Source organism: Bombina bombina, chromosome 2 (assembly GCF_027579735.1).
Source record: "Bombina bombina isolate aBomBom1 chromosome 2, aBomBom1.pri, whole genome shotgun sequence".
In the NCBI taxonomy this organism is placed as follows: Eukaryota; Metazoa; Chordata; class Amphibia; order Anura; family Bombinatoridae; genus Bombina; species Bombina bombina.
Window position 1 is genome coordinate 1219244151 of NC_069500.1, and position 72089 is coordinate 1219316239.

Genomic DNA, 72089 nt, shown 5'->3' on the forward strand with positions numbered 1-72089 from the left:
CATGTTTAATGTATCAAAATAGTTAAAATCATCATATTTCCTGGTATCTTTTTTTTCAGATGTATACAAATTCATATAACATTTCCTAAATTCGTCTAGAATATCTTTATTTTTATTTTTTAGGCCATTATCTGATTCAATATTTAGAATATGATTTGCTGACTTCTGAAATTTAACAATGTTAGCTAAAAATCTACCAGTGCAGTTGCCAAATCTATATAGTCTGCCTTGCATTTTTCTAGTCTCTCTTATGGCTTGTTGGGTTAGGTAAACATTCATCTCTTTTTGATCTGCTAAATATTCTCTCAGGTTCACCAAAGAATGATTCCCCAGCATACAAATTCCCCAGTTTATCACTAAGTTGTTTATATTGTTTTTGTATTGCTTTATTATAATCTGAGACAAATGCAATAATGTCTCCCCTTATAACTGCCTTACCTGCTTCCCAAATTGTTTGACCATTATAGTTTCCCTTGTTGTTCTCTTGTAAATATAGGTCCCACCTTTTTTTCAAAAATTCTTTTAATTTTTTTGAACCATATAAAAATTTGGGGAATTTAAAACGACAACAGTTTTTTCCCTTATTGGACAATGATAATATTTGAATGGGGGCTTGATCTCAAATTTCAATGTCCCCGATTTTCACTTCTGATATTTGATGTACAATTTATTTTGATATTCTGGAAAAGGAACGGTATTTCCCTGAAAAACATGTATATTCCTTTACTGCTGGGTTCTTATATCTCCATGAGTGAACTAGATTCAGGGAGTCTATAAATGAGAAAACATTTTTTTTCTATTAATCCTTTTTTTTTACTTAAAATTTTCCTTTTAGTTCCTTCTGGGCACATGATCTATCAATATGGAAATTTGGGGTTAGATTATAATCGCCACCAATGATCATTTTTGTATCTAAAAATTTGGTTAATAATTCAATCAGCAATTCCCAGAAAATTCTGCTGGACTCGTTTGGCCCATATATATTACATAATGTCAATATCTCTTTATTTAACAATATTTGTACAATAAGAAACCTTCCGTTGGTATCACAAATGACTTTTTTTACTTTAACCCCTTAATGACCGAGGACGTGCAGGGTACGTCCTCAAAAAAAAGGCAGTTAACGCCTGAGGACGTACCCTGCACGTCCTCGGTGTGGAAAGCAGCTGGAAGCGATCCTGCTCGCTTCCAGCTGCTTTCCGGTTATTGCAGTGATGCCTCGATATGGAGGCATCCTGCAATAACCTTTTACGGCCATCCGATGCAGAGAGAGCCACTCTGTGGCCCTCTCTGCACCGGACATCGATGGCCGGTTTCGTTGGTGGGTGGGAGCCGACTTGGGAGGCGGGTGGGTGGCCATCGGTGTGCCGCATGACGTCAAGGGGGGCGGGATCGGGGGCGCGATCGTCGGGGGCGCGCACGGGCGCGCGTGCACGGAGGGTGGCGGGCGGGCGCGTGCACGGGGCGGGAGCGGGTGGGAACTGCTACACTACGGAAAATGTTTTAATAAATAAGACCTAATCTTGTTTGTGCAAAAGCACAAAAAGTGATCATGGAGGGGTGGGGGGTTGGTTTTGTGTGGGGGGAAGCTACACTACAGAAACTTTTAATAAATGTAAAAAAAAAACATTTTTTTCTTCTAAACTGGGTACTGGCAGACAGCTGCCAGTACCCAAGATGGCGCCCATTAAGTTAGAGTGGGAGGGTTATAGAGCTTTTTAGGGGGGATCAGTGAGGTTGGGGTCTAAGGGGGGATCGTACACATCAGCATATGTAAATATGCTTCTTTTTAAAAAAAAAAAAAAAGGGCCAAATACCTTTTATTTTAGTACTGGCAGAGTTTCTGCCAGTACTTAAGATGGCGGGGACAATTGTGGGGTGGGGGAGGGAAGAGAGCTGTTTGGGAGGGATCAGGGGGTCTGATGTTTCAGGTGGGAGGCTGAGCTCTACACTAAATCTAATATTAACCCTGCAAGCTCCCTACAAGCTACCTAATTAACCCCTTCACTGCTAGCCATAATACACGTGTGATGCGCAGCTTCATTTAGCGGCCTTCTAAATACCAAAAAGCAATGCCAAAGCCATATATGTCTGCTATTTCTGAACAAAGGGGATCCCAGAGAAGCATTTACAACCATTTGTGCCATAACTGCACAAGCTGTTTGTAAATTATTTCAGTGAGAAACCTAAAATTGTGAAAAATGTAACTTTTTTTTTTATTTGATCGCATTTGGCGGTGAAATGGTGGCATGAAATATACCAAAATGGGCCTAGATCAATACTTGGGGTTGTCTACTACACTAAAGCTAAAATTACCCCAAAAAGCTCCCTACATGCTCCCTAATTAACCCCTACACTGCTGGGCATAATACACGTGTGGTGCGCAGTGGCATTTAGTGGCATTCTAATTACCAAAAAGCAACACCAAAGCCATATAAGTCTGCTATTTATGAACAAAGGGGATCCCAGAGAAGAATTTACAACCATTTGTGCCATATTTGCACAAGCTGTTTGTAAATAATTTCAGTGAGAAACCTAAAGTTTGTGAAAAAATTTGTGAAAAAGTGAACGATTTTTTTTTATTTGATCGCATTTGGCGGTGAAATGGTGGCATGAAATATACCAAAATGGGCCTAAATCAATACTTTGGGTTGTCTTCTAAAAAAAAATATATACATGTCAAGGGATATTCAGGGATTCCTGAAAGATATTAGTGTTCCAATGTAACTAGCGCTAATTTTGAAAAAAAGTGGTTTGGAAATAGCAAAGTGCTACTTGTATTTATGGCCCTATAACTTGCAAAAAAAGCAAAGAACATGTAAACATTGGGTATTTCTAAACTCAGGACAAAATTTAGAAACTATTTAGCATGGGTGTTTTTTGGTGGTCGTAGATGTGTAACAGATTTTTGGGGTCAAAGTTAGAAAAAGTGTGTTTTTTTCCATTTTTTCCTCATATTTTATAATTTTTTTTATAGTAAATTATAAGATATGATGAAAATAATGGTATCTTTAGAAAGTCCATTTAATGGCGAGAAAAACGGTATATAATATGTGTGGGTACAGTAAATGAGTAAGAGGAAAATTACAGCTAAACACAAACACCGCAGAAATGTAAAAATAGCCTTGGTCCCAAACGGACAGAAAATGGAAAAGTGCTGTGGTCATTAAGGGGTTAAACCCCAAATTTTTATTAAATAAAATTTGCGATACCTCTGCTTGATTTTTTTTATATGATACAAAAATACACTTGTTAGCCCATTCCCTTTTCTGGTCAGCATGTTCCGAATCAAGTAAGTGAGTTTCCTGAAGGAATACCATATCAGGTTTACCACTTTTCTTTAAATGATTAAAAATAGATTTTCTTTTAATGGGGGAGTTTTTTCCTCCCGCGTTCCATGATATTAAAATTACCATTATAAAATATAAAATAATAATTTTTAGGGGTAGAGGAGAGAGAGAGAGAAAAAAAAAGAAGGAAATTAGTAGTGTGAGAGTGAAAATAAATATATATTTAAAAAACAAAATAGTTTTAGCTTTAGCGTGTGTAATCAATGTCCTCTACTGCTAAATTAGTGTTCTCCAATAGGATCTAAAGGGGATGTGTGCAAGTTTAGATGAGTGTAAATTTACTTGGAGAACTGTGAAAAAATAGTGTAGTGCTAGAATGTGTCTATTCTCGTGTGGGTGTTGTGAAAAGGGCAATAAAAAAAAAAGGAAATTAGTAGTGTAGTTTCATATGTGACCAATATATGTGAGGGTAAAAAGAAATATATATTAAAAAAAAAAGTAAAATAGTGCTATAGTGTGTGTGCAATGGATGTCCTCTGCTGAATAAGTGTTCTCCAACTGGATCTAAAGGGGGATCTGTGTGAAAGTTTAGATGAGTGTAAGTTTACTTGAAGAACTGTGAAAATATAGTGTAGTGCTAGAAAGTGTCTATTCTCGTGTGGCTGTTGAGAAAAAGGCAATTAAAAAAAAAAAATCTTAGGTCCTATGATTATTTATTATCCTTTCTAATCTTCCCTTCTACCTCCTAACACTCATCAAGCATCACTAAATCCTTACAGAGTCAAGAAATTTCAATATTTTTTCCTTATTATTAAAATTTTTAACTTCATCTTGAACAAAAGTCTTCACTTTAGCGGGGAAAATTACAAAGGCTTTGAAGCCTTTATTATTCAATTTGTTGCAAGCTGGGATAGGCTCTTTCCTTGCTTTAACAGTTTCAGCAGCAAAATCCTGTTAAATAGAAATCGTATTACCTTGAAATATTAAGGAGTTTCTTTGTTTGCAAGAATTGAAAATCTGTGCTTTTGCTCTATAGTTTTGAAATTTCACTATTACTGGTCTGGGGTTGTCTCTTCTGGGGTTATAATTCCTCCAGTTAATTCTATGGGCTCTCTCTGTTGTAAATGGGCCTTTTTCAGTACTAATACCTAGCAGATTTGTAAAACTATAAATGTACCTAGCCCTTATGGCTTGATTGTTTCCGGTATTCTTAAGTTATTACGTCTATAGCGATTTTCTCGCTCCTTGACCTTAAGTGTTAATTTTTTATTCTGTAGTTCTAATTCCCTGACCCTCTGTGTTATATTTACTTGGTTGTATTCAATATACGAAATTCTTTGTTCTGCCTCGCTCAACCTTTGTTGAAAATTTTTAATTTCCAGTGATAGAGTTTGGATATCTTTTTGTAACTCCCTTTGGACGCCTTCATTTTTTGGAATCAAAATTTCCGTTATCTTTGTTATTATACTATTGGTATCTGGTATATTGGTATCTTTCTCATAGCCTATTTGATGGTGGTCAATTGGTCTATCTAGTGACCTCCTACTTCCTTTTTCTCCCTGTTTAATATTTGGGGGCATTGTATTACTTAGTAGATATTTTTTCCATCAATTTATACAAAAACCTTATGACTTGTTGCTTTTTAGGTGCCAAACAACCACATTAGAGTAAATTTGTTCCCTTTTTTTTCCTCTTTATTTTTTATTTTTTATATTGCACACCAGATTTTCTCTTTAGAGACAAACCAAAATTATCTTATACTCTAAAGCTTTATCCACATATAAGGCAGTTAAGGGCTCTTATTATGTTTAATGGCCTAAAAGTTACCAATATAAGCCTTACACATGACTATAGGCTGTAGACGTCTACTAAATTACCCCAACAGCATACAGATAACCCAAACAATATGTAAATAGGCCAACAGAATTCAAATATCGGTTTAGGAAACAATGCAACAATTTAACAACTACTAGTGATAACAGAAACAAGTATTGTCCCTTCAAGGCAAAAAAAAAAAAAAGTCCTTCAAGTAACAGTCCTATGAGGTATATTTGCTTGACGAGTAGATCCATCAAAGAAAAAATAAAATAAAATACATGCTGCAAGGGATTCTCTTTTAGTGTTACTTGTGAAACAGTCCTGCCAATGTTATCCTTAGACCCAAACTGACTAACTTGATTAGAGCTCCACTATTGCTAGTGATTCTGGAGTAACCTCTATATAACTGAAAGTTATTTGTGATACAGTCCTGCCAATGTTATCTTTAGGCCAAAAATGACTAATTTGAAACATGGGCGCCACTATTGCTAGTGGCTCTGAATTAGCCTTTATATAACCAAACCTGTTGAGATGTGAGCTTTTATAAACCCTGGTCGGTTGGTACTGTGTTAGGTTAGGTTAATTAAGTCCTCCTCTCTCCCTACCAAAAACCATCCGGAAGCCAAAACGCTACCACTGTGCACCTTTGTCCTTACTTCCCCACTTTTTTTTTTCTCCTTTTACCATAGGAGTGCCACTGTGTTTCATGGAATCTATGTTTGTGTCCTTTCAAATTACACAGGTTACTCAGGTTAAACAGTCTCCATAAACTTTATTTTCCCCTTATGAAACCTTAACTGCTTCTTCACTGGAGGGCTCAGTACCTTCAAAGATTGTCACTGATGATTGCTTTACAGGGGTTTGTACAGGATCACCCCTGTCATGTGTTGTTCTTTATTTGGTTATCATGATATCCATGCTGCCAGACAGCTTCTCAGATCCTCCACTGTGATCCCTCAGGTTCCTTCAACCACCGGTCTACCTATCCGCAATAGAACCACGGGATGTTACAACCTGGTGCTGGTTCACTGTAGTGTGAATATCCAAAAGATTTCTCTTTTGCTTAGTATTGCTTCTCTGTCACCCCCCTTTTCCAATTTGGTATAAAATCTATGCCTTGTATGGACAAATCAGAAGGATCTGCATTGTGTTCCATTTTAAAATGCCTTGCTACAGGTGTGTCAGAGAAATCATCCTCTATGGATCTCACATGCTCCAAAAATCTTTCTTTAAGAGGTCTAGTAGTTTTACCTGTTTTACTACAGTGTAGTACCCCTAAGGGTCTCAATATGAGAAGGGACTTGGATTTATTTATTTAATCTTTTGCTTAATTATATCTTTTTGTGTGGTTTATATGCCTTTCTTGGTAAATTCTGTCCTTGGGAAAACCTAAGATTCTTTCTAGTGAGTTATTCTTATTCAGATATTTATACTTGTTCTCGTAATTAAGGTATTATATTTTGTGTTCTTGGAATTTAAATACCATAAATTAAACCTACAAATTATTGTGACATATACTTTCTATCATTGAGAAGTAACATTAATATTTGCTATAGCGTTATTTGATCAGCTCCTAATAGATGTAAGTTTAAGAGGTAATGTAACAAATTAATGTTGTTAATAGAAATTTAATAGTAACTATGCAAGGATGTAAATATGATGTATCTGTATGCTTATATTTCCGCTATAAGAAATGAATGTATACTATGACAGGTGCAAGTGATTGTTTTAAAAAGGTGTGCGCACAGGAGCACTACAAGCAGTGACCAAGTGCATTACAGCACGAAACGCGTCTGCGGAGTGCTCTTGTACACTCATCTGTCTAGGATTTTTTTTTTATTTTATACAGTACTGAACCCTGATGTTTTAATCTTTTTTCTATTAAAATGGACATTTTATATATCTTCTGCTGATTGTACGCTACTTTCCTTTGGATTAATGCACAATTAGTCTGAGTCTTCTTGGAGCTTTCCTCCTATATCTGAAGATAGAAAAGATAATTTTGCTTGATGTAATTAACTAGTCGGAATTTTGGCAAAATGCATTGCTCACCGCTGCAATTGAGCCATTCTTTAAAGGGACATAAAACCCAAAAAATGTCTTTCAAGATTCAGACAGAAGATGGAATTTTAAACAACTTTCCAATCTATGTCTATTATTTAATTAGATTTATTCTCTTGGTAACCTTAGTTGAAAAGCATACCTAGGTAGAGTCAGGAGCAGCATCGCATTATTGGGAGCTAGCTGCTAATTGGTTGCCGCACACAAGTATCTCTTTTGGTGATTCACAAAATGCATTTATCTAGCTCCCAGTATTGTATACTTACTCCTTCAACAAAGGATACCAAGAGAATGATGCAAATTTGACACTAGAAGTAAATTTGAAAATTGTTTAAAAATCACATGCTCTATTTGACTCATGAAATTAAAACATTTGGGTTTCATGCCCCTTTAACTGGACTTCAGTCATCCATTTGACACATGTAAATACATAAATACACATGTACATATATACATAGATACCTTTTAACCTTTATAAAAAAAATATATTAACATGAATAATTTTTATTAGATATTGTATATATGTGTGTAACTTAATTTTAATGTTTAATACAACATTTTGTTTTAGCCCTAACCCTTTACGCAAGGGCTTCAGTTGCGCTAACCCAATGAGTGCAAATTTAATTTGCGCTCCTGTGGTCATGTTTACGTTTAACTTGTAAATTGTGCAAGTATAATATCTAGCGAGCGCTAGCGTTAGCACGCCACCTGTAATGTAGCATAGCACTGAATGAATTCATTTACATAATAAAGCTTGGAATTCTTGGATTGTCTTCAAAAATCTAGAAATAAGATTCAACGTACCTTTTCAAGATAAAAATATTTTTTTAATTTTATTAAAAATGTAAAAATCTTATTTTCTAGTTAAAATATATTTAAAGATTTTGGAAAAAAATATGAATCTTTTCTTCCTGCCTAGAATGTTAATTTATTCATATAAGATAAAACTTCAATTCCGTCTAGACTACATGTCTAAGAAAATTATCATTGTTGGTATAAATGAATTCATTAATATTTATAATGTTATCAGTCTAATCCTGGACAAAGGTTGCACATTTTGTGAATGCTAAATATCCTTTCTATTATTAAGAAATGGATAGTTCTTTTTCGGTTTTAACTTTTATCAAAAGGGAGCCGTTGTACGCGCCTTTGTATTGCGACTGTCTTATCACTCTGCAATTATTATTTTTCTTCTCATTTCTTTATGTATATTTCTACCAGTGCTTGCTCAGAAATGTACATAAATGTTCAAAATATAATCCTTACATTGAAGAAATATGGCCCACACTTGGGCTTCATCAGACATAGTTACTTTTACCAGTATTTCTTACTGTTGCATATGGTAACCCATATATTTCAATGTCTTTTTTAGTGAATACCTAAAAGAACTGAACAGTCCAACCTAAAAGGGTTATGACACCCATATGTTTTCTTTCATGATTCAGATAGAGCATGCAATTTTAAGCAACTTTCTAATTTATATCTATTATCCATTTTTCATCGTTCTCTTGGGGGTCAATTTATCAAGCTCCGTACGGAGCTTGATGCCCCATGTTTCTAAAGACCGCTGCTCCATAACCTGTCCGCCTGTTCTGAGGCGGCGGACAGAAATCAACCCGATCTTATATGATCGGGTTGATTGACACCCCCTGCTAGTGGCCGATTGGCTGCGAATCTGAGGGGGGGGCGGCATTGCACCAGCAGTTCACAAGAATTGCTTGTGCAATGATAAATGCTGACAGCGTATGCTGTCGGCATTTATCAATGAGCGGCGGACATGATACCCTACATAGTATCATGTCCGTTTGCACTTTAACCCCTTAAAGACCACAGTACTTTTCCATTTTCTGACCGTTTGGGACCAGGGCTATTTTTACATTTCTGCTGTGTTTGTGTTTAGCTGTAATTTCGTTCTTACTTATTTACTGTACCCACAAATATTATAAACCATTTTTCCCGCCATTAAATAGAATTTCTAAAGATACCATTATTTTCATCATATCATATAATTTACTATAAAAAAATATGAAATATGATGAAAAAATTGAAAAAAACACACTTTTTCTAACTTTGACCCCCAAAATCTGTTACACATCTACAACCACCAAAAAAACAACCATGCTAAATAGTTTCTAAATTTTGTCCTGAGTTTCAAAATACCCAATGTTTACATGTTCTTTGCTTTTTTTGTAAGTTATAGGGCAATAAATACAAGTAGCACTTTGCTATTTCTAAACCATTTTTTTTTTCAAAATTAGCGATAGTTACATTGGAACACTGATATCTGTCAGGAATCCCTCAATATTCCTTGACATGTATATATATATATTTTTTTAAAGACAACCCAAAGTATTGATCAGGCCCATTTTGGTATATTTCATGCCAACAATTCACTGCCAAATGCGATCAAATAAAAAAAAATCGTTCAATTTTTCACAAACCTTTTCACAAACTTTAGGATTCTCACTGAAATTATTTACAAAGAACTTGTGCAATTATGGCACAAATGGTTGTAAATGCTTCTCTGGGATCCCCTTTGTTCAGAAATAGCAGACATATATGGCATTGGTGTTGCTTTTTGATAATTAGAAGGCCGCTAAATGCTGCTGCGCACCACACGTGTATTATACCCAGCAGTGAAGGGGTTAATTAGGGAGCCTGTAGGGTTAATTTTAGCTTTAGTGTAGTGTAGTATACAACCCAAAGTATTGATATAGGCCAATTTTGGTATATTTCATGCCACCATTTCACCGCCAAATGCGATGAAATAAAAAAAAAACTTTTTTTTTTCAAAATTAGCGATAGTTACATTGGAACACTGATATCTGTCAGGAATCCCTGAATATCCCTTGACATGTATATATTTATTTTTAGAAGACAACCCAAAGTATTGATCTAGGCCCATTTTGGTATATTTCATGCCACCATTTCACTGCCAAATGCGATCAAATAAAAAAAAATCGTTCACTTTTTCACAAACCTTTTCACAAACTTTAGGATTCTCACTGAAATTATTTACAAAGAGCTTGTGCAATTATGGCACAAATGGTTGTAAATGCTTCACTGGGATCCCCTTTGTTCAGAAATAGCAGTCATATATGGCGTTGGCGTTGCTTTTTGGTAATTAGAAGGCCACAAAATGCCGCTGCGCACCACATGTGTATTATGCCCAGCAGTGAAGGAATTAACTAGGGAGCTTGTAGGGTTAATTTTAGCTTTAGTGTAGTGTATTAGAAAAACCCAAAGTATTGATCAAGGCCCATTTTGGTATATTTCATGCCACCATTTCACCGCCAAATGCGATCAAATAAAAAAAAACGTTAAATTTTTCACAATTTTAGGTTTCTCACTGAAATTATTTACAAACAGCTTGTGCAATTATGGCCGCTGTGCACCACAACCCAAAGTATTGATCTAGGCCCATTTTGGTATATTTTATGCCACCATATCACCACCAAATGCGATCAAATAAAAAAAATCATTCACTTTTTCACAAACTTTTTCACAAACTTTAGGTTTCTCACTAAAGTTATTTACAAACAGCTTGTGCAATTATGGCAAAAATGGTTGTAAATGCTACTCATTGTTCAGAAATAGCAGACATATATGGCTTTGGCGTAGCTTTTTGGTAATTAGAAGGCCACTAAATTCCGCTACACACCACAGGTGTATTATTCCTAGCAGTGAAGAGGTTAATTAGGTAACTTGTAGGGAGCTTGCAGGGTTAATTTTAGCTTTAGTGTAGAGATCAGCCTCCCACCTGACACATCCCACCCCCTGATCCCTCCCAAACAGCTCTCTTCCCTCCCAGACCCACAATTGTCCCCGCCATCTTATGTACTGGCAGAAAGTCTGCCAGTACTAAAATAAACGTTTTTTTTTTTTGTTTTTTTTTAAAAATAAAAAAAAAATATTCTGCTGTGTAGGATCCCCCCTTAGCCCCCAACCTCCCTGATTTCCCCCCAAACAGCTGTCTAACCCTTCCCCTCTACCTTATTGTGCTCCATTTGGGTACTAGCAGCTGTCTACCAGTACCCAGTTTGCCATAAAATATGGTATTTTTATAAAATGATTAAATATTTTCTGTAGTGTAGCTGCCCCCCCTCAATATCCAACCTCCCACTACCTCTCAGATCCCTTAGCTAAAAATTCCCACCCTCCCCAGTCCTCTCTCCCACCTTATCTAATAAATTAATTGTGCCATAGTGTAGCGTTCCCACCCGCTCCTGCCCCTTTGCACGGACGCGCGTCCGTGCGAGCCCCTGGTGTCCCGCACACGATCTCACCCCCCTCTGACTACTTCCTCCCATCGATGGTCGCCCACCCGCCTCCCTGCATCGGCTCCCACCCACCAACAATCAAGACCTTTGATGGCCGATGCAGAGAGGGCCACAGAGTGTCTCTCTCTGCATTAAATGGCTAACAAATGTTATTGCAGGATGCCTCAATATCGAGGCATCACTGCAATAACATGAAAGCGACTGGAAGTGATCAGGATCGCTTGCACCACTTGGACACACTAACGACGTACAGGGTATGTCCTTGGTCGTACGTCGTTGGTCCTTAAGGGGTTAATAAATCTACCCCTTGGTATCTATTGTGGAAAAGCAGAGACATACTGTATGCTTAGGAGCCAGTTCATTTTTTGGAGCACTCTATGGCAGCAGTTTTGCAAGAAAGTGTTCCAGATGCCTACCTAGGTATCTCTTCAACACAAATTATCATGGGAACAAAGCAAATTTGATAATAGAAATAAAATGGAAACTTTTTTTAAAATGGTATGCTCTGTCTGAACCCCAAATATATTTTTTTGGTTTCATATCCCTTAAAATTTAAATCGACTTGACAGAGCATGAAAGTTTATACAACTTTCCCAATTTGCTTGTATTGTCAATTTTGCTTAGTTTTCTTGGTTTCCTTTGTTAAAGAATAATCCTAGGTGAGCTCAGGAGCGTGCAAGTGTCTTCAGCAATCTGGCAACAGTTTTTACTACATTGTTTATAACAATGTCATACATAGTTGCAAACACTGCTGCTATAGTTTTCTATAGACATGTACACACTCCTAGGTTCCGATTGGCCTAGCTAAATTTACTCATCAACAAAGAATACTAAAAGAAGAAAGTAAATTTGACAATAGAATTAAATTGGAAAATTGTTTAAAATTGCATGTTTTATCTGAGGGCTAGATTATGAGTGTCACGCTAGCTGTTGAGTGCAGTGCCGTCTTTAATACTGACTGGACCCTGGGCAAACATTTTCTTGCCCCCCCCCCCCCCCCTATGCAATTTCGCTCTCCACCCCAATATCCCAAAAAAACAACTAAATCACTGCTGGGCTAATCATTAAAAAAAAATTGCAATATGTGAAACTGGACCTAAGCAGTACTAATAAGTAAATAAATATATAAATTCCTCCACTCTGGATTAATTTAATATGCTGTTGAATGTGATTCTGGTGTGAGGTTAGCTGGTTAAAGAGATTTAGGGCAGCCAACAGGAGCAAAGCAAGGTAAAGACTGAGACGGAAGCATAGAGGTGCAGACAGATATAAGTTTACTGACTGGAACAGTAGAACTACTATGGGAAGCTGTAAAATCTGAAACAGAGAGAAATAAAAACTATAAAAATAAACCTTACCTTAATGTGTGAAGTATCAGCATGACACTATACATCAGCCACAGCAGCACATGTCACTACTTTGCTAGGAACAAGTTCCCTCTCATCCTGCACTAGACAATGCTACATGGGGGAGGGGCATGTGTACACTCACTTATTCTTTTCACTGACACCTTTCTACAAAACACTGTTTTCCTAACAAACATCAGTTAGTTGATCTTAGAGCCACAGCAGAAAGAGCAGGGCTAAGGGGACCAGCAGACTGGATGCTGTCTGCCCAAGGCTGCATGGATACAGACGAGTCACACAGCCTCAAGACTGAAGAGAGCAGTGTGTGAAGCTGCACAGATGCTCAAATCCTCATGTGCCTGCCACTCCAGCTTTCTGCTGCATGCGCCTATAGTGAGCCCTACCCAGAAACAATCTCCACCACCAGAGCAGTTACCTGGTGAGAGTAGTAACCCCAGCAGGACCTTTTCAGATGCAGTGGGATTGACTGGATGCCTAGTTAGGGCTTAGCATCCAGTGCTGCACAGTGCACATCTAAAACAGCACATGGCACTAGCTTGGAATGTCACATGACATCGGCATGGTTTCTCACAAATAAATATAAGCAAAGAACTTTTGACTGTGACAATATTAGGACTGACTGTGTGTGTCCTCCATGTCACATGACATCAGCAGTCAGGCATGAACTAAAAAAAAAAAAAAATTTTTTTTTTTTTTTTTTTTAGGACTCTTGGGCCCCTCAACAAAGACTGGGCCCAGGGCAGCTGCCCCTTTTGCCCTGTGTTAAAGACGGTCCTGGTTGAGTGCATGCAATAAGGGGTTTATCGTAGCTCATTAATTGCATCAGAAGTAGTGCGGGTATTACAAATTGAAAGTATATGAGCGCAATTGAATTTAACTCATATCGGGATAGCGTGACCTGGGAGCTCTGGTTAACTGTTACGCTTGATTAAAAAGTTGCACAAAACACAACAAAATTACAATTAAAACACAGTTACACCCATAAAAATTATTTGAAAACAAATTGCATTAAAAAGTTTTAAGGGCTCAGAGAGATGGGGTCTCAGGTATAAGGAAAAAAAAGGCTACAGAGGTAGTGATGTCGCGAACATAACATTTTGCGTTGGCAAACCGCGAACGCGAACTTCCACAAATGTTCGCGAACGGGCGAACCAGGCGAACAGCCATAGACTTCAATAGGCAGGAATTTTAAAACCCACAGGGACTCTTTCTGGCCACAATAGTGATGGGAAAGTTGTTTCAAGGGGACAAACACCTGGACTGTCGCATGCCGGAGGGGGATCCATGGCAAAACTCCCACGGAAAATTACATAGTTGATGCAGAGTCTGGTTTTAATCCATAAAGGGCATAAATCACCTAACATTCCTAAATTGTTTGGAATAACGTGCTTTAAAACATCAGGTATGATGTTGTATCGATCAGGTAGTGTAAGGGTTACTCCCGCTTCACAGTGACAGACCAATCTCCCCGTTTAACGCACCGCAAACAACAGAAAACAGTCCATTTGCACAACCGCAAACTCCCCATTTGCACAAGGTTGGATACCAAGCTAGCCATGTCCCGTTCCTTGTCCTCACTGATGTCATTGAAGGTCTCTTCCTCCACCCAGCCACGTACAACACCAAGGGTCCCCGAAAGGTGACATCAAGCCCCCTGGGACACCTGCTGTGTTTGATCTTCCACCTCCTCAAAACCACCTTCCTCCTCTGACTCCTCTTCTTCAGACTCCTCTCTCTGCGTTGCCTCTCTCTGCATTATTATAAGGTGTGTTAAGTAGTACTATTCCTATCAGTTTAATCCCTGTTACGTCCCCTATCAGGGGCGTGTATATGGCATGGATTTTAGGAACCGGGAGATGGAAAAAGATGCTTGGTTGGTCCTCCTACTTCAAATTTGGGGCACTGCGCGTGCAATCTACTGTGCCACCAGATATGAGTGGTGTGTTAAGTAGTACTATTCTTATCAGTTTAATCCCTGTTACGTCCCCTATCAGGGGACGTGTATATGGCATGGATTTTAGGAACCGGGAGATGGAAAAAGATGCTTGGTCGGTCCTCCTACTTCAAATTTGGGGCACTGCGCGTGCAATCTACTAAGCCACCAGATATGAGTGGTGTGTTAAGTAGTACCATTCTTATCAGTTTAATCCCTGTTACGTCCCCTATCAGGGGACGTGTTTATGGCATGGATTTTAGGAACCGGGAGATGGAAAAAGATGCTTGGTCGGTCCTCCTACTTCAAATTTGGGGCACTGCGTGTGCAATCTACTATGCTACCAGATATGAGTGGTGTGTTAAGTAGTACTATTCTTATCAGTTTACTTCATGTTACGTCCCCTATCAGAGGACGTGTATATGGCATGGATTTTAGGAACCGGGAGATGGAAAAAGATGCTTGGTCGGTCCTCCTACTTCAAATTTGGGGCACTGCGCGTGCAATCTACTGTGCCACCAGATATGAGTTGTGTGTTAAGTAGTACTATTCTTATCAGTTTAATCCCTGTTACGTCCCCTATCAGGGGACGTGTATATGGCATGGATTTTAGGAACCAGGAGATGGGAAAAGATGCTTGGTCGGTCCTCCTACTTCAAATTTGGGGCACTGCGCGTGCAATCTACTGTGCCACCAGATATGAGTGGTGTGTTAAGTAGTACTATTCTTATCAGTTTAATCCCTGTTACGTCCCCTATCAGGGAACGTGTATATGGCATGGATTTTAGGAACCGAGAGATGGAAAAAGATGCTTGGTCGGTCCTCCTACTTCAAATTTGGGGCACTTCGTGTGCAATCTACTGTGCCACCAGATATGAGTGGTGTGTTAAGTAGTACTATTCTTATCAGTTTAATCCCTGTTACGTCCTCCTACTTCAAATTTGGGGCACTGCGCATGCAATCTAATGTGCCACCAGATAGGAGTGGTGTGTTAAGTAGTACTATCCCTGTTATGTGCCTTTTCTATTGGTTTGGTTGTTGAAGCCACAGTGCTGCACCAGAGGCCAGAAAAATTAGGCATGTACACATGCCTGAAAAATTAGGTATTGTTGCAACCTCTGCAAAAAAATTTTGAAAAATTGATGTTTGTTTCCCAGGCAGAAAGTGCCCTAAAACATTATGGCTTGGACCCTAGTTGGAAAAAGATGCTTGGTCGGTCCTCCTACTTCAAATTTGGGGCACTGTGCGTGCAATCTACTAAGCCACCAGATATGAGTGGTGTGTTAAGTAGTACCATTCTTATCAGTTTAATCCCTGTTACGTCCCCTATCAGGGGACGTGTTTATGGCATGGATTTTAGGAACCGGGAGATGGAAAAAGATGCTTGGTCGGTCCTCCTACTTCAAATTTGGGGCACTGCGTGTGCAATCTACTATGCTACCAGATATGAGTGGTGTGTTAAGTAGTACTATTCTTATCAGTTTACTTCATGTTACGTCCCCTATCAGAGGACGTGTATATGGCATGGATTTTAGGAACCGGGAGATGGAAAAAGATGCTTGGTCGGTCCTCCTACTTCAAATTTGGGGCACTGCGCGTGCAATCTACTGTGCCACCAGATATGAGTTGTGTGTTAAGTAGTACTATTCTTATCAGTTTAATCCCTGTTACGTCCCCTATCAGGGGACGTGTATATGGCATGGATTTTAGGAACCAGGAGATGGGAAAAGATGCTTGGTCGGTCCTCCTACTTCAAATTTGGGGCACTGCGCGTGCAATCTACTGTGCCACCAGATATGAGTGGTGTGTTAAGTAGTACTATTCTTATCAGTTTAATCCCTGTTACGTCCCCTATCAGGGAACGTGTATATGGCATGGATTTTAGGAACCGGGAGATGGAAAAAGATGCTTGGTCGGTCCTCCTACTTCAAATTTGGGGCACTTCGTGTGCAATCTACTGTGCCACCAGATATGAGTGGTGTGTTAAGTAGTACTATTCTTATCAGTTTAATCCCTGTTACGTCCTCCTACTTCAAATTTGGGGCACTGCGCATGCAATCTAATGTGCCACCAGATAGGAGTGGTGTGTTAAGTAGTACTATCCCTGTTATGTGCCTTTTCTATTGGTTTGGTTGTTGAAGCCACAGTGCTGCACCAGAGGCCAGAAAAATTAGGCATGTACACATGCCTGAAAAATTAGGTATTGTTGCAACCGCTGCAAAAAAAATTTGAAAAATTGATGTTTGTTTCCCAGGCAGAAAGTGCCCTAAAACATTATGGCTTGGACCCTAGTTGGTGGCGGATAAGTCACGCAAGTCATCCGGCATTCAGAGATAAAATACACCAGCGTGTGGACCATTTTTAAGCCCAAGGCAGCTCATCTCATCAGGCCTTTTTTAGTTGAATGTATCACCCAATGTCAGTTCCTTTGGGATCCATCCCTCATTCATCTTAATAAAGGTGAGGTAAGCTAGACTTTTTTGACCTAGGCGACTTCTCTTCTCAGTGACAATACCTCCTGCTGCACTGAAGGTCCTTTCTGACAGGACACTTGAAGCGGGGCAGGCCAGAAGTTCTATCGCAAATTGGGATAGCTCAGGCCACAGGTCAAGCCTGCACACCCAGTAGTCAAGGGGTTCATCGCTCCTCAGAGTGTCGAGATCTGCAGTTAAGGCGAGGTAGTCTGCTACCTGTTGGTCGAGTCATTCTCTGAGGGTGGACCCCGAAGGGCTGTGGCGATGCATAGGACTTAAAAAGCTCCGCATGTCCTCCATCAACAACACATCTGTAAAGCGTCCTGTCCTTGCCGGCGTGGTCGTGGGAGGAGGAGGATTACTTTCATAGGCCCCATCATAGGCCCCATCATAGGGCTGAAACGCGTAGACATTGGAGAGATTTGTGAGGCTCATATATCACCAGGATCGGCTTATTGGGTGAGTCCATTACCTGTTAGACTCAGTTCCCTTAAGCCCTTTGTTTAGTGCACTTTATTTTTTTCCACAGGTTTCCGGAGACCTTTGGACTCAAGGATTATCTTCATTATTTGGCTGTCATTTGGATCAGTTATTTATTGGACTATGGACTTTGTTTTTTAATTTCTTTGTTCTTCTACCAAATTGGGTTTTATTATTATTGCCAATTTTTTATCTTTTTTGTCATTCCCAGATGTTACCAGATATTGTGTTTTGACATTTATAGCATTTAGAAATCTGTTTAGGAAACTTACAGTTTCTGATATAACCAGACCTGGCTCTTAGATACTATAGCTAAGGACAGCTCTGGCTATCCATCTTGTCTCTCTGGTACATATGTATTTCACATTTTATTTTTGATTTCATTCACAGATCATACCGGTATTAGATCGTATTATATATATTTTTTTGGTATATATATATATTTTTTTGCACACAATCTTTGGTACACATTTATTGGTGCACTTTTTCTCACAAGCGATTATATTTGTTTTTTTTCTCTATTTTCACACATTTTTTTTGCGTGTCTATTGTACACCCACCTAAGAACTAATAATATTTTTTTTTTTTTTTTTTTATTTGTAACCAACACATTTGTAAGACAATATTATGAGAAGCGAGACATACAGAAAAAAACAACAAAGAAGACCAATAACATCATCAAAGAAGAAGCGCCAATACATAAATTAAGGTCGCTCTTCTACAGGGTTCCAAATTTACATTTAGTCATGTAAATGATAAATTCACACTTGAATCCTGAATTTCTATATTTCTCATAGTAACTTGTTCCCACACCATATGTTGGTAGTTTTTGTCATTTTAATTTCTCAGAAGAACGAGATAAGGAAAAGGAAAAAAAGAAAGAAAGAAAGAGAGAGAGAAAAAAAAAAAAAAATTTAAAAAAAATTGACAAAATTTGACTTTCCCTCGAGTTGCTTCCCCCCATCACTCAGGCCACTAATAAACTTCCGGTGAAGTAGCATTAATTCGGCTGTAGATCCGGAAAATCATTACTCAATAGGGCCAATTCTAAAGATTCTGTACCTCTAAAGGGTGAAATAAGTATCAGTTGGATTTCTTTAGGCATACTGTTAATTACATTCTTCCATTTGGTTAGAAAGTGTTTAACTTGTGCCTCCAAATTTATCGAGGTATCCATTTGTTCCATTATGAGTTGGTTTTTAAGTTTTTGAATAAATTCTGAGAGAGTAGGAGCTTTAAACGATTTCCAATATTTAAGGATCAACAGCCTAGCTGTCATTATTACCGTATTTAAATATGTTAAGTATTTATTCAATCCTTCTTTGTGGAAATCTATAAAGAAAAAAATATGATCTTCATTTAATTGTACGTGTGCTTTATTAATTTTATTTGTCCAAAAATTAATCTTATTCCAAAATTTCCTGACCTTGGGGCATCCCCAAAAGTAATGAATTATATCCGCTTTAGCTTGTCTACATTTAGGACAAAGAGAACCTAAGTTACCCCACGATGCTTTCATATGCGCTGTGATATAAATGTGGCTGATGATTTTCGTATGTGATTCTCTCCATGCAGCAGCAAGTGTTGATGCATCTGCACGCCTATAGCTTTTATGTATGGTATCAACTGAAACTTTCCACCAGACTGCTAATTTATTAACATTATCCAAGCCTCTCTGATTCAAAGCTAGTTTGTATAATGTAGTTATGTTATATTTCCCTGCTTTAAAAAGTATAAATGCGGGCTCTACTATTTTGGAAATTGTGACCTCTCGTGTGTCCTGTAGCAGGACCTGTAAGAAGTTCCGTATCTGAAAAAAGGAAAAGAAATCCTTATTAGAGATTCCATATTCTACGATTAACTCTTGCATTGATCGGCAAACTCCAGTAGCGGGATCCCTTAACTGTTCTATATATCTTAAACCCTTTTTTGCCCAATCATTGAAGATTTTCGAGTTTAAAGCTGGTGTGAAGTTTGGGTTACCTGTTATAGTCAAAAGTTTAGAATAACGATGAGAACAATTTAACTTTTTAGATAATTTATACCAGGCCTGAATTACATTATAGATAACTGGCATCTTCTTAATTTTCCTTGGACATTTATCAGGGATACAATGAAGCAAGGCCTTCAAGGAATATGGCTGAACAAACGCTTCTTCTGTGGCTAAATCTGTGTAATAATCTGGCCCTGTTAGCCAGTCCAGAGCTATTTTAGAAATACACACTAGATTATAACACTCTATATCTGGCAATGCTAATCCCCCGTCATGTCTGGGTAATACTAGTTTATTATATGCAATGGCCTTTCTTTTCCCGTCCCATATGAATTGTGTGATTAGGTGCTTGATTATTTTTATGTCTGCTTGTTTTATTATAATTGGGAGATTTTGCATCAGATGTAAAATTTTGGGGAACGTCACCATTTTAAACAAATTAATTTTGCCAGATAACGTAAGGTAGAATTTGGCCCAATTTCCTAGATCACGTTTAATTTTAGTAATAATTGGCTTATAATTTGTCATACCATTCCTTACTATCCAATGACAACGTTATCCCCAGATAAACAAAAGTGGAATTTGCTTCCTTAAAGTAATATGCCTGCGCCGAGTCTTTGAGTTTTTTGAGCCAGAAGATCTCTGATTTTAGCATATTAACTTTATACCCAGAGAAACTGCTAAATTCTTGGAGAATCTGTGTTAATATTGGTATATTACTCGCTGTATTGGCTGTCAAAACTAAAAGGTCGTCGGCGTACAGTAAAGTGGTAATTCTCCTCTTCCCTATTTTGATCCCCTCTATTTCTTTTCTTATATATATTACTAAAGGTTCAAGCGCTAAGTTAAAAAGGTAGGGGGAGAGTGGACAGCCCTGTCTCGAGCCTTTAAGAAGTGGGAAATTCGAGGTATGAGAATTATTAATCAAAATAGAGGTGTTAGCGGATTTATAGATTAATTTGACAAAGTTTAGAAAGGTACCCTCGACTCCATACCTGGGAAGAGTGGAAAATAGATGATCCCAGGAAATGGAGTCGAAGGCCTTCTCGGCATCAATTGATATTATTGCAGCATCAGGTGGTTCTAATGGACCGTTCTTTTCTGAGAAAAATTTATTTAATATCAATTGAAGCCTCCTCAGATTACGTGTTGCATTCTGCCCAGGCATAAAACCAACCTGATCTTTATGTATGAGGGGGCCTATTATTAGCTTAAGTCTTTCAGCAAGTATGCTCATTAATATTTTGTTATCACTGTTTAAAAGAGAGATGGGCCTATATGAGCTGATCATTTCCGGGTCTTTATTTTTTTTTAGAATTAGAACTATTTGCGAGGCTGAGAAATATCTAGAGGGGGGTTTTGCATCGGAGTAGTAACTGTTAAAAAGTAGTACTAGTGTCTGTACTATATCTTCTGACAGAATTTTATAGAGCTCTATGGGAATCTGGTCGGGGCCTGCTGCTTTATTTGTTGCTGTTTTTTTTATTGCCTTAATTACTTCATTATGGGTAATAGGGGCGTTTAGCGCCTCTTGTTGATCTATATTTAGTTTTGGAGTTTTAATATTTTGCCAGAATTTATATTTAGCAGCCTGATCTGTTTTGTCTTTTGCATAGAGCTCTTGAAAGTATTCTGAAACATAATTAGTAATTTCATTAGGTTTAGTAATTCTACCTGAAGGAGTAATAAGAGCCTCAATCATGACTTTCTTATTTTTGACTTTAGTAAGGCCTGCTAAGAGTTTCCCAGCTTTCCCCCCATGTCTATAAAAGAATGATCTAGTTCTAAGGGTGTCTAATGCAGCCCTTTGTGTAAGGAAGGTTTCTCTTTCCTTTTTACGGTGTTGGTAGATCTGCCAAAATTTTTGTGAGGGATCACTAACATATGAGTTATAGGCGTTGCGCAATTGGTTCGCTAAATGTATATCATTCTTTGTCATGATCTTTTTTTGAATTACTAGGTAGGCCTTAATTTCCCCCCTGATTACGGCTTTAAAAGATTCCCACAAGGTTTCTGCCTGAATAGACGGGGAAAAATTTATTTCAAAAAATTCCTGCCATTTTAATCTCAACCATGCTTTAAACTTAACATTCTCCGACAAATATCTAGGGAAGAATAGCCTGTTAATAGTGCCTTCTGGTGTATTCCTTAATGTGATCTTTAAAGTGAGGATCGCATGATCTGAAATAACCACCTCTTTTATGTCTGCTAACATGTCTAGCCCCAGCATATTTTCAGCTACAAGAAAATAGTCTATCCTTGACATTGTTTGATATGAGTGTGACTCGCATGTGAAATGCCTTATGTCAGGGTTCTGCATCCTCCATATATCTTTCATATGGAGGAAATTCATAAATTTTTTAAATATTTTTGATTCTTGTTTACTGTTTCTATTTAGGGCTGGTTTAAGTCTATCTAGCGTCGGGAATATAGTTAAATTAAAATCGCCAGCTATAACAAGGTTCTTTGCGTCTAAATTAAAGAGAAGGGTCTGTAATTTGTCCCAGAATGCTCGGTCTATTTTATTGGGGGCATAAAGATTACATAGGTTGAGGACTATACCGTTGATTAAGATTTGTAGGATCATATATCTATCCTCTGGGTCCAATACTAGATCTATTATCTTATATTGGAGATTTTTATTAATAAGGAATGCAACCCCCTTCTTCCTATTCTGACATGAAGTCCCTTTGACCTCCCCTACCCATCCCATCTTAAGTTTCAAAAGTTCCGCTTCCCTCAGGTGAGTCTCCTGTAGGAAGACTATATCTGGCTTATAGTGTTTAAGTTGTGATAAGATTTTTTTTCGTTTTTGCAGTGACGTAATGCCACCAACGTTCCACGAAGCTAAATTAAGATGGGGTCTTATTTGAACCTATGTCGTGGGGGTATGTCCAGTAGCATGTTGTGAGGGGGAAAGCACGCGAGGGTAAGAGAAAACGGAAAGCAGAGGAAAGAAAAAAAAAAAAAAAAAAGGGAAAAGAAAAGAAAACCCTCGACTGGGTTAACATTGCCACCTATCAGCATCATAATTATAATTATAAATAACATAAATCAATATACAATATGTTTTCTATCTTTACAGGGTAATACCTTTTTTATGTGCAAATTCTCTGACCTCCCTGGGGTCGCTCATAGTCATGGGTTCGCTTTCCGAAAATATTCTTATTTTGGCTGGGTATACAACAGTAGCCTTAATGCCACTAGCAATGAGTTTGGAACAGAGGGGTGTCATCTCTTTACGCTGAATCATTGTTTCAGACGAGAAGTCTTGAAAAATAAGTATTGACTTATCTTGGATTGAAAAGGGGATTCTTTTTTTATAGAGCTGCATGACTTTGAGCTTGTCCTGAAAGTTCAGGAATCTTGCAATTATTGGTCTGCTCTTGTATGAGCCGTCAGATAGATTTTTTAATGGCCCTATACGGTGTGCCCTTTCAACTGCCAGCGAGAGGATGTTAAGGTCTATACCCAGTGCCAGTGGTAATGTCCTTGATACAAACTGAATGAGATCGGTGAAATCTGCGGTCTCAGGTAGACCAATTATTCTGATATTGTTACGTCTATTCCGGTCTTCGAGCTCATTCAGTTTGCACTGGACATTAGCCAGTTGTGTTGCTTGTTCTCGTATAGTAGTTGCTTGCTGTGCATTTGTATCTTCTAGATCTGAAGTGCGCTGTTCTAAGTCGTCTAACCTATTTGTGAAAAGCTTTACCTCAGTAGTAAGGTTTGCAATCTCGGCTTTGAGATAGTCAAATTGGGGGATCATAAGATCTGAAATTTGCTTGACTATGTCTTGAGGCTCCCTAACTATGTCTGCCATGTTACTTGGTGGTGTTACATTTACTAAATTGTCTGTACTAGTCCTGGACTTTTTATCTCTTGTTTTGGGTGGCATAACTAGAGTGTTTAATTTGTGATTAGTAATAAATTTATCCATATAGTGATAGTGTAGGTGTAACACAAAAAAAAAAAAAAAAAAAGAAAAGAAGTGATGTGTTGCAAAAAAAAAAAAAAAAAAAAAAACACACAAAAAAAAAAAACAGTGATACTATATTATAGATGCTGTGGATGTGGAGGTAGATCTAATGGGTGTTAGTTATTAGTGGTGAAAAAGTGAGGGAATAATTCAATCAATTTTGTTTAATGGGGGGTGTATAAGGACCTTTCAGCTCCTGTAACCAGGTCTATAATAGGTGAGTAGTATATTTATCCAGGTAAGTAGGGTTCTTTTAAATCCAAAATGACAAGTAATAGTAGGGAGGCAGAAAAACAAAAACAATCTCAGAGTAACAAGGTAATCAAGGTTGGACCATAGGAGCTTAAAAAAAATAGCAACAGACCAGCAAGTACATTTTATACCTTAGGTAATCTTATTAAGACTGTCTCCCTTGCTAGGTTGTAGCCATATGTTAGGGCCTGCGTTAGTTGCAGGCTCAAAAATAAGTGAAAAAAATGAAAAACTGAGCTAAAATTAAAGAAAAAATTACAAAAAAAAAAAAAAAAAAAAAAAAAAAGCCAGCTACAATCTGCAGCTAACAACAATCGAGATGCAATGGTATAACAAAAAAACAACCTGCAAGAAAAAAAAAAAAGAAGAAAAGCAAACTCAACAAGAAAAATAGAAGAAAAAGGCAAAAAAAAATGAGCAAAAAAAGTCTTAAGTCAGGCCCGTGAGGAGGGGGCTTAGTGTCCAGCAAGCAAGAGTTCAGCTAATTATACATGAGTTTATGTCAAGCAGAAGGGTAGAAATTTTAGTAGCAACATTCACATATGCGGTAGCAAGTTGTCCAAAGTCACAGGCCTGCCAGTATTTTAATTTAAGCCTTAATAGTGCAGAGTGGAGCGCAAAAAGCATAAAGGAAGTAGGCAGAGTGTCCAGCGTTATTAATTTAGCAAGCTTGGGTGGTTTGTGAAGTTTAAAATTATATATCCTTAGTCAAATGTCAGAAACATGTTGAAGCAAGCAGGGTCATATAATTTTAGTCTTTGGCAACCTTACCAGTACGTTGACAGCATCACTTTGTGTGTCTTCTACGATAGCAGGCTAACTGTAATCCAGCTGAGTGCAGGCAACTCCGATTACAATCAGTATTCAGGATCCGGCCCGGGCAATAGACACTGAAGATATAGCTGCTTTTAGGTGAATCAATTTGGTCCGGGCAGAGAAGGCTTGGTCCGTTGGGGCTACTCTTAGGTACTTCCAGGGTATCTGTAAGCAGACCTTATGAGCGGTGACCTATATAGGCCCCGGTGTAGAAATTTCCGAGAGCGGGCCTCTCATACAGGACCAGGCTGTATGTGCTGTGCGTATTTCCGCTCACCGGACAGCATAGGTTGGTTGTGGGTATAGTCGAACTAGTTGCCAGGCGTGACTCTCTTACCGGTCCCACTCCAGACAGGAACACCGGTCAGAGCCTTTTTCCCGGTCCAGCAGCGCGTTCGCCCTGGAGAAATTGCCGGCGTGTAGTGGAATCCTCTTGTATCATGTGTTGGTCCGGCGTCCAGCGGTAATCTTTGCTCACACCCAGTCGGGTCAGGAGTTGGGTAATGTTGCCCAGACAGGCCCGGGTGAAAGGCCTCTTAGTCACCGAGAATGTGAACCGGGGATATGGTGCAGCCCCTGAATATCCGGGGGGCTGGTAACGGGCTGCACTAAGTGTGCTGAAATCCGGCAGCCGGGGTGTCTGGTGTGCGGCTGCCTAGGAAATTGCCTGTGTAATTACAGGGAGAGCGGCTCTGTCCCACCTGAGCTGCAGCACTGGATCGCCGTGCTTCCTCCCCTTCCGGTCGAGGTCTTGTGTTCATCGCTCCTCAGAGTGTCGAGATCTGCAGTTAAGGCGAGGTAGTCTGCTACCTGTTGGTCGAGTCATTCTCTGAGGGTGGACCCCGAAGGGCTGTGGCGATGCATAGGACTTAAAAAGCTCCGCATGCCCTCCATCAACAACACATCTGTAAAGCGTCCTGTCCTTGCCGGCGTGGTCGTGGGAGGAGGAGGATTACTTTCATAGGCCCCATCATAGGCCCCATCATAGGGCCGAAACGCGTAGACATTGGAGAGATTTGTGAGGCTCATATATCACCAGGATCGGCTTATTGGGTGAGTCCATTACCTGTTAGACTCAGTTCCCTTAAGCCCTTTGTTTAGTGCACTTTATTTTTTTCCACAGGTTTCCGGAGACCTTTGGACTCAAGGATTATCTTCATTATTTGGCTGTCATTTGGATCAGTTATTTATTGGACTATGGACTTTGTTTTTTAATTTCTTTGTTCTTCTACCAAATTGGGTTTTATTATTATTGCCAATTTTTTATCTTTTTTGTCATTCCCAGATGTTACCAGATATTGTGTTTTGACATTTATAGCATTTAGAAATCTGTTTAGGAAACTTACAGTTTCTGATATAACCTGACCTGGCTCTTAGATACTATAGCTAAGGACAGCTCTGGCTATCCATCTTGTCTATCTGGTACATATGTATTTCACATTTTATTTTTGATTTCATTCACAGATCATACCGGTATTAGATCGTATTATATATATTTTTTGGTATATATATATTTTTGTTTGCACACAATCTTTGGTACACATTTATTGGTGCACTTTTTCTCACAAGCGATTATATTTGTTTTTTTTCTCTATTTTCACACATTTTTTTTGCGTGTCTATTGTACACCCACCTAAGAACTAATAATATTTTTGTATTTGTAATTGTGATTTTGGTTTCAATTCACCAACACATTCCCATTTTTTATGCACTTTTTAGTATTTCACAAAGTCGCCTCTATCGGCTGTAACAACACCAGAATAGTAGTTTTCTTATGCTATTAGTGACTCCTACGTCATTAGTTTAGCCGTGATCAGTGAAGTTGTCTGATCCAGTTGTATTAACACTCTGTGATTTTAGAAAAAAGGATATATTTTACACATTTCTCTTGCTATATTTTTGTACCTATTGGATACATCACAATTGGTGATATTGTTTTATGTAACCTATATTAAGGAACCTGCAGTTTACTTTAGCCTTTATTGGCGCTCCTATAATCCTTTGTACTGAGGATTACTTTCACCTCTTCCCCTGTTAGATTCCCGTTGTGCTGTGACATCACCCTTATACACTGTGTAAAACCTACTTTTTAATTTCTTTTGGAACTGCTGCATCCTTTCCGACTTGCGGTAATTCGGTAACATTTCAGGCACTTTATACTTATACCGGGGGTCTAGTAGCGAGGACACCCAGTACAGGTCGTTCTCCTTCAGTTTTTTATACGAGGGTCCCTCAACAGGCACAACAGCATGAAAGACCCCATTTGCACAAGGTTGGATGCCGAGCTACTCATGTCCTGTTCCTCGTCCTCAGTGATCTCACTGAAGGTATCTTCTTCCCCCCAGCCACGTACAACACCACAGGTACCAGATAGGTGACAACGAGCACCCTGGGATGCCTGTTGTCGTTGGTCTTCCTCCTCCTCCTCAAAGCCACATTCCTCCTCTGACTCCTCTTCCTCACAATCCTCTTCCAGCGTTGCCTCTGGTCCAGCAAGCGATGCTGATAAGGCTGTTTCTGGTGGTGATGGTGACCACAACTCTTCCTCTTCACGCTCATCTACGGCCTGATCCAGCACTCTTCGCAGGGCACGCTCCAGGAAGAAAACAAATGGTATGATGTCGCTGATGGTGCCTTCGGTGCGACTGACTAGGTTTGTCACCTCCTCAAAAGGACGCTTGAGCCTACAGGCATTGCGCATGAGCGTCCAGTAACGTGGCAAAAAATTCCCAGCTCCACAGAGGCTGTCCTAGCACCCCGGTCATACAAATAGTCGTTAACGGCTTTTTCTTGTTGGAGCAGGTGGTTGAACATTAGGAGTGTTGAATTCCGTGTCGGGCTGTCGCAAATCAAGCGCCTCACTGGTATGTTGTTTCGCCGCTGGATATCTGAAAAGTGCGCCATGGCCGTGTAGGAACGCCTGAAATGGCCACACACCTTCCTGGCCTGCTTCAGGACGTCCTGTAAGCCTGGGTACTTATGCACAAAGCGTTGTACGATCAGATTACACACATGTGCCATGCACGGCATATGTGTCAACTTGCCCAAATTCAATGCTGCCACCAAATTGCTTCCGTTGTCACTAACCACTTTGCCGATCTCCAGTTGGTGCGGAGTCAGCCACTGATCCACCTGTGCGTTCAGGGCGGACAGAAGTGCTGGTCTGGTGTGACTCTCTGCTTTCAGGCAAGTCAACCCCAAGACGGTGTGACACTGCCGTATCTGGGATGTGGAATAGTACCTGGGGAGCTGGGGGTGTGCCGTTGATGTGGAGCAAGATGCAGCAGCAGAAGAAGACTCAGCCGAGGAGGTTATGGAAGAGGATGGAGTAGGAGGAGTAGAGGAGGTGGCAGCAGGCCTGCCTGCAAGTGGTGGCAGTGTCACCAACTCCTCTGCAGAGCCACGCATTCCATGCTTGGCAGCCGTCAGCAGGTTTACCCAATGCGCAGTGTAGGTGATATACCTGCCCTGACCATGCTTTGCAGACCAGGTATCAGTGGTCAGATGGACCCTTGCCCCAACACTGTGTGTCAGACATGCCATTACTTCCTTTCGCACAATCGAGTACAAGTTGGCGGGCTAAGAGTTCAGACAAGACAGCTGTCAGACGCCGGGCAAGGGGGTGACTTTGTGACATTGGCTTCTTATGCTCAAACATGTCCTTGACAGACACCTGACTGTGGGCTGGTGATGAGCAGGAACTGCTCAAGGCGAGAGATGGAGTGGCGGATGGTTGAGAGGGGGCAAGGAGGACAGCAGTGGTTGACGTGGCTGAAGATGCTGGACCAGGAGGAGGATGGCGGCTTGAGTTTGTGTGCTGCTTGTACTCATGTGTTGATCCCATAGGAGTTTGTGATGTGTGATCATGTGCCTTCGCAAAGCAGTTGTACCTAGGTGGGTATTGGACTTCCCACGACTCAGTTTCTTTTGGCACAGGTTGTAAATGGCAGACACACAAAAAAATGCCACACTGCTGAGTTCTGCGATGACGGCATTCTTATGGTGGCAACAGCATGCGTTGATTGGCGTGCTGTCTGGCTGACCCCGGGTGCCAATGCATGCTGTCTGACTGTGCCACTAGCTCCTTGCGATGACCTCCCCCTGCTTCCAACTCGTCTCCTCCTCTTCTCTGTCTCCCCATCTGAACTTTCCCCCTGTTCTTCTTCTTTTCTAGCGGGCACCCACGTGACATCCACGGACGCATCGTCATCATCAACCGCTTCACTTGTATCTGACAAATCAACAAAGGAAGCAGCAGCGGGTACAACATCATCATCATCACACCGTACGTCCATGTCTGTAATGCTGCCTGGCTGAGACATATCACTGTTATCTACATCCTCTGTCAATGATGGTTGCGCATCACTCATTTCCTCAAACTGATGTGTAAATAACTCCTCTGACAGATCAAGTGAAGCGGCTGTGATGCTAGTGTTGGTCGTGGCAACAGGCGGGTGAGTGGTAACTTGAGAGGTGTTCGAAGCAAGGCTGGAGGCGGATGGTGCGTCAAGGTTCCGAGCGGAAGCTATAGAACATTGGGTGTCATGTGTTAAAAAGTCAACTATGTCCTCAGAACTTTTCGAGCTCATGGTACGTGGCCTCTGAACACTGGGCATTATTCTACGGCCAAAGGGAATCACAGCACCACGACCACGACGCTGCGGGGTGGCTTGCTTCTGCCTGTTATTTTTTTTTTAAATGTACACTTACACTACTATTAAACAAGATATGAGTGGTGACACTGGGCAAGTGGGCACAGTATACGCTGTGAGCCTGACTCAAAAAAGCAGACTGATGTTTCACAGTCCAAAAAGTTTTGTTTTTTTAAAATGTACACTTACACTACTATTAAACAAGATATGAGTGGTGGCACTGGGCAAGTGGGCACAGTATACGCTGTGAGCCTGACACAAAAAAGCAGACTGATGTTTCACAGTCCAAAAAGTTTTTTTTTTAAATGTACACTTACACTACTATTAAACAAGATATGAGTGGTGCCATTGGGCAAGTGGGCACAGTATACGCTATGAGCCTGACACAAAAAAGCAGACTGATGTTTCACAGTCCCAAAGTTTTTTTTTTTTTTTAAATGTACACTTACACTACTATTAAACAAGATATGAGTGGTGGCACTGGGCAAGTGGGCACAGTATACGCTGTGAGCCTGAGACAAAAAAGCAGACTGATGTTTCACAGTCCAAAAAGTTTTGTTTTTTTAAAATGTACACTTACACTACTATTAAACAAGATATGAGTGGTGGCACTGGGCAAGTGGGCACAGTATACGCTGTGAGCTTGACACAAAAAAGCAGACTGATGTTTCACAGTCCAAAAAGTTTTTTTTTTTTTAAATGTACACTTACACTACTATTAAACAAGATATCAGTGGTGCCACTGGGCAAGTGGGCACAGTATACGCTGTGAGCCTGACACAAAAAAGCAGACTGATGTTTCACAGTCCAAAAAAGTTTTTTTTTTTAAATGTACACTTACACTACTATTAAACAAGATATCAGTGGTGCCACTGGGCAAGTGGGCACAGTATACGCTGTGAGCCTGACACAAAAAAGCAGACTGATGTTTCACAGTCCAAAAAAGTTTTTTTTTTTTTAAATGTACGCTTACACTACTATTAAACAAGATATGAGTGGTGGCACTGGGCAAGTGGGCACAGTATACGCTGTGAGCCTGACACAAAACAGCAGACTGATGTTTCACAGTCCAAAAAGTTTTTTTTTTAAAATATACACTTACACTACTATTAAACAAGATATGAGTGGTGCCACTGGGCAAGTGGGCACAGTATACGCTGTGAGCCTGACACAAAAAAGCAGACTGATGTTTCACAGTCCAAAAAAGTTTTTTTTTTTAAAATGTACACTTACACTACTATTAAACAAGATATGAGTGGTGGCACTGGGCAAGTGGGCACAGTATACGCTGTGAGCCTGACACAAAAAAGCAGAATGATGTTTCACAGTCAAAAAAGTTTTTTTTTTTAAATGTACACTTACACTACTATTAAACAAGATATGAGTGGTGGCACTGGGCAAGTGGGCACAGTATACGCTGTGAGCCTGAGACAAAAAAGCAGACTGATGTTTCACAGTCCAAAAAGTTTTGTTTTTTTAAAATGTACACTTACACTACTATTAAACAAGATATGAGTGGTGGCACTGGGCAAGTGGGCACAGTATACGCTGTGAGCCTGACACAAAAAAGCAGACTGATGTTTTACAGTCCAAAATAGTTTTTTTTTTTTAAATGTACACTTACACTACTATTAAACAAGATATGAGTGGTGGCACTGGGCAAGTGGGCACAGTATACGCTGTGAGCCTGAGACAAAAAAGCAGACTGATGTTTCACAGTCCAAAAAGTTTTGTTTTTTTAAAATGTACACTTACACTACTATGAAACAAGATATGAGTGGTGGCACTGGGCAAGTGGGTACAGTATACGCTGTGAGCCTGACACAAAAAAGCAGACTGATGTTTCACAGTCCAAAAAAGTTTTTTTTTTTTAAATGTACACTTACACTACTATTAAACAAGATATGAGTGGTGGCACTGGGCAAGTGGTCACAGTATACGCTGTGAGCCTGACACAAAAAAAGCAGACTGATGTTTCACAGTCCAAAATTTTTTTTTTCTCTTGTTAAGTGTATCCAGTCCACGGATCATCCATTACTTGTGGGATATTCTCCTTCCCAACAGGAAGTTGCAAGAGGGTCACCCACAGCAGAGCTGCTATATAGCTCCTCCCCTCACTGCCATATCCAGTCATTCTCTTGTGGTGTTTTATACTTAGTTTATTTCTTCAATCAAAAGTTTGTTATTTTTAAATGGTACCGGAGTGTACTGTTTATCTCAGGCAGTATTTAGAAGAAGAATCTGCCTGTGTTTTCTATGATCTTAGCAGAAGTAACTAAGATCCTTTGCTGTTCTCACATATTCTGTGGAGTGAGGTAACTTCAGAGGGGGAATAGCGTGCAGGTTTTCCTGTAATAAGGTATGTGCAGTTAAAATATTTTTCTAGGGATGGAATTTGCTAGAAAATGCTGCTGATACCGAAGTAATGTAAGTAAAGCCTTAAATGCAGTGATAGCGACTGGTATCAGGCTTATTAATAGAGATACATACTCTTATAAAAGTGTATTTTAAAACGTTTGCTGGCATGTTTAATAGTTTTTACATATGTTTGGTGATAAAACTTATTGGGGCCTAGTTTTTTCCACATGGCTGGCTTGAATTTTGCCTAGAAACAGTTCCCTGAGGCTTCCCACTGTTGTAATATGAGTGGGAGGGGCCTATTTTGGCGTTTTTTTTGCACAGCAAAAATTACAGACACAGACATCCAGTTTTTTCCTGCATGATCCAGGACTTCTCTGAAGGGCTCAAAAGGCTTCAAAAGTCGTATTGAGGGAGGTAAAAAGCCACAGTAGAGCTGTGGCAGTTGTTGTGACTGTTTAAAAAACGTTTTTGTCATTTGTTATTCCGTTTTTGGTATTAAGGGGTTAATCATCCATTTGCAAGTGGGTGCAATGCTCTGCTAACTTATTACATACACTGTAAAAATTGCGTTAGTGTAACTGCATTTTTTCACTGTTATTTCAAAATTTGGGGAAAATTTTTTTTCTTAAAGGCACAGTAACGTTTTTTATATTGCTTGTAAACTTGTTTTAAAGTGTTTTCCAAGCTTGCTAGTCTCATTGCTAGTCTGTTTAAACATGTCTGACACAGAGGAACATACTTGTTCATTATGTTTGAAAGCCATGGTGGAGCCCCATAGGAGAATGTGTACTAAATGTATTGATTTCACCTTAAACAGTAAAGATCAGTCTTTATCTATAAAAGAATTATCACCAGAGGGTTCTGTCGAGGGGGAAGTTATGCCGACTAACTCTCCCCACGTGTCAGACCCTTCGCCTCCCGCTCAGGGGACGCACGCTAATATGGCGCCAATTACATCAGGGACCCCCATAGCGATTACCTTGCAGGAGATGGCTGCAATCATGAATAATACCCTGTCAGAGGTATTATCTAGATTGCCTGAATTAAGAGGCAAGCGCGATAGCTCTGGGGTTAGGAGAGATACAGAGCGTGCAAATGCTGTTAGAGCCATGTCTGATACTGCGTCACAGTATGTAGAACATGAGGACGGAGAGCTTCAGTCTGTGGGTGACATCTCTGACTCGGGGAAACATGATTCAGAGATTTCTAATTTTAAATTTAAGCTTGAGAACCTCCGTGTATTGCTTGGGGAGGTAGCTGCTCTGAATGACTGTAACACAGTTGCAATTCCAGAGAAATTGTGTAGGCTGGATAGATACTATGCGGTGCTGGTGTGTACTGATGTTTTTCCTATACCTAAAAGGCTTACAGAAATTATTAGCAAGGAGTGGGATAGACCCGGTGTGCCCTTTTCCCCACCTCCTATATTTAGAAAAATGTTTCCAATAGATGCCACTACATGGGACTTATGGCAGACGGTCCCTAAGGTGGAGGGAGCAGTTTCTACTTTAGCAAAGCGTACCACTATCCCAGTTGAGGACAGTTGTGCTTTTTTAGATCCAATGGATAAAAAATTGGAGGGTTACCTTAAGAAAATGTTTATTCAACAAGGTTTTATTTTACAGCCCCTTGCATGCATTGCGCCTGTCACTGCTGTGGCGGCATTCTGGTTTGAGGCCCTGGAAGAGGCCATCCAGACAGATCCATTGAATGAAATTATTGACAAGCTTAGAACGCTTAAGCTAGCTAACTCATTTGTTTCTGATGCCATTGTTCATTTGACTAAACTAACGGCTAAGAATTCCGGATTCGCCATCCAGGCGCGCAGGGCGCTATGGCTTAAATCCTGGTCAGCTGATGTGACTTCAAAGTCTAAATTACTCAACATTCCTTTCAAGGGGCAGACCTTATTCGGGCCTGGCTTAAAGGAAATTATTGCTGACATTACTGGAGGCAAAGGTCATACCCGTCCTCAGGACAGGGCCAAATCAAAGGCCAAACAGTCTAATTTTTGTGCCTTTCGAAATTTCAAGGCAGGAGCAGCATCACCTTCCTCCGCTTCAAAACAAGAGGGAACTGTTGCTCATTCCAGACAGGCCTGGAAACCTAACCAGTCCTGGAACAAGGGTAAGCAGGCCAGAAAGCCTGCTGCTGCCCCCAAGACAGCATGAAGGAACGGCCCCCTATCCGGAAACGGATCTAGTGGGGGGCAGACTTTCTCTCTTTGCCCAGGCGTGGGCAAGAGATGTTCAGGATCCCTGGGCATTGGAGATCATATCTCAGGGATATCTTCTGGACTTCAAAGCTTCTCCTCCACAAGGGAGATTTCATCTTTCAAGGTTATCAGCAAACCAGATAAAGAAAGAGGCATTCCTAAGCTGTGTGCAAGACCTCCTAGTAATGGGAGTGATCCATCCAGTTCCGCGGACGGAACAAGGACAGGGATTTTATTCAAATCTGTTTGTGGTTCCCAAGAAAGAGGGAACCTTCAGACCAATCTTGGATCTAAAGATCTTAAACAAATTCCTCAGAGTTCCATCATTCAAAATGGAAACTATTCGGACCATCCTACCCATGATCCAAGAGGGTCAGTACATGACCACAGTGGACTTAAAGGATGCCTACCTTCACATACCGATTCACAAAGATCATCATCGGTTCCTAAGGTTTGCCTTTCTAGACAGGCATTACCAATTTGTAGCTCTTCCCTTCGGGTTGGCCACTGCCCCGAGAATTTTTACAAAGGTTCTGGGCTCACTTCTGGCAGTTCTAAGACCGCGAAGCATAGCGGTGGCTCCGTATCTAGACGACATCCTGATACAGGTGTCAAGCTTTCAAATTGCCAAGTCTCATACAGAGATAGTTCTGGCATTTCTGAGGTCGCATGGGTGCAAAGTGAACGTGGAAAAGAGTTCTCTATCACTACTCACAAGAGTCTCTTTCCTAGGGACTCTTATAGATTCTGTAGAGATGAAAATGTACCTGACGGAGTCCAGGTTATCAAAACTTCTAAATGCTTGCCATGTCCTTCATTCCATTCCACGCCCGTCAGTGGCTCAGTGCATGTAAGTTATCGGCTTAATGGTAGCGGCAATGGACATAGTGCCATTTGCGCGTCTGCATCTCAGACCGCTGCAATTATGCATGCTAAGTCAGTGGAATGGGGATTACTCAGATTTGTCCCCTCTACTAAATCTGGATCAAGAGACCAGAGATTCTCTTCTCTGGTGGCTTTCTCGGGTCCATCTGTCCAAGGGTATGACCTTTCGCAGGCCAGATTGGACGATTGTAACAACAGATGCCAGCCTTCTAGGTTGGGGCGCAGTTTGGAACTCCCTGAAGGCTCAGGGATCGTGGACTCAGGAGGAGAAACTCCTCCCCATAAATATTCTGGAGTTAAGAGCAATATTCAATGCTCTTCTAGCTTGGCCTCAGTTAGCAACACTGAGGTTCATCAGATTTCAGTCAGACAACATCACGACTGTGGCTTACATCAACCATCAAGGGGGAACCAGGAGTTCCCTAGCGATGTTAGAAGTCTCAAAGATAATTCGCTGGGCAGAGTCTCACTCTTGCCACCTGTCAGCGATCCACATCCCAGGCATAGAGAACTGGGAGGCGGATTTTCTAAGTCGTCAGACTTTTCATCCGGGGGGAGTGGGAACTCCATCCGGAGGTGTTTGCTCAACTGGTCCATCATTGGGGCAAACCAGAACTGGATCTCATGGCATCTCGACAGAACGCCAAGCTTCCTTGTTACGGATCCAGGTCCAGGGACCCGGGAGCAACGCTGATAGATGCTTTAGCAGCTCCTTGGTTCTTCAACATGGCCTATGTGTTTCCACCGTTTCCTCTGCTCCCTCGACTGATTGCCAAAATCAAACAGGAGAGAGCATCGGTGATTCTGATAGCACCTGCGTGGCCACGCAGGACCTGGTATGCAGACCTAGTGGACATGTCATCTCTTCCACCATGGACTCTGCCTCTGAGGCAGGACCTTCTTATACAAGGTCCTTTCAATCATCCAAATCTAATTTCTCTGAGACTGACTGCATGGAGATTGAACGCTTGATTCTATCAAGGCGTGGCTTCTCTGAGTCAGTCATTGATACCTTAATACAGGCTCGGAAGCCTGTCACCAGGAAAATCTACCATAAGATATGGCATAAATATCTTTATTGGTGTGAATCCAAGAGTTACTCATGGAGTAAGGTTAGGATTCCTAGGATATTGTCTTTTCTCCAAGAGGGTTTGGACAAAGGCTTATCAGCTAGTTCTTTAAAAGGACAGATCTCTGCTCTGTCTATTCTTTTGCACAAGCGTCTGGCAGAAGTTCCAGACGTCCAGGCATTTTGTCAGGCTTTGGTTAGGATTAAGCCTGTGTTTAAAACTGTTGCTCCCCCGTGGAGCTTAAACTTGGTTCTTAAAGTTCTTCAGGGAGTTCCGTTTGAACCCCTTCATTCCATTGATATTAAACTTTTATCTTGGAAAGTTCTGTTTTTGATGGCTATTTCCTCGGCTCGAAGAGTCTCTGAGTTATCTGCCTTACATTGTGATTCTCCTTATCTGATTTTTCATTCAGACAAGGTAGTTCTTTGTACCAAACCTGGGTTTTTACCTAAGGTGGTTTCTAACAGGAATATCAATCAAGAGATTGTTGTTGAATCATTGTGTCCTAATCCTTCTTCAAAGAAGGAATGTCTTTTGCATCATCTGGGCGTAGTCCGTGCCTTGAAGTTTTACTTACAGGCTACTAAAGATTTTCATAAATAAAAAGAGAGAAGCGCTCAACCTGGGAACGAACAATAGCATAATAACTTGTTCTATGGTTAGTTACCACCCTAGAAGCAGCCTCTTTTTGCTCAATATGTGCCTTTCACAGAGAAGAACTTTCCTGTAGCATATCAGTCTGATCCTGACTTCACAGAACAGTCCAGCCCCGAAATACCAGGCAATCCCTCTCTGAACAAGAGAAACAGCAAAACCCCAGACGTACGTTTCAGCCTATTGTGGGCCTCGTCAGTGAGGTGCAGCCATATCCCTCTAGACACATTGAGCAACGGGTCCACGTCTGGATTCCCGCATCACACTTAGGGAGACTTCCCTAAGTGTCATAATTTGCATAAATAAATAGAGAGAAGCGCTCAACCTGGGAACGAACAATAGCATAATAGCTTGTTCTATGGCTAGTTACCACCCTAGAAGAAGCCTCTTTTTGCTCAATATGTGCCTTTCACAGAGAAGAACTTTCCTGTAGCATATCAGTCTGATCCTGACTTCACAGTACAGTCCAGCCCCGAAATACCAGGCAATCCCTCTCTGAACAAGAGAAACAGCAAAACCCCAGACGTACGTTTCAGCCTATTGTAGGCCTCGTCAGTGAGGTGCAGCCATATCCCTCTAGACACACTGAGCAATGGCTGCTTCTAGGGTGGTAACTAGCCATAGAACAAGCTATTATGCTATTGTTCGTTCCCAGGTTGAGCGCTTCTCTCTTTTTATTTATGCAAATTATGACACTTGGGGAAGTCTCCCTAAGTGTGATGCGGGAATCCAGACGTGGACCCGTTGCTCAGTGTGCCTAGAGGGATATGGCTGCACCTCACTGACGAGGCCCACAATAGGCCGAAACGTACATCTGGGGTTTTGCTGTTTCTCTTGTTCAGAGAGGGATTGCCTGGTATTTCGGGGCTGGACTGTACTGTGAAGTCAGGATCAGACTGATATGCTACAGGAAAGTTCTCTGTGAAAGGTACATATTGAGCAAAAAGAGGCTGCTTCTAGGGTGGTAACTAGCCATAGAACAAGCTATTATGCTATTGTTCGTTCCCAGGTTGAGCGCTTCTCTCTTTTTATTTATGCAAATTATGACACTTGGGGAAGTCTCCCTAAGTATGATGCGGGAATCCAGACGTGGACCCGTTGCTCAGTGTGCCTAGAGGGATATGGCTGCACCTCACTGACGAGGCCCACAATAGGCCAAAACGTACGTCTGGGGTTTTGCTGTTTCTCTTGTTCAGAGAGGGATTGCCTGGTATTTCGGGGCTGGACTGTACTGTGAAGTCAGGATCAGACTGATATGCTACAGGAAAGTTCTCTGTGAAAGGTACATATTGAGCAAAAAGAGGCTGCTTCTAGGGTGGTAACTAGCCATAGAACAAGCTATTATGCTATTGTTCGTTCCCAGGTTGAGCGCTTCTCTCTTTTTATTTATGCAAATTATGACACTTGGGGAAGTCTCCCTAAGTATGATGCGGGAATCCAGACGTGGACCCATTGCTCAGTGTGCCTAGAGGGATATGGCTGCACCTCACTGACGAGGCCCACAATAGGCCAAAACGTACGTCTGGGGTTTTGCTGTTTCTCTTGTTCAGAGAGGGATTGCCTGGTATTTCGGGGCTGGACTGTACTGTGAAGTCAGGATCAGACTGATATGCTACAGGAAAGTTCTTCTCTGTGAAAGGCACATATTGAGCAAAAAGAGGCTGCTTCTAAGGTGGTAACTAGCCATAGAACAAGCTATTATGTTATTGTTCGTTCCCAGGTTGAGCGCTTCTCTCTTTTTATTTATGCAAATTATGACACTTGGGGAAGTCTCCCTAAGTGTGATGCGGGAATCCAGACGTGGACCCGTTGCTCAGTGTGCCTAGAGAAATATGGCTGCACCTCACTGGCGAGGCCCACAATAGGCCGAAACGTACGTCTGGGGTTTTGCTGTTTCTCTTGTTCAGAGAGGGATTGCCTGGTATTTCGGGGCTGGACTGTACTGTGAAGTCAGGATCAGACTGATATGCTACAGGAAAGTTCTTCTCTGTGAAAGGCACATATTGAGCAAAAAGAGGCTGCTTCTAAGGTGGTAACTAGCCATAGAACAAGCTATTATGCTATTGTTCGTTCCCAGGTTGAGCGCTTCTCTCTTTTTATTTATGCAAATTATGACACTTGGGGAAGTCTCCCTAAGTGTGATGCGGGAATCCAGACGTGGACCCGTTGCTCAGTGTGCCTAGAGGGATATGGCTGCACCTCACTGACGAGGCCCACAATAGGCCGAAACGTACGTCTGGGGTTTTGCTGTTTCTCTTGTTCAGAGAGGGATTGCCTGGTATTTCGGGGCTGGACTGTACTGTGAAGTCAGGATCAGACTGATATGCTACAGGAAAGTTCTTCTCTGTGAAAAGCACATATTGAGCAAAAAGAGGCTGCTTCTAGGGTGGTAACTAGCCATAGAACAAGCTATTATGCTATTGTTCGTTCCCAGGTTGAGCGCTTCTCTCTTTTTATTTATGCAAATTATGACACTTGGGGAAGTCTCCCTAAGTGTGATGCGGGAATCCAGAAGTGGACCCGTTGCTCAGTGTGCCTAGAGGGATATGGCTGCACCTCACTGACGAGGCCCACAATAGGCCGAAACGTACGTCTGGGGTTTTGGTGTTTCTCTTGTTCAGAGAGGGATTGCCTGGTATTTCGGGGCTGGACTGTACTGTGAAGTCAGGATCAGACTGATATGCTACAGGAAAGTTCTTCTCTGTGAAAGGCACATATTGAGCAAAAAGAGGCTGCTTCTAGGGTGGTAACTAGCCATAGAACAAGCTATTATGCTATTGTTCGTTCCCAGGTTGAGCGCTTCTCTCTTTTTATTTACTAAAGATTTTCGTCAAACATCTGCCCTGTTTGTTGTTTACTCTGGACAGAGGAGAGGTCAAAAAGCTTTGACAACCTCTCTCTCCTTTTGGCTTCGGAGCATAATACGCTTAGCCTATGAGACTGCTGGACAGCAGCCCCCTGAAAGGATTACAGCTCATTCTACTAGAGCTGTGGATTCCACCTGGACCTTTAAAAATGAGGCCTCTGTTGAACAGATTTGCAAGGCTGCGACTTGGTCTTCGCTTCACAACTTTTCAAAATTTTAAAAATTTGACACTTTTGCTTCTTCGGAGGCTGTTTTTGGGAGAAAGGTTCTACAGGCAGTGGTTCCTTCCGTTTAAGTTCCTGCCTTGTCCCTACCATCATCCGTGTACTTTAGCTTTGGTATTGGTATCCCACAAGTAATGGATGATCCGTGGACTGGATACACTTAACAAGAGAAAACATAATTTATGCTTACCTGATAAATTTATTTATCTTGTAGTGTATCCAGTCCACGGCCCGCCCTGTCAATTTAAGGCAGGTCTAAATTTTAATTAAACTACAGTCACCACTGCACCCTATGGTTTCTCCTTTCTTGTCTTGTTTTGGTCGAATGACTGGATATGGCAGTGAGGGGAGGAGCTATATAGCAGTCACTGCTATATACTGCTATATAGCAGTATATAGCAGTGGGTGATCCTCTTGCAACTTTCTGTTGGGAAGGAGAATATCCCACAAGTAATGGATGATCCGTGGACTGGATACACTACAAGAGAAATAAATTTATCAGGTAAGCATAAATTATGTTTTTTTAAATGTACACTTACACTACTATTAAACAAGACATGAGTGGTGCCACTGGGCAAGTGGGCACAGTATACGCTGTGAGCCTGACACAAAAAAGCAGATTGATGTTTCACAGTCAAAAAAGTTCTTTTTTTAAATATACACTTAGACTACTATTAAACAAGATATGAGTGGTGGCACTGGGCAAGTGGGCACAGTATACGCTGTGAGCCTGAGACAAAAAAGCAGACTGATGTTTCACAGTCCAAAAAGTTTTTTTTTTTTTTAAATGTACACTTACACTACTATTAAACAAGATATGAGTGGTGGCACTGGGCAAGTGGGCACAGTATACTCTGTGAGCCTGACACAAAAAACAGACTGATGTTTCACAGTCCAAAAAGTTTTTTTTTTTTAAAATGTACACTTACACTACTATTAACCCCTTAATGACAACTGACGTACCAGGTACGTCATGCATTAACAAGCAGTTAATGACAATAGACGTACCTGGTACGTCAGTTGTCTAACAGAGTGCTGGAAGCGATTGCGATCGCTTCCAGCAGCTCTGAGGGGATTGCAGTGATGCCTCGATATGGAGGCATCCTGCAATACCCCTTTACAAGCCTCCGATGCAGAGAGAGCCACTCTGTGGCCCTCTCTGCACCGGAGCATCATTGGTGGGTGGGAGCGAAACAGGGAGGCGGGTGGGCGGCCTGCAATGGGCCCGTGATCATGTGGAGGGGGGCAGGATCGGAGGCAGGAGTACCCCGGGGGCGCGCACGGAAGCGCGCACGTGCATGGGGGGCTGCGGGCGAATGCGTGCACGGGCGGGAGCGGGTGGGAACCGCTACCCTACAGAAAAGTAAAATAATACCTTGGGAGAAAAGGGGGGGGGGGATTTTATTTATAAAGTAATCGAAGGGTTCTGGGAGGGGGGGTAGCTACAATACAGAAAGTGGCTTAAAATTAAAGAATCTTTTTTTTTACTTAACTGGGTACTGGCAGACAGCTGCCAGTACCCAAGATGGCGCCCATTAGGCTAGAGGGGGAGGGTTAGAGAACTGTTTGATGGGGGATCCATGATATTGGGGGCTAAGGGGGGATTCTACACAGCAGCATATGTAAATATGCTATTAAAAAAAAAAACCCAAAAAAACAAATATACCTTTTATATTAGTACTGGCAGACTTTCTGCCAGTACTTAAGATGGCGGGAATAATTGTGAGGTGGGGGAGGGAAGAGAGCTGTTTGGGAGGGATCAGGGGGTCTGATGTTTCAGGTGGGAGGCTGATCTCTACATTAAAGCTAAAATTAATCCTGCAAACTCCCTACAAGCTCCCTAATTAACCTCTTCACTGCTAGCCATAATACACGTGTGATGCACAGCGGCATTTAGCAGCCTTCTAATTATCAAAAGCAACACCAAAGCCACATATGTCTGCTATTTCTGAACAAAGGGGATCCCAGAGAAGCATTTACAACCATTTGTGCCATAATTGCAGAAGCTGTTTGTAAATAAGTTCAGTGAGAAACCTAAAGTTTGTGAAAAAGGAAACAATTTATTTTTATTTGATCGCATTTGGCGGTGAAATGGTGGCATGAAATATACCAAAATGGGCCTAGATCAATACTTTGGGTTGTCTACTACACTACACTACACTGCTGGACATAATACACGTGTGGTGCGCAGCGGCATTTAACAGCCTTCTAATTACCAAAAAGCAACGCCAAAGCCATATATGTCTGCTATTTCTGAACAAAGGGGATCCCAGAGAAGCATTTACAACCATTTATGCCATAATTGGACAAGCTTTTTGTAAATAATTTCAGTGAGAATCCGAAAGTTTGTGAAACAATTTGTGAAAAAGTTAATGATTTTTTGTATTTGATCGCATTTGGCTGTGAAATGGTGACATGAAATATACCAAAATGGGCCTAGATCCATACTTTGGGATGTCTTCTATAAAAAAATATATACATGTCAAGGGATATTCAGGGATTCCTGAAAGATATCAGTGTCCCAATGTATCTAGCGCTAATTTTGAAAAAAAGTGGTTTGGAAATAGCAAAGTGCTACTTGTATTTATGGCCCTATAACTTGCACAAAAAGCAAAGAACATGTAAAAATGGTGTATTTCTAAACTCAGGACAAAATTTAGAAACTATTTAGCATGGGTGTTTTTTGGTGGTTGCAGATGTGTAACAGATTTTGGGGCTAAAAGTTAGAAAAAGTGTTTTTTTTTCCATTTTTCCTCATATTTTATAATTTTTTATAGTAATTTATAAGATATTATGAAAATAATGGTATCTTTAGAAAGTCCATTTAATGGCGAGAAAAACGGTATATAATATGTGTAGTTATAGTAAATGAGTAAGAGGAAAATTACAGCTAAACACAAACACCGCAAAAATGTAAAAATAGCCTTTGTCACAAACGGACAGAAAATGGAAAAGTACTGTTGTCATTAAGGGGTTAAACAAGATATGAGTGGTGGCACTGAGCCTGACACAAAAAAGCAGACTGATGTTTCACAGTCCAAAAATTTTTTTTTAATTTAAATGTACACTTACACTACTATTAAACAAGATATGAGTGTTGCCACTTGGCAAGTGGTCACAGTATACGCTGTGAGCCTGACACAAAACAGCAGACTGATGTTTCACAGTCCAAAAAGTTTTTTTTTTTTTTTTAAATGTACACTTACACTACTATTAAACAAGATATGAGTGGTGCCACTGGGCAAGTGGGCACAGTATACGCTGTGAGCCTGACACAAAAAAGCAGACTGATGTTTCACAGTCCAAAAAAGTTTTTTTTTTAAAATGTACACTTACACTACTATTAAACAAGATATGAGTGTTGCCACTTGGCAAGTGGTCACAGTATACGCTGTGAGCCTGACACAAAACAGCAGACTGATGTTTCACAGTCCAAAAAGTTTTTTTTTTTTTTAAATGTACACTTACACTACTATTAAACAAGATATGAGTGGTGGCACTGGGCAAGTGGGCACAGTATACGCTGTGAGCCTGACACAAAAAAGCAGACTGATGTTTCACAGTCTAAAAAGTTTTTTTTTTTTTTAAATGTACACTTACACTACTATTAAACAAGATATGAGTGGTGGCACTGGGCAGGTGGGCACAGTATACGCTGTGAGCCTGACACAAAAAAGCAGACTGATGTTTCACAGTCAAAAAAGTTTTTTTTTTTAAATGTACACTTACACTACTATTAAACAAGATATGAGTGGTGGCACTGGGCAAGTGGTCACAGTATACGCTGTGAGCCTGACACAAAAAAGCAGACTGATGTTTCACAGTCAAAAAAGTTTTTTTTTTTTAAAATGTACACTTAGACTACTATTAAACAAGATATGAGTGGTGGCACTGGGCAAGTGGGCACAGTATACGCTGTGAGCCTGACACAAAAAAGCAGACTGATGTTTAACAGTCCAAAAAGTTTTATTTTTTTAAATGTACACTTGCACTACTATTAAACAAGATCTGAGTGGTGGCACTGGGCAAGTGGGCACAGTATACGCTGTGAGCCTGACACAAATGTACACTTACACTACTATTAACCCCTTAATGACAACTGACGTACCAGGCACGTCATGCATTAACAAGCAGTTAATGACAGTAGACATACCTGGTATGTCAGTTGCCTAACAGAGTGCTGGAAGCGATTGCGATCGCTTCCAGCAGCTCTGAGGGTATTGCAGTGATGCCTCGATATGGAGGCATCCTGCAATATCCCTTTACAAGCCTCCGATGTGCCCTCTCTGCACCGGAGCATCGTTGGTGGGTGGGAGCAAAACAGGGAGGCGGGTGGGAGGCCTGCAATGGGCCCGTGATCATGTGGAGGGGGGCGGGATCGGAGACAGGAGTACCCGGGGGCGCGCACGGACGCACGCATGTGCACGGGGGCGGCGGGCGGATGCGTGCACGGGGCGGGAGCGGGTGGGAACCGCTACCCTACAGAAAAGTAAAATAATACATTGGGAGAAAAGGGGGGGGGGGATTTTATTTATAAAGTAATCGAAGGGTTCTGGGAGGGGGGGGGTAGCTACAATACAGAAAGTGGCTTAAAATTAAAGAATCTTTTTTTTTTACTTAACTGGGTACTGGCAGACAGCTGCCAGTACCCAAGATGGCGCCCATTAGGCTAGAGGGGGAGGGTTAGAGAACTGTTTGATGGGGGATCCATGATATTGGAGGCTAAGGGGGGATTCTACACAGCAGCATATGTAAATATGCTATTAAAAAAAAAAACCAAAAAAACAAATATACCTTTTATATTAGTACTGGCAGACTTTCTGCCAGTACTTAAGATGGCGGGAACAATTGTGGGGTGGGGGAGGGAAGAGAGCTGTTTGGGAGGGATCAGGGGATCTGATGTTTCAGGTGGGAGGCTGATCTCTACACTAAAGCTAAAATTAATCCTGCAAACTCCCTACAAGCTACCTAATTAACCCCTTCACTGCTAGCCATAATACATGTGTGATGCACAGCAGCATTTAGCGGCCTTCTAATTATCAAAAGCAACACCAAAGCCACATATGTCTGCTATTTCTGAACAAAGGGGATCCCAGAGAAGCATTTACAACCATTTGTGCCATAATTGCACAAGCTGTTTGTAAATAAGTTGAGTGAGAAACCTAAAGTTTGTGAAAAAGGAAACAATTTATTTTTATTTGATCGCATTTGGCGGTGAAATGGTGGCATGAAATATACCAAAATGGGCCTAGATCAATACTTTGGGTTGTCTACTACACTACACTACACTGCTGGACATAATACACGTGTGGTGCGCAGCAGCATTTAACAGCCTTCTAATTACCAAAAAGCAACGCCAAAGCCATATATGTCTGCTATTTCTGAACAAAGGGGATCCCAGAGAAGCATTTACAACCATTTATGCCATAATTGGACAAGCTGATGTTTCACAGTCCAAAAAGTTTTTTTTTTTTTTTTAAATGTACACTTACACTACTATTAAACAAGATATGAGTGGTGCCACTGGGCAAGTGGGCACAGTATACGCTGTGAGCCTGACACAAAAAAGCAGACTGATGTTTCACAGTCCAAAAAAGTTTTTTTTTTAAAATGTACACTTACACTACTATTAAACAAGATATGAGTGTTGCCACTTGGCAAGTGGTCACAGTATACGCTGTGAGCCTGACACAAAACAGCAGACTGATGTTTCACAGTCCAAAAAGTTTTTTTTTTTTTTTAAATGTACACTTACACTACTATTAAACAAGATATGAGTGGTGGCACTGGGCAAGTGGGCACAGTATACGCTGTGAGCCTGACACAAAAAAGCAGACTGATGTTTCACAGTCTAAAAAGTTTTTTTTTTTTTTAAATGTACACTTACACTACTATTAAACAAGATATGAGTGGTGGCACTGGGCAGGTGGGCACAGTATACGCTGTGAGCCTGACACAAAAAAGCAGACTGATGTTTCACAGTCAAAAAAGTTTTTTTTTTTAAATGTACACTTACACTACTATTAAACAAGATATGAGTGGTGGCACTGGGCAAGTGGTCACAGTATACGCTGTGAGCCTGACACAAAAAAGCAGACTGATGTTTCACAGTCCAAAAGTTTTTTTTTTTTTTTAAATGTACACTTACACTACTATTAAACAAGATATGAGTGGTGCCACTGGGCAAGTGGGCACAGTATACGCTGTGAGCCTGACACAAAAAAGCAGACTGATGTTTCACAGTCAAAAAAGTTTTTTTTTTTAAAATGTACACTTAGACTACTATTAAACAAGATATGAGTGGTGGCACTGGGCAAGTGGGCACAGTATACGCTGTGAGCCTGACACAAAAAAGCAGACTGATGTTTAACAGTCCAAAAAGTTTTATTTTTTTAAATGTACACTTGCACTACTATTAAACAAGATCTGAGTGGTGGCACTGGGCAAGTGGGCACAGTATACGCTGTGAGCCTGACACAAATGTACACTTACACTACTATTAACCCCTTAATGACAACTGACGTACCAGGCACGTCATGCATTAACAAGCAGTTAATGACAGTAGACATACCTGGTATGTCAGTTGCCTAACAGAGTGCTGGAAGCGATTGCGATCGCTTCCAGCAGCTCTGAGGGTATTGCAGTGATGCCTCGATATGGAGGCATCCTGCAATATCCCTTTACAAGCCTCCGATGTGCCCTCTCTGCACCGGAGCATCGTTGGTGGGTGGGAGCAAAACAGGGAGGCGGGTGGGAGGCCTGCAATGGGCCCGTGATCATGTGGAGGGGGGGCGGGATCGGAGACAGGAGTACCCGGGGGCGCGCACGGACGCACGCATGTGCACGGGGGCGGCGGGCGGATGCGTGCACGGGGCGGGAGCGGGTGGGAACCGCTACCCTACAGAAAAGTAAAATAATACATTGGGAGAAAAGGGGGGGGGGGATTTTATTTATAAAGTAATCGAAGGGTTCTGGGAGGGGGGGGGTAGCTACAATACAGAAAGTGGCTTAAAATTAAAGAATCTTTTTTTTTTACTTAACTGGGTACTGGCAGACAGCTGCCAGTACCCAAGATGGCGCCCATTAGGCTAGAGGGGGAGGGTTAGAGAACTGTTTGATGGGGGATCCATGATATTGGAGGCTAAGGGGGGATTCTACACAGCAGCATATGTAAATATGCTATTAAAAAAAAAAACCAAAAAAACAAATATACCTTTTATATTAGTACTGGCAGACTTTCTGCCAGTACTTAAGATGGCGGGAACAATTGTGGGGTGGGGGAGGGAAGAGAGCTGTTTGGGAGGGATCAGGGGATCTGATGTTTCAGGTGGGAGGCTGATCTCTACACTAAAGCTAAAATTAATCCTGCAAACTCCCTACAAGCTACCTAATTAACCCCTTCACTGCTAGCCATAATACATGTGTGATGCACAGCAGCATTTAGCGGCCTTCTAATTATCAAAAGCAACACCAAAGCCACATATGTCTGCTATTTCTGAACAAAGGGGATCCCAGAGAAGCATTTACAACCATTTGTGCCATAATTGCACAAGCTGTTTGTAAATAAGTTGAGTGAGAAACCTAAAGTTTGTGAAAAAGGAAACAATTTATTTTTATTTGATCGCATTTGGCGGTGAAATGGTGGCATGAAATATACCAAAATGGGCCTAGATCAATACTTTGGGTTGTCTACTACACTACACTACACTGCTGGACATAATACACGTGTGGTGCGCAGCAGCATTTAACAGCCTTCTAATTACCAAAAAGCAACGCCAAAGCCATATATGTCTGCTATTTCTGAACAAAGGGGATCCCAGAGAAGCATTTACAACCATTTATGCCATAATTGGACAAGCTTTTTGTAAATAATTTCAGTGAGAATCCGAAAGTTTGTGAAACAATTTGTGAAAAAGTTAATGATTTTTTGTATTTGATCGCATTTGGCGGTGAAATGGTGGCATGAAATATACCAAAATGGGCCTAGATCAATACTTTGGGTTGTCTACTACACTACACTAAAGCTAAAATTAACCCTACACATTCCCTACAAGCTCCCTGATTAACCCCATGCACTGCTGGACATAATACACGTGTGGTGCACAGCGGCATTTAACAGCCTTCTAATTACCAAAAAGCAATGCCAAAGCCATATATGTCTGCTATTTCTGAACAAAGGGGATCCCAGAGAAGCATTTACAACCATTTATGCCATAATTGCACAAGCTGTTTGTAAATATTTTCAGTGAGAATCCGAACGTTTGTGAAACAATTTATGAAAAAGTGAATGATTTTTTGTATTTGATCGCATTTGGCGGTGAAATGGTGGCATGAAATATACCAAAATGGGCCTAGATCCATACTTTGGGATGTCTTCTATAAAAAAATATATACATGTCAAGGGATATTCAGGGATTCCTGAAAGATATCAGTGTCCCAATGTATCTAGCGCTAATTTTGAAAAAAAGTGGTTTGGAAATAGCAAAGTGCTACTTGTATTTATGGCCCTATAACTTGCAAAAAAAGCAAAGAACATGTAAACATTGGGTATTTCTAAACTCAGGACAAAATTTAGAAACTATTTAGCATGGGTGTTTTTTGGTGGTTGCAGATGTGTAACAGATTTTGGGGCTAAAATTTAGAAAAAGTGTTTTTTTTCCATTTTTTCCTCATATTTTATAATTTTTTTATAGTAAATTATAAGATATGATGAAAATAATGGTATCTTTAGAACGTCCATTTAATGGCGAGAAAAACGGTATATAATATGTGTAGCTATAGTAAATGAGTAAGAGGAAAATTACAGCTAAACACAAACACTGCAAAAATGTAAAAATAGCCTTTGTCACAAACGGACAGAAAATGGAAAAGTACTGTTGTCATTAAGGGGTTAAACAAGATATGAGTGGTGGCACTGAGCCTGACACAAAAAAGCAGACTGATGTTTCAGAGTCCAAAACGTTTTTTTAATTTAAATGTACACTTACACTACTATTAAACAAGATATGAGTGTTGCCACTTGGCAAGTGGTCACAGTATACGCTGTGAGCCTGACACAAAAAAGCAGACTGATGTTTCACAGTCAAAAAAGTTTTTTGTTTTTTTTAAATGTACACTTACACTACTATTAAACAAGATATAAGTGGTGGCACTGGGCAAGTGGGCACAGTATACGCTGTGAGCCTGACACAAAAAAGCAGACTGATGTTTCACAGTCCAAAAAGTTTTTTTTTTTTAAATGTACACTTACACTACTATTAAACAAGATATGAGTGGTGCCACTGGGCAAGTGGGCACAGTATACGCTGTGAGCCTGACACAAGAAAGCAGACTGATGTTTCACAGTCCAAAAAGTTTTTTTTTTTAAATGTACACTTACACTACTATTAAACAAGATATGAGTGGTGGCACTGGGCAAGTGGGCACAGTATACGCTGTGAGCCTGACACAAAAAAGCAGACTGATGTTTCACAGTCAAAAAAGTTTTTTTTTTTTTTTAAATGTACACCTACACTACTATTAAACAAGATATGAGTGTTGCCACTGGGCAAGTGGGCACAGTATACGCTGTGAGCCTGACACAAAAAAGCAGACTGATGTTTCATAGTCAAAAAAGTGTTTTTTTTTTTTTTAAATGTACACTTACACTACTAATAAACAAGATATGAGTGGTGGCACTGGGCAAGTGGGCACAGTATACGCTGTGAGCCTGACACAAAAAAGCAGACTGATGTTTCACAGTCCAAAAAGTTTTTTTTTTTAAATGTACACTTACACTACTATTAAACAAGATATGAGTGTTGCCACTGGGCAAGTGGGCACAGTATACGCTGTGAGCCTGACACAAAAAAGCAGACTGATGTTTCATAGTCAAAAAAGTTTTTTTTTTTTTTAAATGTACACTTACACTACAATTAAACAAGACATGAGTGGTGCCACTGGGCAAGTGGGCACAGTATACACTGTGAGCCTGACTCAAAAAAGCAGACTGATGTTTCACAGTCCAAAAAGTTTTTTTTTTTTTAAATGTACACTTACACTACTATTAAACAAGATATGAGTGGTGGCACTGGGCAAGTGGGCACAGTATACGCTGTGAGCCTGACACAAAAAAGCAGACTGATGTTTCACAGTCCAAAAATATATATTTTTTTTAAATGTACACTTACACTACTATTAAACAAGATATGATTGGTGGCACTGGGCAAGTGGGCACAGTATACGCTGTGAGCCTTACACAAAAAAGCAGACTGATGTTTCACAGTCCAAAAAGTTTTTTTTTTAAAATGTACACTTACACTACTATTAAACAAGATATGAGTGGTGGCACTGGGCAAGTGGGCACAGTATACGCTGTGAGCCTGACACAAAAAAAGCAGACTGATGTTTCACAGTCCAAAAAGTTTTTTTTTTAAAATGTACACTTACACTACTATTAAACAAGATATGAGTGGTGCCACTGGGCAAGTGGGCACAGTATACGCTGTGAGCCTGACACAAAAAAGCAGACTGATGTTTCACAGTCCAAAAAGTTTTTTTTTTTAAATTTACACTTACACTACTATTAAACAAGATATGAGTGGTGGCACTGGGCAAGTGGGCAGAGTGTACGCTGTGAGCCTGGCACACACGCTGGCAGGCAGGCAACTGCAATTAGATTACACAAGCAGATTGATGTTTCACAGTCAAAAAAGTTTATTTTTTTAAATTTACACTACTGTTACACCAGATATGAGTGATGGCACTGGGCAAGTGGGCAAAGTATACGCTGTGAGCCTGGCACAAATGCTGGCAGGCAGGCAACTGCAATTAGATTACACAAGCAGACTGATGTTTCACAGTCAAAAAAGTTTTTTTTTTTTAAATTTACACTACTGTTACACCAGATATGAGTGGTGGCACTGGGCAAGTGGACACAGTATACGCTGTGAGCCTGGCACACACGCTGGCAGGCAACTGCAATTAGATTACACAGGGAAAAAAAAAGCAGCCCTAAAAAGGGCTTTTTGGGGTGCTGTCCTTACAGCAGAGATCAGATGAGTCCTTCAGGACTGTAGTGGACACTGAATACACTAGCCTAGCTATCGATTTCCCTATTAATCAGCAGCAGCTACACTGTCCCTCCTCTCCCTAAGAATGCAGCTTCCTAATGAATCTAAAATGGATGCTGTCCAGGAGGTAGGAGGGTCTGGGAGGGAGGGTCTGCTGCTGATTGGCTGGAATGTGCCTGCTGACTGTGAGGTACAGGGTCAAAGTATTACTCAATGATGACGAATAGGGGGCGGATCGAACATCGCATATGTTCGCCTGCCGCGGCGAACGCGAACATGCTATGGTCGCCGGGAACTATTCACCGGCGAACAATTTGTGACATAACTATACAGAGGGTTTTAACATAGAGATACATACATATACATGTCGAAATATGTATATATATATATATATATATATATATATGTGTGTGTGTGTGTGTGTGTGTTTGTGGTGCATTAGAGCCCTTTGCAGTCAAGTAGCTGAAAGCTGAACAAATCATATTTATGCAATATTCATTTTTAATAAAGTGTTGAACTGTGTATTTACTTTAGTTCACATTTCAATGTTCTTCACATAGGGGAATATGTTCTAATTATTTAGAAAATATATTCCTATACACATCTGTATATATCTATACATACATATATAATATGCATTGGAGACCTTTGCAGTCAAGTAGATGAAAACAAGTTAAAGCATAGTTTTGCAATATTCTTTTTTAATAGTGTTATACTGTAAATATTTACATCCCAATATTCTGCACATAGCAGAATAGGTTCTAAGTATTTATAAATATATATATATAAATGTATTTATGAATAAATAGAACATTGTAATGTGAAATATTAATATTTTCATGTTAGGTTAGCGCACACAAACACACGCAGGCACACACACAAACACACGCACACATAGACATACACATACTGTATATATATATATATATATATCAGGACTTTTTTGTGGGGTACTCACAGTGCTGAGTACCACCACCATTGTCACCTCATAACATGTAATATTTGTAATCTTCATGTAAATACTCACAGAGGGGACTGCAATATATATTAAACATTGTAAATAACTTTGAAACTTTGTTTTTCAACAATCAATGAGTACCGACTTATAAAGTTAAAACTAGAGAGCGCTTTTAAGCTAAAGATTATCAACAGATTGTTAAAAGGACATACATACTAGACATAGGGATGTAATCAAATTAACAATTAGCCTTAGAGTAATATGTCCAAAAAAAAATACAATTATATTAGTTGTTTAAATGTTGAAAATATAAGTGTAAAGATTTAGTTTCTATAAAGTAATGGGCTCCGCTATGTTTGAACTAGTTTTCTGCTGATCTTTGTTTATACTAACAAGGCTGTGTGGAAATTCTTTTGCATAATCCTATGTTTCACACAGCCTAGCTTGGACAGTCTCTTTTATTTCTGGTTTTATATATGTCCCTAATTATCCTCAGCAGAAAGGGACAGTAAAGTCAAAATTAAACTTTCATGATTCAGATAGAGCGTGCAATTGTAAACAACTTTCCAAAGTACTTTTATCATCAAATTTGCTTTGTTCTCTTGGTATTCTTTATGAAAACTAAACCTAAGTAGGCTTAAACTGATTCCTAAACTGTTGAAAACCGCTTCTTATCTCAGTGCATTTTGACAGTGTTTCACAGTTAAATAGTGCTAGTTTGTGTGTGTCATATAGATAACATTGTGCTCACTCCAGTAGAGTTATTTATGAGTCAGTACTGATTGGCCAAAATGCAAGTCTGTCAAAAGAACTGAGATAAGGCGGCAGTCTGAATAGGCTTAGATACAAGGTCATTACAGAGTTAAAAAGTGTATTAAGATAACTCTGTTGGTTATGCAAAACTGGGGAATGGGTAATAAAGGGAGTATCTATCGTTTTAAACAATAAACATTTTTTAAGTAGACTGTCCCTTTAATGATTCTTTGTTAACCCCATCACTGCACATTGCATTTGGGAACTCTTCCCTATTGTCGCTCTCACAGCTCTGTCTACCTGTCTAGCCATGCCCTGGCCTGACTAGCCCACTACAGTCTCCTCTGATGACCGATCCTGCCTGCTTCATTAACTCCTGAATCCCTCTAAACTCCTTGATTCAGCCCCAGTCTAATATTCATGGATTTTATGTCTGAACTGAGTTATGGCTATGTGTGTCCAGTACATTTTTTTTTAAGGCGTAAAATACTTTTGCTCTGTTTTCACTCCACAATCTCCACATACTTTGTCGTAAGCTGTAAAGTGGCGATTGGGTCAACTCTACATACCTTTGCAGCCAATGATGCATGTGCTGAGACAGCATTTTAGGCAATGGTTTTGCAGTTTGTGTGTAAATGCCTTGCTTTTCTTTTGGAAATTATCTTATAATATATAAAGTACCCTCCCTTTTAATATTTTGCAGTGTTTTTTTACTAATCCTGAGCTTTTCATTTGTTTTTGTGCTGTCACAACTTTTAGAGAAAACAGGATTTTATACTCACTGTTTATTTATGTGACAGAACATCTTGGTTTTTATACAGCCTTTTCTCCTCAACCAGGGATTTTCTGTTGATAAAAACAAAGCTAGTGAACAATTTATTTAAAATGTAATGATAAAATCCTTATTTTAAAAGCAGGTATTTTGCAATGTGGAATTTAAAGGGACCATAAACACAGTCAGCTAGGTTACGAGTTTTGAGCGCTATAGGGAAATTAACGACCGCCACAAAAGCGGCGGTATTTCACCTCCCTATAGCGCTGCTATTACAGGTTTTAAAATACCCGGCTTGCGCGGGCGATATGGTGGCATTGAGCTCCATTCCTCACCCAAATACAAACGCTGCTTTGCCGTGCTCGTGTACGATTTCCCCATAGACATCAATGGGGAGAGCCGGCAAAAAAAAAGTCTAATACGTGCGATCGCGGAAACAAAAGCTCCATAACACAGCCCCATTGATGTCTATGGGGAAAGAAAAAGTTATGTTTAAACCTAACACCCTAACATAAAAACCATGTCTAATCACCCATAATCTGCTGCCCCCGACATCGCCGCAACCTACATAATGTTATTAACCCCTAATCTGCCGGCCCCAACATCGCCACCACCTACATAATGTTATGAACCCCTAATCTGCCGCCCCTAACATTGCTGCCCCCTACATTACAGTTATTAACACCTAATCTGTCGCCCCTAACATCGCTGCCACCTACATTACAGTTATTAACCCCTAATCTTGACGCCCCCAACATCGCCGCCACCTACCTACACTTATTAGCCCCTAATCTGCCGCCCCCAATGTTGCCGCCACTATACTAAAGTTATTAACCGCTAAACCTCTGGCCTCCCACATCCCTAACACTACATAAATATATTAACCTCTAAACCTAAAAACATACTTACCTATAAAATAAAACCTAAGCTAGCTACAAAATAACTAATAGTTATATTGTATCTATCTTAGGTTTTATTTTTATTTCACAGGTAAGTTTGTATTTATTTTAACTAGGTAGACTAGTTTTTAAATAGTTATTAACTAATTAGTAGCTACCTATTTAAAATAAATACAAAGTTTCCTGTAAAATAAAACCTAACCTGCCTTACACTAAAACCTAACATTACATTAAAATAAAATAAATTAAATTAATAAAATACAATTATCTAAATGACAAAAAAATAAACACTAAATTACACAAAATAAAAAACAAAATTATCAAAAATAAAAATGAATTACTCCTAATCTAATAGCCCTATCAAAATAAAAAAGCCTCCCAAAATAAAAAAAAACCCTAGCCTACACTAAACTGCCAATGGCCCTTAAAAGGGCCTTTTGCGGGGCATTGCCCCAAAGATAACAGCTCTTTTACCTGTAAAAAAAATACAAACACCCCCCAACAGTAAAACTCACCACCCACACAACCAAACCCCCCAAATAAAGTTCTATCTAAATAAACCTAAGCTAACCATTGCCCTGAAAAGGGCATTTGGATGGGCATTGCCCTTAAAAGGGCATTTAGCTCATTTATGGTGCCCAAACCCTAAGCTAAAAATAAAACCCACCCGATAAACCCTTAAAAAAAACTAACACTAACCCCCGATGATCCTCTTACAGTTTTCGAAGACTGGACATCCATCCTCATCCAGGCGGCAGAAGTCTTCATCCAAGAGGGCAGAAGTCCTCATCAAAGCTGGCAGAAATCTTCATCCAAGCGGGCAGAAGTCTTCATCCAGACGGCATCTTCTATCTTTATCCATTCCGGCGTGGAGCGGGTCCATCTTCAAGACATCCGATGCGGAGCATCCTCTTCTTCCGATCGTTGCTGGAAAATGAAGTTCACTTTAATTGACGTCATCCAAGATGGCGTCCCTTACATTCTGATTAGCTGATATAATTCTATCAGCCAATAGGAATTAAAGGGGAAAAAATCATATGGGATGTTGCAATCAGCCCTCAGCCAATAGGATTGAGCTTTCATCATATTGGCTGATCCAATCAGCCAATAGGATTGAGCTTGCATTCTATTGGCTATTCCAATCAGCCAATAGAATGCAAGTTCAATCCTATTGGCTGATTGGATCAGCCAATAGGATTAAAGCTCAATTCAAGCAAGCTCAATTCAAGCAATGCAAGCTCAATCCTATTGGCTGATTGGATCAGCCAATAGGATTAAAGATCAATTAGGGTTTGGGCACCGTAAAAGAGCTAAATGCCCTTTTAAGGGCAATGCCCATCCAAATGCCCTTTTCAGGGCAATGGTTAGCTTAGGTTTATTTAGATAGAATTTTATTTGGGGGGTTTGGTTGTGTGGGTGTTTGTATTTTTTTTTTACAGGTAAAAGAGCTGATTTGTTTGGGGCAATGCCCCACAAAGGGCCCTTTTAAGAGCCATTGGCAGTTTAGTGTAGGCTTTGGTTAGGGTTTTGGATGAAGACTTCTGCTGCCTGGATGAGGATGGATGTGCGGTCTTCGAAAACTGTAAGTGGATCGTCGGGGGTTAGTGTTAGTTTTTTTTAAGGGTTTATTGGGTGGGTTTTATTTTTAGATTAGGGTTTGGGCACCGTAAAAGAGCTAAATGCCCTTTTAAGGGCAATGCCCATCCAAATGCCCTTTTCAGGGCAATGGTTAGCTTAGGTTTATTTAGATAGAATTTTATTTGGGGGGTTTGGTTGTGTGGGTGTTTGTATTTTTTTTTACAGGTAAAAGAGCTGATTTGTTTGGGGCAATGCCCCACAAAGGGCCATTGGCAGTTTAGTGTAGGCTAGGGTTTTGGTTAGGGTTTTTTTATTTTGGGGGGGCTTTTTATATTGATAGGGCTATTAGATTATGAGTAATTCATTTTTATTTTTGATAATTTCATTTTTTATTTTGTGTAATTTAGTGTTTATTTTTTTTGTAATTTAGATAATTGTATTTTATTAATTTAATTAATTTATTTTATTGTAATGTTAGGTTTTAGTGTAAGGCAGGTTAGGTTTTATTTTACAGGTAACTTCGTATTTATTTTAAATAGGTAGCTAGTGAATAGTTAATAACTATTTACTAACTAGTCTACCTAGTTAAAATAAATACAAGCTTACCTGTGAAATAAAAATAAAACCTAAGATAGCTACAATATTATAACTATTAGTTATTTTGTAGCTAGCTTAGGTTTTATTTAGGTAATAATTGTAAGGTTTATTTAGATTTATTTTAATTATATTTAAGTTAGGGGGTGTTAGTATAGGGTTACGTTAGGGTTAAGGTTAGGTTTGGGGGTTAATATATTTATGTAGTGATGTGGGAAGCCAGAGGTTTAGGGGTTAATAGTTTAAATTAGTATATTTCATTGTGGGGGGCTTGCGGTTTAGTGGTTAATAGGTTTATTATAGCGGCGGTGTGGATGGACAGCAGATTAGGGGTAAATAATCTTTAAATAGTGTTTACGATGCAGGAGGGCGGCTTTTTAGGGGTTAATAGGTTTATTATAGTGGTGACGATGTCGGGGAGCGGCGGAATAGGGGTTAATAAATGTTAATAGTGGCGGTGATGTCTGGAGCGGCAGATTAGGGGTTAATAAATTTATTATAGTGTTTGCGATGTGAGAGGGCCTCGGTTTAGGGGTTAATAGGTAGTTTATGGGTGTTAGTGTACTTTTTAACACTTTAGTTATGAGTTTTATGCTACAGCTTTGTAACGTAAATCTCATAACTTCTGACTTTAGATGGTGGTACGGATCCTGTCAGTATAGGGTGTACCGCTCACTTTTTGGCCTCCCAGGCAAACTCGTAATACCGGCGCTATTGGAGTCCCATTGAAAAAGGACTTTTTTAAAAATGCGGTACTGACGTTGCGTGAAGGCCAAAAAGGTGTGTGGTACACCTATACCTGCAAGACTCGTAATAGCAGCGCTAGGGAAAAAGCAGCATGATGAGCATAACGATACTTTTTCACTCATAACGCAAAACTTGTAATCTAGCTGCTTGTAATTACAAGACATTTATGCTGTCTTCTTATAAAATAACATAGTAGTAAACTATAAGCATTTTAAAAGAAAATTAACACTTTTCTGCAATGGTTTTTCAACAGCCAAGCTCCACCCACCACTTGCCTTATTTGGAGGAGCCAAGACTATCCACAGTAATTATGTTGACAAACCCTGCATATTTTGTACTGTTCATTATGTAATATCTCCATACTGAGGCCAATAAGGAAGAGCAGATATATAACAGGGCTAGACACTGTGCATTTCCAGTTCTAAGAAATTCCGCAATTAAATTTCTTGAAAAAGTTGAAAAAAAATAATGAAGACATATTGTAAAGTTGTTTTACTACCTATAATTAAAGATTGTATAGTTCATTCTCAGTGTGTTCACTGTTGCCTTAATTGATTATATTTAGTATGTATAGCTAATGTAAATTAATTCTCATGAGTCTAATATCTTCATGCTGCATTGTTGGACATTCTTAGGTGTCAATTTAATAATGGCGAGCGGACATGATACGATGTAGTGTATCATGTCTGCTGCACATTGATGCAAGGGGTGTCAATCAACCCGATCGAATTCTGTCCGCCGCCTCATAGCAGGCGGACAGGTTATGGAGAAGCAGTCTTTAGATTGCTGCTTGATAACTTCCTGATGGCTCACCGGAAACAAGGGACATCAAACTCCATATGGAGCTTGATAAATTGACCCCTTAGACTTAAAAGGACACTAATGTCAAAATTAATTTTATGATTTATAAAAAGCATGCAGTTTCCAATTTACTTCAATTGTTAGTTTGTTTTCAGTCTTTTAATATGCATACTTTCTGAGGTACCAGCTACTGCTGAGCATGATGGCTATCACATGATACAGTGGGCAGGGAAATGAACCCCTTAATGACCAGCATCATAACCTGTATATCGCTGCAGTCTTGGGCTTCTCTCTGCTGCGATCTCGCTAAGAATAGTGAGCTTGGACTATTTCTGCATGCCGAATGAGTGGGCACTGCAGAAATAGATTTGCAGAGTTGTTGATGCAGAGAGGGCCACTCCGTGGCCCTCTCTGCATCACACAGTGGTGGTGCCGATCGTTGGTGGGTGGGAGTGCAATGACGGAGGTGGGTGGGCGGCACATCGCTGGAGGAGGCGGGCCCTCTCTGCATCACACAGTGGTGGTGCCGATCGTTGGTGGGTGGGAGTGCAATGACGGAGGCGGGTGGGCGGCACATCGCTGGAGGAGGCGGGAGGAGGGCGGGAGTGTGTGGGACCGCTCAGCCACGTTACAATAATACAAACATAAATAAATAAAGATGGCGTCACTGAGGTGGAAGGAGGGAGGTTGGGCAATGAGGGGGATCCACAGTGGGATTCTTGCCATAAAGGGATCTGGGAGGGGGATGGTGGTAGGGTATTGAAGAGGGGCAGCTACACTACAGAAGAAATGGTGTTATATATATATATATTTTTAAAAATAGCCACATTTGCAGCAAACTTCATACTGGCAGACAGCTGCTAGTACCTAAGATGGTGAGGGTGCACTGAGCATGTGCAGGACTGGCAGTATAAAAAGCCTAGATGTGCCATGCAAACATGGTTTTCAGCAAGGTAAAGGCATTGGGGCCAATTTATTAATGGTCGGATGGACATGATCCGCTGTAGTGGATCATGTCCGCCCTACATCGCTAAATACCAACCGCATATGCTTTCGGCATTTACAGCATATGCTTTCTGCATTTAACATTGCACAAGCATTTCTAGTGAAATGCTTGTACAATTCCCCCCCTACAGATTCGCGGCCAATCAGCCTCTAGCAGGGGGTGTTAATCATCCCGATCTAATCTGGTCAGCCCCATTGAATAAATAAATAAATAAAACCTTTTGCAATTTATTTTTAATGTATTGGAATAGGGCTTGCGAGGAATGAAAAGTTAATAGAAAAGCCTGGGTTAGCCTTGATTCAATAAACCTGTTTTAAAAAATAAATGTTGCATCATCACAACTTAAAATTCATATAATTCAAAAAGGTTTGTGTCTGACCCTAATCAGATTGACAGCCGTTGTCCATAATAATCATTGGAGCAACTTCTACTGTATACATGTTCAGCTCTGATACAGGTTTCAATATGAAGCCCACCAGCCTCACAAAAAAAACTTTATAATATTACATTAACATTAAAATATTAGCTCTATTGTGCGCTAACACCACTCAAGTCAAATCAATAGCTCTCTTATTTTTGCTTTCATATTTGCTCACAAGTGAAATCCTAGGGCACACTAATATCTGGATGTTGGATGGGGGGGTGCACTAATTCTCTCACATAATAAACAACTATGAGTGCGCACTGAAACACTTGAGCACTAAGCCGGAAGTGCACTAACCAGAAGGTGAAAGAATTCTTCACTAGGTTTCATACTATTGGCTGATTTGAATTTAAATTGAAAAATTAGCCAATAGAAATGCAAGGGCACTCCTATAAAAGGGAGAAACTTGCATTCAAACTTCAGTGTGCTGCAAGGACAGCATGAAGGATTGTGTAGAAGCAAAGAAGAAGATGCCGGAGAGTACCCCCAGAGTACTGTGGCAGAAGCGGACCACCACTGGAGAAGTGAACCACCGCTGAAGAAGAGGACCACTGCCACCATGGAAAAAGAGGACCACCGCTGGAGAAGTGAACCACCACAAGAGAAGACCACGCCACTGTTGACCTGCCATTGCCCCCTAAGGAGCTGGATTTAAGATGGTGAGTGAAATATTGGGGTTCTAGCCTTAGTTTTGTTTTTTGGATAGAGTTTTTAGGGGGGTTACTTTTGTTTTAGGATTGGATTTTTTAGGGGTTCTTTTTATTTTTTAGGTGCTTTTATTAGTATAAAGTTTTTTTGTTTTTTTTTACTGTTTGTGGGGGTTTTTTAAGGAAAGGATTTTTGGTTAGGTTTTTTAGGGTGGCTTTTAGTATAGTGCTTTTTTATTTTTTGTGTACTTTTTTTCACAGGTAGTGTTTTTTTATTTTTTGTAACTTAGGAGGTCTTAGGTTATGGGTCTAGGGAGGTTAGCTGTTAGGGGGTTAATAGAGCAAGGGGTTTACTTTGATAGGGGTTAAAGGGGTTTTAGGGGTTAATAAAGTAGAGGTTTATTGTGATGGGGTTGCAGCAGTAGGAGTTAATAGAGTAGGGGTTTTATTGCGATGGGGGTTGTGGCGGTTTAGGGTATAATAGAGTAGGGGGTTTATTGTCATGTGGGTTGTGGTGGCTTAGGGGTTAATTAAGTAAGGGTTTGTTATGATGGGGATGTGGCAGTTTAGGGGTTAATCGATTAGGGGGTTATTGCAATGGAGGTTGTGGCAGTTTAGGGGTTAATAGAGTAAGGAGTTTGTTTCAATTGGGGTTGTGGTGGTTTAGGAGTTAATAGAGTATGGGGTTTATTGAGATGGGGTTGTGGTGGTTTAGAGGATAATAGTGTAGGTTTTTTTTGCAATGGGGGTTGTGGCGGTTTAAGGGTTAAAGGGATATGAAACCCAAAATTGTTCTTTCAGGATTCAGATAGAGCATGTGATTTTAAACAACTTTCTAGTTTACTTCTGTTATCAATTTTTCTTTGATCACTTTGCATCTTTTGTTGAAAATTAAGGACATATGCTTAGGAGCCGACCCGTTTTTAGAGCCCTATATAGCAGCAGTTTTGCAAGAATGTTATCCATTTGCAAGAGCACTAGATGGCAGCACTGTTTCCTGCCAAGTAGTGCTCCAGATACCTACCTAAGTATCTCTTCAACAAAGAATATCATGGGAATTAAGCAAATTTGTTAATATAAGTAAACTGGAAACTTTATAAAATGGTATGCTCTTTCTGCATCAAAAAAGACATTGTCGTGGGTTTTATACACCTTTAAGTATTGTAGGGAGTTATAGCAATAAGAGTTGTGGTGGTTTAGGGGTTAATCATTCCAACCAGGCACTCCCTATAAAGAGCAATAATGTATCTGGTTATATTACAATTAAAAAATAAAATTAAAAAAACTTTAAAATCCAGACTGCTGATAAAGTGGCAAAGGCTATTAGGTATCCTGCTAAATGCTCTTTATAATGTGGAAGTGAATAAAACTCTCAATATTACAAACATATCCAGAGAAAACACAAGCACACGTTCACATTATTTTACCAAACACACAAACAGTAGCATTCATAAGAAAAAAACAACAAAAAGGTTTTGTTGAGCCGTTGGAGCAGGAGCTTTGATTTTTGAAGCAGTAAATTGTCTTTTGTAATTTATCTTTAGTCGGTTATGTATTGACAGTAGCACTATTTAAAGGTAACATCACTCCAGCATTAGTTTTATTTCTGTTCCTGCATTATTTGATAAAAAAAGTAAACAATTTGTTTCTAAAATAAAAAACTCAGGTTGTTGTATTTGTTGTTAACTAATTATTATTATTATCATTTATATATAAAGCGCCAGCAGATTATGCAGCGTTATACAAAGAATAAAAAACATTACAGGGATACAGTAATACACAAACAAGTACAGTAGGGGTAAATAACAGTTGTAGATGCAATAATTGAGTTATACAAAAGGGGTGGAATGCCCTGCCCTTGAGCACAATCTGTAGTAGTTCACCTTAAATATGAAGTGGCCTACAGGTAGAGAGGCTCTCAAGCTTACAATCTAAAGGAGAGGGAATGGAAACAGAAGGTAAGGGAGTAGGAAAATAAGTCTGATATAAGGCAGAGTGAACTGAGAGTGAGTGATAACATAGGGGAAAAAAAGGTGTGGCGACTGAGCAAGTGAGGTTTGGAAAAGTGTAAAAGAATGTGGTAAATGTCAGTACATAGGCTGTGAGTCTGAAGTGGTTTCTCTATCTTGGATTATTAGTGACAGCTGCACATAATTACTGTTAGAAGGTGTGTGTATATATTAAGGTAAACACTAGGGTGGGTGGTGGTGGAAAGGGATTGGAGGGCTAGTGCTTGCAAATCTGGAGTCTGATGTGAGGCTTGTAAAATGTTTTTGCAAATCTGGAGTCTGATATGAGGCTTGTAAAATGTTTTTGCAAATCTGGAGTCTGATATAAGGCTTTTAAAATGTTTTTGCAAATCTGGAGTCTGATGTTAGGTGTGAGGCTGTGGAAAGAGAAAGGAGGGTAAACATGCCTGGTGAGAAATTTTAGGGGGGAGGAGTGGTTTGAAACGCAGCAGAGGGGGAGAAAAAGTTTGGAAACAAAGATTGTATTAAAAAAGTTTGGACTATTACAATGAGATTTAAAAATAATTCCAGGATAGCCCAACAGAAATCTATACTACAGGGAGTGCAGAATTATTAGGCAAATTAGTATTTTGACCACATCATCCTCTTTATGCATGTTGTCTTACTCCAAGCTGTATAGGCTTGAAAGCCTACTACCAATTAAGCATATTAGGTGATGTGCATCTCTGTAATGAGAAGGGGTGTGGTCTAATGACATCAACACCCTATATCAGGTGTGCATAATTATTAGGCAACTTCCTTTCCTTTGGCAAAATGGGTCAAAAGAAGGACTTGACAGGCTCAGAAAAGTCAAAAATAGTGAGATATCTTGCAGAGGGTTGCAGCACTCTTAAAATTGCAAAGCTACTGAAGCGTGATCATCGAACAATCAAGCGTTTCATTCAAAATAGTCAACAGGGTTGCAAGAAGCGTGTGGAAAAACCAAGGCGCAAAATAACTGCCCATGAACTGAGAAAAGTCAAGCGTGCAGCTGCCAAGATGCCACTTGCCACCAGTTTGGCCATATTTCAGAGCTGCAACATCACTGGAGTGCCCAAAAGCACAAGGTGTGCAATACTCAGAGACATGGCCAAGGTAAGAAAGGCTGAAAGACGACCACCACTGAACAAGACACACAAGCTGAAACGTCAAGACTGGGCCAAGAAATATCTCAAGACTGATTTTTCTAAGGTTTTATGGACTGATGAAATGAGAGTGAGTCTTGATGGGCCAGATGGATGGGCCCGTGGCTGGATTGGTAAAGGGCAGAGAGCTCCAGTCCGACTCAGACGCCAGCAAGGTGGAGGTGGAGTACTGGTTTGGGCTGATATCATCAAAGATGAGCTTGTGGGGCCTTTTCGGGTTGAGGATGGAGTCAAGCTCAACTCCCAGTCCTACTGCCAGTTTCTGGAAGACACCTTCTTCAAGCAGTGGTACAGGAAGAAGTCTGCATCCTTCAAGAAAAACATGATTTTCATGCAGGACAATGCTCCATCACACGCACCCAAGTACTCCACAGCGTGGCTGGCAAGAAAGGGTATAAAAGAAGAAAATCTAATGACATGGCCTCCTTGTTCACCTGATCTGAACCCCATTGAGAACCTGTGGTCCATCATCAAATGTGAGATTTACAAGGAGGGAAAACAGTACACCTCTCTGAACAGTGTCTGGGAGGCTGTGGTTGCTGCTGCACGCAATGTTGATGGTGAACAGATCAAAACACTGACAGAATCCATGGATGGCAGGCTTTTGAGTGTCCTTGCAAAGAAAGGTGGCTATATTGGTCACTGATTTGTTTTTGTTTTGTTTTTGAATGTCAGAAATGTATATTTGTGAATGTTGAGATGTTATATTGGTTTCACTGGTAAAAATAAATAATTGAAATGGGTATATATTTGTTTTTTGTTAAGTTGCCTAATAATTATGCACAGTAATAGTCACCTGCACACACAGATATCCCCCTAAAATAGCTATAACTAAAAACAAACTAAAAACTACTTCCAAAACTATTCAGCTTTGATATTAATGAGTTTTTTGGGTTCATTGAGAACATGGTTGTTGTTCAATAATAAAATTAATCCTCAAAAATACAACTTGCCTAATAATTCTGCACTCCCTGTATAATTACATTAGTAACGCGTCCGTCGCCGTCGGCAGTTGCGCACATATCCTCAAAGGATTGTTGGCAGTGCGAGGCAGCCAAAATAATTCACCTGAATTCACCTGGATGCAGCGATTCTTTCACCACCCTGCCATTTTCTGAATCCACCAGAATGCAGCAAAGGCAAACGGAGCATTACAAAAAAAAAACACCACCCGCACGAAGTATTAACACCTAAACCGCAAACCCATACATCGCAAAATAATAAAGTAATTAACCCCTAATCCACAAATAACCTAACATATTAATCCCTTAACCGTCAACCACCCACATCGCAATAAACCTAATCATCCTATTAACCCCTAAAATAAAAAATCCCCCCCCAAAATAAAAACACCCCCTAATCTAATGAAACACTACCAATAGCCATTAAAAGGGCTTTTTGCAGGGCATTGCCCTAAGTTAAACAGCTCTTTTACAGGGCAAGTTTAGGTTTTTTAGTGTTAGGTTTATTTATTTGGTGGGTCTTACTGTTTGGGGGGCTTAGAATTTTTTTGTAACTGTAAAAGAGCTGTTTAACTTAGGGCAATGCCCTACAAAAAAGCCCTTTAAGGGCTATTTAATAGTGTTTTTATTTTTGGGGGGCTTTTTTATAGGGATTAGGTTGAATTTTTTTATTTTGGATAATGTGCCCTATGGGCAGGCTTACCAACTAGTAATGAATATTTGCACTCAGTACCTTGATTGGAGAGAGGCCAGTCAAGTTTTAGTAAACTTATTTAATCAATATTTTCTTAATAACATAACTTGTTCACAATATTTCGCAGCATCATTAATAGCACTAATTTAAAAAAACAAAAAAAACAAAGAGCCAGAAGAAATAGGTTCTTATAGACCAATTTCACTATTAAACTGTGTGTGATTATAAAATCCTTATGTTTATTTTAGCAGCAAGACTAAAATTGGTCATAGGCCCACTTATACACAAAGATCAAGTAGGATTTATGCCAGGTAGAAATTCCTCACATAATCTCCACAAATTACAACTTTTACTAAATGCCTCACAAGAGCAGATAGGAAAGAAGCAAAGGAATAATAGAATAGAAAATGATGCAGCTATAATCTCATTGGACACGGCGAAGGCCTTTGACTCCATCACTTAGGACCATTTGTTCACAGCCTTAAAAACGTATGGAGTTGAAGGCCCTTTTCTGCAGTTTATATATCTGATTTATAATGCATCCTCAGCCTCCATTATTATTAATGACACCCATCAGAATATTTCTCATTACATAAGGGTTCAAGACAAGGATGCCCACTCTCTCCTTATCTATTTAATTTGGCCCTCGGACCCCTAGCTATACAATTAAGGAAAGAAATAGAAGGGATCAAGCTAGGCAAAAGAAAGATGACGACTTTAATGTATGCAGATGACTTACTTGTTCTAGTAAGTAACACTAAAAAATATACCAACTTTGACTCATATTCTTCAAGAATTCTCAGGATACAAAATGAATTCCCAGAAAACAGAAATATATTGGCTGGACAAGAATAAAGAATGTTACAGAAGCATTAGTTATTTTGTTGTGAAGAGCTTATTTCCCAGCAGCAATGCCTGAACCAGCCAAGCCAGCGCCTAAGAAGGGCTCCAAGAAAACCGTAACAAGTATCATTTCATAAAGAGTTAACTTTTTTTCAGCTTTTAGAAACTATTGTCTAATCACCTCTGGAGCCAGACTGCTAATTGATAAGATGAACTTGTAAACTTGTTATCTTAAGTACTGTAATCCTATTGTGGCCTGTCAAAGGACATTGCTCTCTATCTAACTGTGTGATGGGGGATTTTGTGCTTTCCCCCCCCCCCCTGGGAGTGCCCTGTGTGCATGTAACCTTAATAAAAAGCAGGCTGGGCATCCCAGTCCTGAGTTCTTGTTTGACCCTCAATCGCAGCGTTGACTCGTTTTTGTGGGCAGAAGGGTATCCTAGCTGTACTGCAGCTAAGGGAGATTATTCTATATTTGCGAGACTCATATAGAATACTATGGAAAGCAGCTTCTCCCCTCTTTAGCAATAGGGATCCAGGCTACTAAGCGGTCCATCTCTCAGCGAGACTAAGGGTAACCATAACATTTGGCGGCAGCGGCGGGATTTTCCTGGATTTCCTAGGAGAGGTACAGAACGGATGGAGAGCGCTTACGAAAAATTGAAGCGTACAACCCTAAAGGATTTACTTGAAAGCAGAGGGGGGTACGCCAGCAACCGGCCGAGGAGAGAGCTGATCGCAGAATTGACCGAACTGGATCAGAGCTTCACAATGGCGGAAACACCGACCACGATTAGTGACGAAAAAACCAGGATTGTTCGGGAAAGGCTCTCATTATACGGGCCGAACCCCTCCATGGAATTGGTACAGCAGTTGATGGCGGAGGCGGACGAGGATATACGAGAGACTCGAGCCCACGAACTCAACCTAGCGAACGCACACCGCAATGCTGAAGCCCCGCAGGTAATCATCCCTGTCGAAAATGCTGGGAGGCCCAAGATACCCTATGCAGCATTTCGACCCTTCCTAGAGAGCGAGACAGGGATTGATGAATATTTGGCGGACTTCGAAAGGCAATGTGCCCTGCACCAGATTCCCAACAGAGAGTGGCCCACGATATTGTCTGGGAAACTATCCGGGCGAGCCCTGGAAGCCTTTCGTACTCTGGGTGCTGAGGAAGTGACACAGTATGAGCTAGTTAAGGAGACACTGTTGCGACGGTACGCTGTAACTCCGGACACGTATCGCCGACAGTTTCGGGGCACGGAAAAGAAGCCTAACGATACCCATATGGAATGGGCGCACCGAATGCGGAGAGCGGCAAATCACTGGCTGAGCGGAAGTAAAGCGGTGACTGGTGAGGAAATTTTACAATTGTTTCTCTTAGAACATTTTTATAATGGCATGGAACAGCAAGGGAAGGAATGGCTGCGAGACAGGCGGCCTTCTACCTTAGAAGAAGCAGCCAAATTGGCCGATGAACATTATGACTCCCGTCTTCACGAACCCATGAACTACCGAGCTCCAGCACGGGTCGAACCCAGAGAGGTTTACCGTGCACCCCCTCGTGCTGAATTCCAAGCCCCGGTGCCCACAGGGCCCGTCCGACACTCAGGACCACACAATAACAGCTCTGAGCGTCCCAGACCGACTTGCCACCGATGCAAGCAACCAGGGCATTTCATGGCTAGCTGCCCCCTTAATACGCACCAGACACCCAGGAATTACAATTACCCCTCTGGGTCCTATCGTCCGGCCCGGGCCCTCTGTGTTAACCAAGAGGCCCCTATGGAGGGATATGTGGGGCCGCTTCACGAGGTGGACCCTGTATATGCTGCCTCAGATAACCGCCAGCACCATCTGCAGAAGGTATGGCTCGAGGGGCGATCTACAGAGGGATTGAGAGACACAGGGGCTACTATCACGCTGGTACAGAGTCATTTGGTGCCAGAGCACAAGCGATCCGGACAGACTGTGGCCGTTAGAGTGGCGGGGGGGGATGTGTACAAAATTCCAACAGCTCAAGTGCATCTTGATTGGGGAGCGGGAAAGGGGGCTGTGAACGTGGGCATAATGGATAATTTACCTGCCGAAGTACTACTGGGCAACGATTTGGGCCCCATGACTTCTGCCTATGCTCCAGTATGCAACAACGAGGCGGACCCAGTGACTACACGGGCCCAAGCCCGGATGGAGCGAGAGCTCTCACCAGTGCGGGAGACACAGGTAAGACCTACCCCGACCTTGCCTGACATGTTAGGCCCCATACCCTGGGACACCCCAGATGCTTTCGAGACAGAGTCTAAGACTGACCCGACTTTACAAAAGTACCGGGAACGAGCAGAGACCGGAGGGGGCGGGGCAGATAACGAAACATTCTTATGGGAAAAAGGGAAAATATACCGCTGGACAGAGAAAAGGGGACAGCGTAGGCGACAGCTGGTAGTGCCCCACAAATACCGTCAAGAAATCCTCAAGATAGGCCACGACATCCCCTTAGCAGGCCACCTAGCCGTAACCCGTACCCTACACCGCATTACTCACACGTTCTTTTGGCCAGGGGTGCACGCTGACGTTAGAACTTACTGTAACACCTGCGATGTGTGTCAACGAGTAGGAAGGCGAGGCGATCACCCTAAAGCCCATCTAGTAAATATGCCCATTGTAGAGGAACCCTTCAGCCGGGTTGCTATTGACCTAGTGGGACCACTGGCTACCCCTAGTCCCTCCGGTAAGCGCTACATTCTTACCGTAGTGGACTACGCTACCAGGTACCCAGAGGCTGTCGCCCTATCCAACATACAAGCGGATACGGTAGCAAATGCACTAGTACAGGTGTTCTCCCGGGTAGGATTTCCAAAAGAAATCCTATCCGACCGAGGCACCCAATTTACGGCTGAATTGACCCAACAACTCTGGCAGGTTTGCAAAATTAAGTCCCTCCTGAGCTCCCCATACCACCCCCAGACGAACGGGCTGTGTGAGAGGTTCAATGGGACCCTCAAGCAAATGCTCAAGACGTTCACTCAGGAATACCGAGACTGGGAACGCTTCCTGCCGCACCTCCTATTTGCTTATCGGGAGGTGCCCCAGGAAACGACAGGGTTCTCTCCCTTCGAGTTGCTCTACGGAAGAAAGGTACGGGGACCCCTAAACCTGATCCGGGAGCACTGGGAGGGAGAGATGGAGGCTGACGGTGTCCCCATTGTGCCATACGTGCTGGAACTCAGGGACCGAATGGAGCAATTAGCCAAATCCGTGCGGGCTAATCTCCAGTTGGCCCAGAGAAGACAGAAAGTATGGTACGATCGGGGGGCCCGAAAGAGAATCTTCACCATAGGACAAAAGGTGTTAGTACTTAAGCCGGTGAAGACAGACAAATTGCAGGCGTCCTGGCAGGGTCCCTACCAGATCGTAGAGAAAAGGGGAGACACCACTTATGTGATAGCTAGCTGCCATGACAACAATCTTAGAAAGACATTCCATGTAAACATGCTCAAGGAATATTTTGAGCGACCAGAGAACGTGACGGCCGTATGTTGTTCCCCTCAGGAAGACCCCGACAGTCTACCCATTCCAGACCTATTAGAAAAGAGTCTCCCCACAGGTATAGTGGCTCAGGTTCAGATAGGAGACCGACTTAGCCCCACTGAAAGGGAGCAGCTCAGCCAACTCCTCCAGTCCAAACACCTCACCTTCTCCCCGAAGCCAGGGTACACTACTTTAACCACCCACCAGGTAGATACTCCGGGACAAGCTCCCTTGCGCCAGGCTCCGTACCGAATCCCCGAAGCAGTTAGGACAGGAATGAAGAAGGAGATCGATGAGATGCTCCAGCTCAGGGTAATTGAGCCCTCCGATAGTCCCTGGGCCTCCCCAGTTGTCTTGGTGCCCAAGAAAGATGGGACCACCCGGTTCTGCGTAGACTATCGGAGGCTCAATGAAAAAACCGTGACGGACGCTTACCCTATGCCCAGGGTAGACGAGCTACTCGATCGTATAGCCAGGGGAAATTACCTGACCACTATTGACCTCTGCAAAGGTTACTGGCAGATTCCCCTGGCCCCGGAGGCTATCCCCAAGTCGGCATTCGTCACCCCATTCGGCTTATATCAGTTTAGGGTAATGCCGTTTGGGATGAAGAATGCCCCAGCTACATTCCAGCGCTTGGTGGATAGGCTCCTGGATGGCTTCCAGAGTTTTGCTTGCGCCTACCTGGACGACATAGCGATCCACAGTGAGTCCTGGGAGGACCACTTAGCTCATGTAGGAATGGTTCTGGATCAGATCCGGGCTGCTGGCCTGACTCTGAAGCCAGAAAAATGCCACTTTGGGATGGCCGAGGTACAGTACCTGGGTCACCGGGTGGGGTGTGGAAAGCAGCGACCAGAGCCGGCCAAGATAGAAGCTGTCGCCAATTGGCCCACCCCCATCACTAAGACTCAGGTCCTAGCCTTCCTGGGCACGGCAGGGTACTATAGACGGTTCGTACCAAACTACAGCACACTTGCCAAACCCCTGACTGACTTGACCAAGAAGAACTTACCTCGACAGGTCCTGTGGTCTCCCCACTGTGAAACGCCTTTCCAGGCTCTCAAAAATGCTCTAATTAACGCTCCTGTCTTGGCGGTCCCAGCCCTTAACAAACGTTTTATCGTCCATACAGATGCTTCCATGTTCGGGCTGGGAGCCGTCCTCAGCCAAGTAGGCGAAGATGGAGGGGAGCATCCAGTTGCCTACATCAGCCGGAAGCTCCTGCCCCGCGAAGTCAGCTATGCAGCGGTCGAAAAGGAGTGTTTGGCTTTGGTGTGGGCATTAAAGAAATTGACTCCCTATTTATATGGTCAGGAGTTCACCCTGGTCACCGACCATAACCCGTTGGTGTGGCTGAACCGGGTCTCTGGAGATAACGGCAGGCTATTACGTTGGAGCTTATCGTTGCAACCCTTCAATTTCACCATTACTTACAGACCTGGGAAACAGAATGGCAACGCCGACGGGTTGTCCAGACAAACCGACCTCAGCCCCGCATAACCAGCGGTCTGGACAGCCTTAGTCTGCCCCGAAAAGGGGTCAGACCGTGTCTGCCAGAGTGTTCCACAGAAAGGGAGCACTGTTACAGAAGCATTAGTTATTTTGTTGTGAAGAGCTTATTTCCCAGCAGCAATGCCTGAACCAGCCAAGCCAGCACCTAAGAAGGGCTCCAAGAAAACCGTAACAAGTATCATTTCATAAAGAGTTAACTTTTTTTCAGCTTTTAGAAACTATTGTCTAATCACCTCTGGAGCCAGACTGCTAATTGATAAGATGAACTTGTAAACTTGTTATCTTAAGTACTGTAATCCTATTGTGGCCTGTCAAAGGACATTGCTCTCTATCTAACTGTGTGATGGGGGATTTTGTGCTTTCCCCCCCCCCCCCTGGGAGTGCCCTGTGTGCATGTAACCTTAATAAAAAGCAGGCTGGGCATCCCAGTCCTGAGTTCTTGTTTGACCCTCAATCGCAGCGTTGACTCGTTTTTGTGGGCAGAAGGGTATCCTAGCTGTACTGCAGCTAAGGGAGATTATTCTATATTTGCGAGACTCATATAGAATACTATGGAAAGCAGCTTCTCCCCTCTTTAGCAATAGGGATCCAGGCTACTAAGCGGTCCATCTCTCAGCGAGACTAAGGGTAACCGTAACAAAGAATTTCCACATTCAACCCCTTTTAAGGAAGCTAAAAGATCATTTACTTATCTAGGAATTAAATTATCCAAAAATGTCAACGAATGGTATGATTTTAACTAATCCCCAGTTTTTCTTAAGATAAAGCACGACATGGAAAAATGGGCTAAATTTAAGTTATCACTAATGGTCAAAATCAATCTATAAAAATGTTGCTGTTTCCTAAACTGCTCTATCTCATGCAAAACCTCCCAATTTTTATTATTATAGTGGATGTAATATCCTATAAACAAGCAGTGTCACAATTTTTATGGGGAGGGAAACGGAGAGCTATTGCATTCAAGAAACTTACATTTTTTAGATCTGATGAGGGGTTTCCAATGCCCGATATTGAAATATAAAATTAGGTTTGTGTTGGAAAGATCGCAATGGACTGGCTAGTGGGAGCTGATTATTATACTACATTAGCCTTAGAGGAAGCTTTAACTCATGCTTATTCCCTAGCAGCCCTTTTACATACAGCAGATGATAAAAGTCCTACTAAAAGTAAAGTTAGACAACTTAAGGTCATACAAAAAGTAATAGATGCATGGCACAAAATACTTAATATCTTACGGATGAATTCTTCATTTTCTAAATTTTTACCTTTCGTGAGAAATCCTGATTGTATACCTGCATTAAATTCCAAAATCTTTAAAAACTGGGCATCAAAAGGACTAAAATGTATTTATCAATTTATAGACAAAGAAACAAATATGCGTAAAACCTTCACTGCTTTACATCAAGAATTCGAAATATCGAATAGCGACTTTTTTTGCATATCTTCAGGCACGCCATTATGTCCAACATTCCGTCGATGATAACATCTCT